This window comes from Pristiophorus japonicus, unplaced genomic scaffold, assembly GCF_044704955.1.
Source record: "Pristiophorus japonicus isolate sPriJap1 unplaced genomic scaffold, sPriJap1.hap1 HAP1_SCAFFOLD_91, whole genome shotgun sequence".
Classification (NCBI taxonomy): Eukaryota; Metazoa; Chordata; class Chondrichthyes; family Pristiophoridae; genus Pristiophorus; species Pristiophorus japonicus.
The window spans coordinates 2,248,408-2,318,298 of record NW_027254835.1 but is presented as its reverse complement, the minus strand read 5'-3'; the positions used below and the strand labels follow the sequence as shown (position 1 = coordinate 2,318,298).

The window sequence follows — 69,891 nt, the reverse complement described above, 5'->3', positions numbered from 1 at the left end:
AGTGCGTGTGGGTAATTCGATGTTCAACGCAACGAAGCGAAAAGAGCAAGACAGCCGTTTACAACATTTTGGTGACCCCGACATGATTTTCAAAAGTTCGTTGGCTTATTCGAAGTCCCCGACATGAAGCAGAAAGTTGGCTGAGTTATTGGAAGAAGTGTTTCCCACACATCAGTTCGAGGGGTGAGCATTCTCTTAGTTGTTGTGATTAAAGGGATCTTCAGTTAGTAATGGGAGGCTCAGGGGATATTTCAGTTGAGCTCCAGTCATTTCTTAATGAATGGATTGAGTCGAAAGGGGGAACTTATGGAATAAGACAGGAAACAATGACAGGAGGATGGAGAGAGACACGGCAGTCCTTAGTGGAGAGCGTCCAGTTAAAAAAGATTAAAGTGTTTGGGTTAAAAATTGATAAAAAGAGAAAAGCCTTCGTGTTGCAGTGTCTCATGCTGGGGTTTCAAACGTTAGGAGAAGAGGCTGAGGCTCGAGATAGGGAAGTCTCAGAACTCAGAAAGCAGCTAACAGCAGTGAGTAAAGAAGTAGAGAATTGGTGATTTCAGGCACTCGGGGCAGCCAGGACTGTTCTGACGCTGAATCAGCATCTTGCTGATGAACAGAAGTGTAATCAAGATCTAGAGAAAGGAATATCTAAGCTGCAGCAGATGGTGGTATTAGGTTGCCCACGGAGATAGCAATTGATAAAGCCGGGTGGTATTCGGAGGATTCCCCGGGTCTGAGAGTTGAAAAGGGGATTAAGGGACAGGGAGAATGCCCACTGTTCCCATCCGCAGCTCCTTTGTCTTCTCCTACTTCGGAGCCTCGAACCCGTGTGGTTCACGTGGCAATGTTAGGATCGGAGGCGGAGCAGTTAGATGCCTCTTCGGTTACTCAGACGCTTAACACCCCAAAACATTACACACGACCTTCCGGTAATGTGGAGCGTGGGGGAAGCACGCTCGAGCGGACAAGGCGAGAGCAGGATCATGATACCTCTACTCCCTATGGAGCTCGTGAAGGGAACACGACCTTAAGTGGTTTTGGGGATACCTGGTATGAGCGAGGAGGGGTCAAGTTACAGGACATGAGAGCTATCCTTAGTGAATTGGGACCCGCACACCTTCAGGATCTTAATAAGTTTGCCCAGTGGTGGTGTAATATTCTGGGATGGTGGCAGTCAGGGAACATATCAGAGAAACCGAGGGTTCACATGGTTCTGTGAGCTTTAGGGAATCACCGGGGAATGGGAGTAGGTTTTGAAACAACTTCCAGGTCTCATGCTTGGTAGAATAATAGCTGCAATCTTTGTTACTCACTCAGGGCCACAGTTAATAAAGCGGCTTGCATTATTACCAGGGGAAGGACCCAGGGAAGCTGGGGAACATATATTCCAGTTGTTTAAAAGTTTGGGATGTAATTTGATTGATATCAGTCATTACGGGGATGGTACACATAGAGAGATGATTTTGACTCTCCTACCCCCGTCAGTAGTTCTGGAAGTAGATGCCTGGGGTGGGGACGAACGTTTTGATAAATGGTTGGCAAGGGTAGAAAGCTTGTATCAGGGAGCTGCAGGAATTTCAGTCATGGATGTGAGAGAGGGGTTACAGCGATGGAAGACAGAAGGGCTTGAGTGGATGAATCCCGCGAGGAGTCACTTAAAAGGAGCAGGACCAGGTGGTGGCCGTCAGTTGACAGAGGACAGAGATAGACTGACTAAAGAATTAGAAAAGTGAAAAGAAAAGTTGAAGAATCAGGAAAGAGAAGCTGGAGACACAGACAGGAATGATACCTCGGTTCAGTTGCTGAGGTTGGGGGTAGATTCCGCAGGTGAGGGAGGATCCCTATAGGGATGCCGTGCCTCAACCACACATGTCGTTCCTTTAGGACCCTTACTTCAGGATAGGGGTGGCCATACCCTTATCGAGGCTTGTGTGGAAGCGCAGCGGGAAATGGACACAGGGTCTGCCGGACAAATGAAGTTTCTCCTGGAGGAAGGGTATTCCCCTCTTCAGAGACAGTTCCCCAACACCCCAGATACACGAGGAGCAGTTACTGAACAGTCAGAGATGAAAGCAGTGGGAGAAGCTTGTTCAGAAACATTTAAAGTTTCTGCAGGAATGGGCTGTCTCAGAACTGATGAGATGTTCAATGAAAAGCTCAAATGTGGGAGTTACAAACATGATCTTAAAGGATGTGAAATAAAAGTTGGATTGTTGCAAATGTCAAGAGAGTACATGACAGCAGTTCCGAAGGGTGAACTGAGAGAACGACTGGGTCTCTCGACTGACTATTCAGCATTTCCGTCATCCTTTACTCTATGTTGTTACACTTCTCCCACAAAGCAGAGGAAATTGTTAAAACCTGTGCAGAGGGTAACAGACTTAGTCGAAGACACCGATTGTGAGTTTATATTTCTGAATGTAAACAGCATGGAATTCATTTCGAAACATCAAAAATTGAAAATTGACTTTTAAGTAAAAATGGATATGGTGATCACAGACCAACGGACTTTAAAATGGCATCCTGAGAATCTGAATCTGCAAGAACCTTACTTTGACTCGAAGCGTGCTGCTATTTGGAAGAAGGAAATACGGAAATGGAATATAAAATTTCAACAGCTACAGAGTTTGAATCAAGCAATCGTTGTGGACATTAACCATCACACTGTGGAAATCGAGAAGGTTCACACAACTTTGGACCAGATTGGACATGTGAGCTGGTGGGAGTCATTATTGGGATGGAGCCCGACGGCAACAGGTGTGATGAACACAATGATACACCCTGTCCTTATGCTGGTGCTGGTTCAGCTGGTCGTGCTGGTCATTTTGATTTACTGTGGATGTCGTGATGGAAAACAAGGACTACAACTGGACAATGCTGTTGAACGAGCTCGAGCCACCATGCAAATGTATGTTACCCAGATAAGACCTGCAGAGAGGCGAGGAGAAGAAGTGGGGGAATGTGGGAGCACAGTCCCGCATTGCTGAACTCTTTGCTTCAGCACGCAGTCTGAAGTTTGAATTAAAAAACAGGAAGATTGAAGTTTGGATGGAAAGAGACTGTTCAACAATGTGGTGCCTTCAGCCATTGAAATGAGTAACTGGTCATTGTCTGTATGTTAAATATTTGATTGTACCTTTGTTACTATTTAATGAAATCTGTAGGTTAAACAAGCAATATTAAGTCTGTATGTTAAACAATTCACAAGGCATTTTGCCGTGATTGTCTAAATGCAAAGAAATAAGAGCATAAAGATAAGACTCACACACGCAGACACCAGAGACACTGGACATTCGGAATGTGTGTGTCTTAAGCAGCCACGGAATTCGAAGCAAGCTGCCTTTGTGAAGTGTTCTCAGTAACTTTTATACTTGGTTTGTTTGGTATGAATGTTTAAATAAAAGACCCGATCCTGTTTTTACTACAACGGAGTGTGTGCCGGTAATTCGAGGTTAAAAGCAACGAAGAAAAAAGAGCAAGACAGCCGTTTACAACATTTTCTAACAGGTAACTGATGGTTGAGCACACGATTTGATAACTAGACTTGTAGATCAAGCATCAATGACAACGGCAACAAAACTGCCCACCAGCACCAGGTGTCTTTCACTTGTTTGTCCCAAATTTTCAGCAGCTGGGACAACAAGGAATCAGGTTCCACCGAGATTTGAACTCAGATCCCAGAGTGCTCACCATTACACTATGGAACCAACCATGGTAAAATATTTGAAACAAACCTCAAAAACAACAAAATCATCTCCAACAGTACACTTTGGCTCGGCCATTTCTCATCCACACCATCAGTTTCCTCTCTTTGCTCTCTGCTAATTATCGATGCAGAACAATTCACACAGATACCATCGAGGCTATGGTTTTACAAGTAGCTGTTTCTGTTTCACACTGTTCATCACAGCTTGTACTTCAGTCTTGCCAGGTAAAAAGTGCGTTGGCATTGCAATGTATTGATGTAAAATGCTTGGCATGGAAAGAAAATGCAAAGTTTTGTCGAGTTAGCGAGTAGGTGACGAGGTTTGGGGTTGATGTGCGTCGCTTTCAATCTTTGAAATTTCACCAAGCAAAGAAACGGTGAATTGAACTGTCCCTGTTAGCATTATGTTCGCGTTTAATCACAGCAATATCCGCAGTCAGGAGCTGAAAAGGAATTAATACCTAATACCGGCTTCGGGACAATCAGAATACTTTGTCACAGACAAGGCACCGGAAGGCTGTAAGGGCGATCACACTGGTTGTGGGAGAGCTGGTTGGCGGTGACATGGAAGTCTCTGCAGTGTGCGGGACCAGACTGCTTCCACACATCCACAATGAATGTCCCACCCTTTACTTGGGAAAAGTACAACTGAGAGTGGACAAGGTCCATCCCGGTCAGAGCCATCTGAAGCTTTAACTGACTGACACCCTGGTTTGGGATGTCTTGCAGTGTGCAATTGCGTCAGTCTCTGTGGCGCAATGGGTTAGCGCGTTCGGATGTTAACTGAAAGGTTGGTTGTTCGAGCCCACCCAGGGACGAAGCATTTAACTGTTTTTCCCCGAGGATTCGGTGCTGCACGATTCCAGGTTGTCATTGTGCGTTTTGGCTGCGCGAATATATTCCACAAACATTGCCAGCTGTGCTGTTATCCAGTGAGTTCCCACTCCAATACTTTTATGAGCATTCAGTTTGAGTGTATACAGAACTGAACAGAGATATCAGAAAATTTAACAAGATTGTGGGACATTGTTTTTTGTTAATATTGAACCACGAATATGAATAAATCCCTTTCTTCAAATATTTAATTGAACATGTTTTCAAAATGTTTCCTCGCAGTTTTGAACCAGGGACATTTCCCGTGTGAGGTGAATCTAATAACCACTACATTACAGAAACACTACAGCAATGTTCGGAACATATCCAGAGCTTTAACCTGCACCGCTGGCCTATACTTCAGGACCTGGTTTTATGAGAATTGAGTGATGGTGCGATATTTAGGAAGTCTGTGAGTGTGGCAGGAATTGATCTAGTGTTTCCCAGACTTTACACATAGGAACAGGAGGTGGCCATTTAGCAGCGAGTGGTTAGGATCTGGAATGCACGGCTTGAAAGGATGGTGGAGGCAGACTCAATCTTATCTTTCAAACGGGAGCTGGGTCAGTGTCTGAAGGAAAAACAATTGCAGGGCTACAGGGAAAGGGCGGGGGAGTGGGACTCGCTGAGAGTCGGCACGGGCTCGACGGGCCGAATGGCCTTCCGTGCTGTAACCATTCCATGATTCTATAATTCAGTGGTATATTTCATAGTGTGGGTGGAAGCAGAACATTGCAAAGGGACATGGATTGAGTCGGCAAAACTAGAGGCATCTGATTCAGGAGATTCGGGGGGCGCGGAAATTCGGGAGTTTAATGACTTTGAAATGAACATTTTGTTTTGTGCAGTTACAGTCAGAGATATGTTTGTGAAATGAATTTTTTGAACAGAGGAATACAGCATTTAATCTTCTGCCTTAACACTTCTTCCTGGGTGTCGGGGTCACATTTCTTTTCGAGGTTATTCTTCTCAAAAATGAGTTAGATATAGTCCTTCAGACGAGGGGGATCAAGGGCAATGGCGAGAAAGCAGGAGTGGGGTATTGAAGTTGCATGTTCAGCCATGAACTCATTGAATGGCGGTGCAGGCTCAAAGGGCCGAATGGCCTACCCCTGCACCTATTTTCTATGTTTTCTATGTTTCTTGAATTTATATTTCCTTTGGTGTTTCACAATAACCAGACCTTTGCTCTAAAGTCTTTCTCACTATTTCCCCAGTCTCCTGTTGATGTTACCAGCAATGAACATTTTGAACCAGACACAGAAATCACACTGTGCAAATTGGGACATTCATTAACAGTTAACGTGGGGCTCGAACCCCCAAATTCGAGATTAAGATTCTCATGCTCGACCGATTGATCTCACGGGGCTTCTACCAAATAGACGTTTTTGTCGTTGATTGCAGCCAGGTGCCTGTTGGCTCCGCCCCAGATGTTTAAACTTGCTGTCAAGGAACTGCCAGGATCTTCTTGAATGGTGGACCAGGCTCGAGGGGCCGAATGGCCTACTCCGGCCCCTAATCCTTACATGTTTATGACCTTATGACCTTTCACAGGAGAACAAACTCGCCCCTGGACATGCATGAGGAGATAGCTCCAGAAAATATTCCCACCCGGTGAGCTTTCACGTGTGAGGCGAACGTGTTAGCCGCTACACTGCGGAAACATCTCCACTTTCAGCACCAGGTCAGACGGAAGTATGAAGCGAGCAGGTGAACTGCTGAATCCCACTTTGAAGGAGTTGATCGTGGTGTCAAACAATGAGTTTCACTTAATGATTAAAAATAAGAAATGTCAGATTTAAACACAGACCTCGAGAGAAGACTGCAATCTGAACACAGCACCTGAGACCGCTCGGCCATCCTGACTATTAAATGCTGTATGTGGCCATCTGCAGGTTGATTTTGAACTGTTGTGTCCTGTCACATGAAATAAATGAGGGCAGCAGGCGTATCTCTGTCTGACACCGGGGAAACAGTGAGACAAACCTTGGAGCAAGGGTCTGGTTATTGCCAAACAGCAAAGAATATATTAATTCTGGAAGAACAATATCTAAAAGTACAGTAACCCTGATGTGATTGAAACACGCTACCTTCGGAACTGAAATCAGTCACGCTACCATTGCGCCACGAGGTCTACATCATAAGACTCAGATGTTCGTCGATATGAAGGTGTCACAATACAAGGAGCTTTAAAATCTCCGCCCATTCCCACCTGGTGTCAGAAGCAGCGCTCACCTCCCAGTCACTGTATGTTTTTTTCTTAAACTTTTGTGTTGCTTTCACGGGAAAGCATCATTAATTAACCCCTCACCTTCTTTTGCACAATGAAAGAAATGCTAACTGAGGGACAGTCGATACTTCAATCATTTGTCCTGTGCTTTGGGGAGCGGGCAGGGAAGTGGACCTGAGTCTATGATCGCATCGACCATGATCGTATTAAATGGCGGAGCAGGCTCGAGGGGCGTATGGCCGAATCCTGCTCCTATTTCTTATGTTCTTATGTTCTTCTGCATATTAACCCATTTTACACACTGTATTTTAGGATCTGGTTCAAAATCTTCATTGCCGATGACATCAGGAATCTGGGGCAACTTTTGTCAAATTTAACAGCACCAGTTATTCCAACCATGCACAGAAAATATAATCATTAGTGAAGATAAAAGCCCATGGTGCTCATTTTCAGATTCAACGCAGTAGGATTTCAAATAAAGTTTAAGAATTTTACAGTGAAAAGATTTGGAAGTGTTATTGTATTTGTGTCTGTAATTAAACGTTGTGGCGTCTGACTCCCGTTCATGCCTCTGCTGAATATGAAAGGAGAGTTTGACGTTGACCAGACTGCACTGCCCCTGATATTTGTGAGCTCATCCTTGAAATTCAGTGGTTCCTCACCTTTTGATGGGCTGCAGTGTAGCGGATATCACGTTGGCGTCACACACGAAATGTACTCGGTGAATCCGTTTTCTCTCCTGAAAGTTATCTATTTATTGAAGTGAAATAAAGAGCACTTAAGGAATAAGGGATCACTTTTGCCAGGAGAATAAATAGCAAATAAAAACAGCAAATGCTGGAAATCTCAGCAGGTCAGGCAGCATTTGCCAGGAGACGAAACTCGCCTCTGATTGTTCCTCGATAGCAAGTTAAAACATAATGCTCCTTCCCGGGATCGAACCTCATACCTTTCATGTGTAATGCAAACGTGATAAGCACACGTGATAACCACTACACGACAGAAACCTCTGGCACAGCTGGCACAACAGAGGGGAGTTGACCAGTGAGCTCCCTCTGTGCTGATCGGGAATGTGTCGGCTCACCTTAAACAACTTCTGTCCCACACTGAAAGTTCTCAATCCTTCTCCTACACTGCCCTTTACAGAAATGTCACGGAACACCCAGCCACCGAGTTCACTTCCACATCCTCACAGTGGGGCCACAGAGGCTCCTACCCTCTCCCCGCGATCAGCGAACTCGCCGAGTTTACAAAATTAAACCCGGAACACGTGCCCGGCAAAGGGCAGGAGAAGCCAGATCGTCTGTAAGATCGGTCTATCACAGAAAGCATTGGTATTCATGGTGATTACAGCAATTATTAATCGTCTCACAGAAGTCAATTATTTTTACGCAATGAATTGATCGACAATTGAAACCAGGTTAGTGTACCGGATCTTAACTCCTCGACCACCAGGGAACAGTTATGATACATGTAGATATATTTATATACATTCTTATTTGAACCTGAATATCAACGGCGAGCCACCGAGACCTCATGGTGCAACGGTAATGCGTCTAACTTTGAGTGAGAGAAATTGTTCCACAGTGACACCCATTTCATCTTTTGTTCCCTTTTAAACGCTAGAAACTGAGACATGGGGAATAAATAGAGAAATAAAAGCACAGGGATATAGGCAAGAGGAAGAGAGAAGGGGAAAGATACTGCCCCCACACAGAACTAATGCAGAAACCCCTCTGCTGCGCTCGGGGTGGCCACCCGCAGCCTGGATACACTAACGGGAGAACACCAGCGGCAGGTTGGGGCCATAAAAGGAACGGCGAGCGGCCCTGGGAGCAGCTTGGAGGTCCCGCGAGACTACTCCAGGGAGCAGCGCGAGCTGGTGCAGGAGGGCAGCGGCAGCGAAGTGTGATGTCATCAAGGTCCAGGTCGGTGAGTGGAGCGTGGGCAGATACAGCAGGAGCGGTGAGATCGGGGCGAAGGAGCGGCGAGAGACTGTGGAGGGATGTGATCAGGGCCCAGGGGAGGCATGAGTTCGGGGCCAGTGGCCCAGGGTTAGCACGGGCCAACCCACACTGTGATATATGTGTGCACAGGGTCCGTGCAGCAGAAATGGTCTCCAGTCGACCTGCTTAACTCTTGCCACTGGACCAAGACCTCGCTCTGTCAAGCCCGTGTGATGGCTGTGATGCAACGGCCACCACACGATAAAAAAATCCACGCACAGATATCTTCCACCCATCGGGATGTTGTTCGAGTCCTTCATTGAAACACCTGTGAACTCATCCTTTTTCGGCGTGGAAGCAAGTCATCCTCGTTTCGAGGGACCGCCTATGATGACGGTGATGATGGATACATTAACGTCCCAACAGCTCATTGAGTGCAGGAGTGGGACCGTGCGGCACTTCAGAAAACATGTCGAAAAGGCAAAGTCACTGATTCCGTCTCATGTGCTCCTCCGATCAAGAATAACAACACACACTAAAAATGCTTCAATAATGGTTACACTTTATCTCTGTGCAGCCTCGACAGTCTAAAGACACCACAACGGTAGTGTGAATACATTCTTCCCATCAAAGTTCTATTTGTGCTCCTTTGTTGTGGCAACTCTTGATTGCAGTCACCAAGATATCCCTTGAGATTTCGGGTAAAACTCATTCTTTTCCTTTGGCAATGCTTTTAATAATCTGAGAAGATTTGACTGGAGGTTTATTAACAGATAGCACTTCGTAAGGCCTTTATCTCCATATTTTCTAAGCAGTTGGCTCGTTGGTCTAGTTGTATGATTCTCACTTTGGGGTTGTTACTTGAAATTTGCGAGAGATCCCAGGCGAGCCCTTTTTTTGCTGTGAATTTTGAATTTGCATCGAACTTTTGCAAAGAAGCACTTGCATTTCTGCAGCGTCTGTCAGGAACTCATAACGCCCCAAAGCGCTTTACAGCTGTTGAGTTACCTTTGAAATGTTGTCACTTGAGTAAAGATGTACCCGAATCATCCCACACGCACCTCAACTCTTTGTGAAGGAGTTCATAGAATCACAGAAGTTTACAGCACGGAAGGAGGCCAATTCGGTCCATCGTGTCCACGCCGGCCAACAAGAGGCTATCCAGCCTAATCCCACTTTCCAGATCGAGGTCCATAACCCTGCAGGTTACAGCACTTCAGGTCACATCCAAGCACTTGTTAAATGTGGTGAGTGTTTCTGCCTCTACCACCGTTTCAGGCAGTGAGTTCCAGACCCCCACAACCCTCTGCGTGCAGAAATAAATAGGTGCAGGCGAAGGCCATTCGGCCCTTCGAGCCGCACCACCAAGGAGAATGAAACAGTTAATTCAGAGACCATGGTCCAGAACTTAAAGAAGGGTAACTTTGAAGGTGTGATGCATGAATTGGCTTGGATAGATTGGCGAATGATACTTAAGGGGTTGACAGTGGATGGGCAATGGCAGACATTTACAGACCGCATGGATGAACTGCAACAATTGTACATCCCTGTGTGGTGTAAAAATAAAAAAGGGAAGGTTGCTCAACCGTGGCTATCAACGGAAATCAGGGATAGTATTAAAGCCAAGGAAGTGGCATACAAATTGGCCAGAAATAGCAGCGAACCCGGGGACTGGGAGACATTTGGAACTTAGCAAAGGAGGACAAAGGGTTTGATTCGGGAAAATAGAGTACGAGAGGAAGCTTGCAGGGAACATTAAAATGGACTGCAAAAGCTTCTATAGATATGTAAAGATAAAAAGGTTAGTAAAGACAAACGTAGGTCCCCTGCAGTCAGAATCAGGGGAAGTCATAACTGGGAACAAAGAAATGGCAGACCAATTGAAAAAGTACTTTGGTTCGGTATTCACTAAGGAGGACACAAACAATCTTCCAGATATAAAAGGGGTCAGAGGTTCTTGTAAGAAGGAGGAACTGAGGGAAATCCTTATTAGTCGGGAAATTGTGTTGGGGAAACTGATGGGATTGAAGGCCGATATATTCCCAGGCCTGATGGTCTGCATCCCAGAGTACTTAAGGAGGTGGCCTTGGAAATAGCGGATGCATTGACAGTCATTTTCCAACACTCCATAGATTCTGGATCAGTTCCTATGGAGTGGAGGATAGCCAATGTAACCCCACTTTTTAAAAAAGGAGGGAGAGAGAAAACAGGGAATTATAGACCGGTCAGCCTGACATCAGTGGTGGTGAAATTGATGGAATCAATTATTAAGGATGTCATAGCAGCGCATTTGGAAAGACGTGACATGATAGGTCCAAGTCAGCATGGATTTGTGAAAGGGAAATCATGCTTGACAAATCTTCTGAAATTTGTTGAGGATGTTTCCAGTAGAGTGGACAAGGGAGAACCAGTTGATGTTGTGTATTTGGACTTTCAGAAGGCTTTCGACAAGGTCCCACACAAGAGATTAGTGTGCAAAGTTAATGCACATGGGATTGGGGGTAGTGTGCTGACGTGGATTGAAAATTAGTTGGCAGACAGGCAGCAAAGAGTAGGAGTAAATGGGTACTTTTCAGAATGGCAGGCAGTGACTAGTGGGGTACCACAAGGGCCCTAGCTGTTTACATTGTACATTAATGATTGAGACGAGGGGACTAAATGTAGTGTCTCCAAATTTGCAGATGACACGAAGTTGGGTGGCAGTGTGAGCTGCGAAGAGTGTGTTATGAGGCTGCAGAGTGACTTGGATAGGTTAGGTGAGTGGGCAAATGCATGGCAGATGAAGTATAATGTGGATAAATGTGAGGTTATCCACTTCGGTTGAAAAAACAGAGAGACAGACTATTATCTGAATGGTGACAGATTAGGAAAAGGGGAGGTTCAACAAGACCTGGGTGCCATGGTACATCAGTCAGTGAAGGTTGGCATTCAGGTACAGCAGGCGGTTAAGAAAGCAAATGGCATGTTGGCCATCATAGCGAGGGGATTTGAGTATAGGGGCAGGGAGGTGTTGCTACTGTTTTACAGGGCCTTGGTGAGGCCCAACCTGGAGTATTGTGTACAGTTTTGGTCTCCTAACTTGAGGAAGGACGTTCTTGCTATTGAGGGAGTGCAGCGAAGGTTCACCAGACTGATTCCCAGGATGGCGGGACTGACATATCCAGAAAGACTGGGTTCACTGGAGTTCAGACAAATGAGAGGGGATCTCATAGAAACGTTTAAAATTCTGGCGGGTTTAGACAGGTTAGATGCAGGAAGAATGTTCCCAATGTTGGGGCAGTCCAGAACCAGGGCTCATAGTATTAGGATAAGGGGTAAGCCATTTAGGACCGTGATGAGGAGAAACTTCTTCACCCAGAGAGTGGTGAACCTGTGGATTTCTCTACCACAGGAAGTTGTTGAGGCCAATTCACTAAATATATTCAAAAAGGAGTTAGACGTAACCCTTACTACTCGGGGGATCAAGGGGTATGGCAAGAAAGCAGGAATGGGGTACTGAAGTTGCATGTTCAACCATAAACTCATTGAATGGTGGTGCAGGCTCGAAGGGTCAAATGGCCTACTCCTGCACATATTTTCTATGTTTCTGCATTCCAATAAGATTATGGCTGATCATTCACCTCAGTACCCCTTTCCTACTTTCTCTTCATACCCCTTAAGCCCTTTTGCCATAAATGTCACAGCTAATTCCCTCTGGAATATATCAAATGAACTGGCATCAACAATTCTCTGCGGCAGAGAATTCCACAGGTTAACAACTCTCTGAGTGAAGAAGTTTCTCCTCATCTCGGTCCTAAATGGCTTACCCCTTATCCCTGAGACTCTGACCCCTGGTTCTGGACTTCCCCAACATCGGGCACATTCTTCATGCCTCTACCCTGTCCAGTCCCGTCAGAATTTTATATGTTTCTTTGAGATCCCCTCTCATTCTTCTAAACTCCGGTGAATACAGGCCCAGTCAATCCAGTCTCTCCTCATATGTCAGTCCTGCCATCCAGGGAATCAGTCTAGTGAACCTTCGCTGCACACTCTCAGTAGCAAGAACATCCTTCCTCAGATTAGGAGACCAAAACTGAACACAATATTCCAGGTGAGGCCTCACCAAGGTCCTGTACAACTGCAGTAAGACCTTCCTGCTCCAATACTCAAATCCCCCAGCTATGAAGGCCAACATGTCATTTGCCTTCTTCACCGCCTGCTGTACCTGCATGCCAAATTTCAATGACTGATGTACCATGACACCCAGGTCTCGTTGCACCTTCCTTTTTCCTAATATGCCGCATTTCAGATAATAATCTGCCTTCACTTTTTTGCCACCAAAGTGGATAACATCACATTTATCCACATTATAGTGCATCTGCCATGTATTTGCCCACTCACCTAACCTTTCCAAGTCACTCTTCAGCCTCTTAGCATCCTCCTCACAGCTCACACCGTCACGCAACTTAGAGTCACCTGCAAACTTGGAGATATAACACTCAATTTCTTCATCGAAATCATTGATGTATATTGCAAATAGCTGAGGTCCCAGCACTGAGCCCTGCAGCACCCCACTAGTCACTTCCTGTCATTCTGAGAAGGACCCATTTATCCCGACTCTCTGCTACCTGTCTGCCAACCAGTTCTCTATCCATGTCAATACATTACCCCCAATACCATGTGCTTTAATTTTGCACACTAATCTCTTGTGTGGGACCTTGTCAAAGGCCTTTTGAAAGTCCAAATACATTACATCCACTGGTTTTCCCTTGTCCACTCTCCTTGTTCCATCCTCAAAAAATTCTCGAAGATTTGTCAAGCATGATTTCCCTTTCCTAAATCCATGCTCACTTGGACCGATTTTGTCACTGCTTTCCAAATGCTATGCTATTTCATCCATAATAATTGATTCCAGCATTTTCCCCACTACTGATGTCAGGCTAACCGGTCGATAATTACCCGTTTTCTCTCTTCCTTCTTTTTAAAAAAGTGGTGTTATATTAGCTACCCTCCAGTCCATAGGAACTGATCCAGAGTCGATCGACTGTTAGAAAATGATCAACAATGCATCCACTATTTCGAGGGTTACTTCCTTAACTACTCTGGGATGCAGACTATCTGGCCCTGGGATTTATCAGCCTTCAATCCCAACAATTTCCTGAACACAATTTCCTGACTAATAAAGATTTCCTTCAGTTCCTCCTTCTCGCTGGACCCTCGGTCCCTGAGTACATTAGCAATGTTATTTGTGTCTTCCTTCGTGAAATCAGAACCAAAGTATCTGTTTAACTGGTCCGCCATTTCTTTGTTCTCCATTATAAATTCACCTGATTCTGACTGCAAGTGACTGACGTTTGTCTTCACTAATCTTTTTCTCTTCACATATCTATAGAATCTTTCGCAGTCAGTATTTATGTTCCCAGCATACTTCCTCTCATACTCTATTTTCCCACTCCTTATTAAACCCTTTGTCCTCCTCTACTGAATTCTAAATTTCTTCCAGTCCTCAGGTTTGCTGCTTTTTCTGGCAAATTTATAGGCCTCTTCCTTGCATTTAACACGATCCCTAATTTCCCTTCTTAGCCACGGTTGAGCCACCTTCCCCGTTTTATTTTTTCTCTAGACAGGGATGTACAATTGTTGAAGTTCATCCATGTGATCTTTAAATGTTTGCCATTGCCTATCCAGCGTCAACCTTTTAAGTCTCATTTGCCAGTCTATTCTAGCCAATTCACATCTCATGCAATCGAAGTTACCTTTCCTTAAATTCAGGTCCCTGGTCTCTGAATTAAATGTTTCAATCTCCATCTTAATAAAGATTTCTACCATATTATGGTCACTCTTCTCCAAGGGGCCTCGCACAACAAGATTGCTAATTAGTCCTTTTTCATTACACATCACCGAGTCTAGGATAGCCAGCCCTCAAGTTGGTTCCTCGACATATTGGTCTAGAAAACCATCCCTAATACACTCCAGGAAATCCTCCTCCACCGTATTTCTACCAGTTTGGTTACCCCAATCTATATGTAGATTAAAGTCGCCCATGATAACTGCTGTATCTTTATTGCACGCACCCATAATTTCTTGTTTGATACTGTCCCCAAACTCACTACTACTGTTTGGTGGTCTGTGCACAACTCCCACTCGTGTTTTCTGCCCTTTGGTATTCCGCAGCTCCATCCACACAGAGTCCACACCATCCAAGCTAATGTCCTTCCTTAATATTGCGTTAATTTCCTCTTTAACCAGCATCGTTCCCCGACCTCCTTTTCCTTTCTGTCTATCCTTCTTGAATGTTGAATACCTCAGGATGTTGAGTTCCCAGCCTTGGTCACCCTGGAGCCATGTCTCTGGAATCCCAATTATAACATATTCGTGAATTGCTGCCTCTGAGTGAATTCATCCACCTTATTACGAATAATCCTCGCATTGAGGCACAGAGACTTCAGGCTTGTCTTTTTAATACACTTTGTCCCTTTAGAATTTGGCTGTAATATGGCCCTTTTTGATTTTTGCCTTGTGTTTCTCTGCCCTCCACTTTTACTTTTCTTCTTTCTATCTTTTGCTTCTGCCCCCATTTTACTTCTTTCTATCTCCCTGCATAGGTTCCCATCCCCCTGCCATATTAGTTTAACCCCTCCCCAACAGCACTAGCAAACATTCCCCTCGACATTGGTTCCGGTCCTGACCAGGTGCAGACCGCCCGATTTGTACTGGTCCTATCTACCCCAGAACCGGTTCCAATGTCCCAGGAATTTGAATCCCACCCTCCTGCACTACTCATCAAACCATATATTCATCTGAGCTACCCTGCATTTCCTATTCTGACTAGCTCTTGGCACTGGTAGCAATGCTGAGATTACTACCTTTTAATTTAATTCCTAGCTCCCTAAACTCAGCTTGTAGGACCTCATCCCGTTTTTCCCTATATCATTGGTGCCTATATACACCACGACAGCTGGCTATTCACCCTCCCCCTCCAGAATGTGCTGCAGCCACTCCGAGACATTCTTGACCTTTGCACCAGGGAGGCAACATACCATTCTGGAGTCTCGATTGCAGCCGCAGAAACATCTATCTATTCCCCTTACAATAGAATCCCCTATCACTATAGCTCTCCCACTCTTTTTACTGCCCTCCTGTGCAGCAGAGCCACCCCTGGTGCCACGGACTTGGCTGCTGCTGCCTTCCCCTGATAAGTCATCTCCTCCAACAGTACCCAAGGTGGTGTATCTGTTTTGCAGGGGGATGACCGCAGGGGACTCCTGCACTGTCTTCCTTCCACTGCTCTTCCTGATGTTTACCCATTCCCTCTCTGCCTGAGTAACCTTTACCTACGGTGTGTTCAATTCACGACATCCTCAGCATTGCGGATGAATCCGTGCGCAGCTCCAGTGCCGCAATGTGGCCTGTCAGGAGCTGCAGATGGATACACTTGCTGCACATGTAGTCATCAGGGACACTGGAAGCGTCCCTGACTTCCCACACAGCACAGGAGGAGCATGACATGTGTCCGAGCTCTCCTGCTATGATTTAACCATTAGATTAACTTAATTTGGCAACAATTCCAAAGTTTCCTTGCTGCTGAGAACAAGAAGAAATCAAAGAAACAGAAAACTACTCACCACTCAACCAGCCAATCACTTACCCTCTTGGCTGTGACGTCACCCTTTGATTACTTGTGACTTCTTTCTTACTTTTGACCTTGCACCAACTGTAGCTCGCTGCTCGCTGCTCCTCCAGCCGCTGCTCCTCCAACTGCCGCCAATCCCCGGACTCTCGCTGGGCCTTTATAGGCCGCTGCTCACACCTTCTCCAGTCACTGCTCCTCCGACTTTTGGAAAAAAATAATTCAGTCAGGCAGAGTCTGCATGGATTTATGAAAGGAAAGTCATGTTTGACAAATTTGCTGGAATTCTTTGAGGGTGTAATGAACAGGGTGGATAAAGGGGAACCAGTGGATATGGTTTATTTGGACTTCCAGAAGGCATTTTGACAAGGTGCCACATAAAAGATTACTGCACAAGATAAAAGTTCCCGGGGTTGGGGGTAATATATTAGCATGGCGAGAGGATTGGCTAACGAACAGAAAACAGAGAGTCGGAATAAATGGCTCATTCTCTGGTTGGTAAACAGTAACTAGTTGGGTGCTGCAGGTATCAGTGCTGGGACCCCAATCTTTACAATCTATATTAACGACTTGGATGAAGGGACCGAGTGTAATGTAGCCAAGTTTGCTGATGATACAAAGATGGGAGGAAAAGCAATGTGTGAGGAGGACACAAAAAATCTGCAAAAAGACACAGCCAGGCTAAGTGAGTGGGAAAAAAATTGGCAGATGGTGTATCATGTTGGAAAGTGCAAGGTTATGCATTTTGGCAGAAAAAATCAAAGAACAAGTTATTATTTAAAAGGAGAAAAATTGCACAGTGCTGCAGTACAGCGGGAGCTGCGCGTACTTGTGCATGAAACACAAAAGGTTAGTATGCAGGTACAGCAAGTGATCAGGATGGCCTTTATTGCAAAGGGGATGGAGTATAAAACAAAGAAGTCTTGCTGCAGTTATACAGGGTATTGGTGAGGCCAGACCTGGAACACTGCGTGCAGTTTTGGATTCCATATTTAAGAAAGGATATAGATGCTTTGGAGGCAGATCAGAGAAGGTTCACTAGGTTGATTCCGGAGATGAGGGGGCTAACTTATGAGAATAAGTTGTGCCTCTACTCATTGGAATTCAGAAGATTGAGAGGTGATCTTATGGAAACATGTAAGATTATGAGGGGGCTTGACAAGGTGGATGCAGAGAGGATGTTTCTGCATACTAACCTTTTGTGTTTCATGTACAATGACCCCCAGGTCCCTCTGCACCGCAGCATTTTGTAATCTCTCCCTATTTAAATAATTATTTGCTTTTTTATTATTGCTACCAAAGTGGATAACCTCATATTTCCCTCATTATACTCCATCTGACAAAGTTCTGCCCACCCACTGAGCCTATCAATATCGCTTTGCAGATTGTTTGCGTCCTCCTCACAACTTGCTTTCCCACCTATCTTTGTATCATCAGCAAACTTGGCGACATTACAAACATGCAGAGCACAGAACAAATTATTGACGTAGTGACTTTCCGTCAGTTATAATTTCTTTCATTGTGCAAAAGAAGATTATCGAATCATTAATTATGTTATCCCATGAAAGCAAAATAAAAGTTTAACAAAAATAATTGCCACATTTGAAAGGAACATTTTTGTTTTGTGCCGTTTCGGTCAGAGAAATGTTTGTGAAAGGAATTTTTTCAGAAAAAGGGATTCAGCATTTCAGCTTGTCGCTGAACACTTCTCTCTGGGCACTGCACTAGGCAGCAGTTTCCGTAGTGTAGCGGTTATCACGTTCGTTTCACACGCGAAAGGTGCCCGGTTCAAGCCCGGGCGGAAACGTTATTTTTTAACAAAAACTGGTTTTAAATGTACATTGCTCATGTGACAATGGCCTCCTTCTGTGCTGTAAACTTCTCTGATTCCATGAAGAACATTTAAAACCAGTCTCCTAAAATACAGAGTGTGTAAAATCAGAGAGGGAATAAAACTTCCTCAATGATTAAAGTTTCACAAATTATTAAAATGAAGTTGTTGAAGTTTCGACTGACCCTCAGTGATCATGTTAGCACTTCTTTCATTCTGCTCAACAATGCTATCGGTTAATACCAGCAGATCTAAGCCGCATTTCAAACCCGGAAACAACTCATTCATTATTCACCCTTCCCAGTTCCAGTGCACAGAGGGTTATTTATACTCCATCACAGAAACTCAAGTCCAACTTCTGACATTCCTTATTTCTAATTACTAACTCATTTGTTTTGACACCACTCTGAAGTGCTTTGGGTCATCTATGTGGTTTAGTTAAATTAGTTCACTTTAATTAAAAACGGTGGGAGCAAAATTACTTCCCTAACTGGGAATCGAACCAGGGAAGCTGAAGGCATCGGAATGGTTTTGTGAAGCATTTGAAGATGCTCTCGAAAACTCTCACACTGCTAATTTAAAAACACGGTTACGATTTGTTTCAGTGTGAAAGAAGGGGATTACAATGACAACAAAAACACCAGGCAGTGACTGCATTAAGACCAATTCAAACTTTTCACAAAGTTGGTATCACGAAGTAACAGCTGAGCGAACGTTGGCACTGACCAATGGGTAAAAACATCTCATTATAACCGATGAGCTCACAAATATCAGGAGCAGTGCAGTCTGGTCAATGTCAAACCCCTCCTTCCTTATTCAACAGAGACATGAATGGCAGACAGACGCCACAAAGTTTAATTAAAGAGCGAAGTACAAGTCACATTTAATTTCCAAATCCTTTCACCATAAAATTCCTTCACTTTATTTCAAATCTTACTGCGTTGATTCTGAAAATGAGCACCATGTGATTTTACCTTCAATACTGATTCGATAATCTGTGCACGGTAGGAATTACCGCTCCAGTTTTGAGCTCAATTTGACAAAAGTTGCCCCAGATTCCTCGTGTCGTCAGCAATGAATATTTTGAACCAGACTCCTAAAATAATGTTTTTTTATATGAGTTCACAGGATCTGGGTGTCACTAGAAAGGCCAGAATTTATTGCCCAACCTTAATTGCCCTTGAGAAGCTGGTGGTTGTTGTATATCTGTAAAGCATGCACTCCCATGTTCCGCCAGCAGGGAGCTCATCCCTTGAAGTCTCAAGGGATCCCAGCATCCCTTTGGAGCACTGTATAAAAGCTGGCTTCCAAGGCCTGTTCCTCACTCTGGAGTGTCTTATTAAAGACTGAGGTCACTGTTACTTTAACCTCCCTGTGTGCAGCCTCATCTGTGTGAGGAACACAATAACTGGCGACGGGAATACGAATCTAACGCAAAGATGCAGCAAACTGTGGGCATCCTGGAGAAGTTCTTGGAGGGTGAGGACTGGGAAGCCTATGTCGAACGGCTAGACCAGTACTTTGTAGCCAATGAGCTGGAAGGAGAAGGAAGCGCTGCAAAAAGGAGAGCGGCCCTCCTCACAGTCTGTGGGGCACCGACCGACAGCCTCATGAAGAATCTTCTGACTCCGGTGAATCCCACAGATAAATCATTTAAGGAGCTGTGTACAGTGGTTCGGGAGCATCTTAACCCGAGGGAGAGCGTGCTGATGGAGAGGTATCGGTTCTACACGTGCGAGCGATCTGACGGTCAGGAAGTGGCAAGCTACGTCGCCGAGCTAATGCAACTTGCAGGACAATGTGAGTTTGATGGCTGCCCGAAGCAAATGCTCAGAGACTTTGTTGGACTGGGCATTGGCCAAGAGACCATCCTACGAAAAATTTTGACTGGAGAGACATCGACCCTCAATAAGGCCATTGCGACAGTACAGGCGTTTATGTCCACTAGTGATAACACCCAACAAATCTCTCAGCGCACAAGTGCTAGCAATGTTCATAAATTAACTGGAACTGTGTTTGCGAGCAGACATGTACAGGGCAGAACCCACGAGTTTGTAACTGCCAGCAGGCCTCAGGTGATCCAGATGACTCGGAGTCCCCAACAAAGAATAAATGCAAGGCAATTCACAGCTTGTTGGCATTGTGGAGGTTTGCATTCAGCCTGTTCATGACGCTTCAAAGGGTATGTTTGCAAGTGCTGTGGAACAATGGTGCACCTCCAATGAGCTTGCAAACGAGCTGCAAGCTCTGCAAAACCTGCTAACCACCACGTGGCGGAGGAAGATCGGTCCATGGTGGATCAAAGCAATTTAGAGCCTTCGAGAGAGGAGGCAGATGCTGAAGTACACGGGGTGCACACATTTTCGACGAAATGTCCACCTATTATGCTGCACGTAAAATTGAATGGCTTAGCCGTAGCCATGGAACTGGACACTGGCGCCAGCCAATCCATCATGAGTAAAAAGATGTTTGAGAGACTGTGATGCAACAAGGCATTCAGTTCAGCCCTGAGCCCCATCCACACGAAACTGAGAACATACACCAAAGAGCTTATCACTGTCCTGGGCAGCGCCATGGTCAAGGTCACCTACGAGGGCATGGTGCATGTACTGCCATTCTGGATTGTCCCGGGCGATGACCCCACAGTGCTTGGAAGGAGCTGGCTGGGCAAAATCCGCTGGAACTGGGATGACATCCGAGCGCTATCACATGTCGATGAGGCCTCATGTATCCAGGTTCTGAAAAAATTTCCTTCCCTTTTTGAGCCAGGATTTGGAAACTTTTCCGGGGCGAAGTTGCGGATCCACTTGGTCCCAGAGGCACGACCCATTCACCACAAGGCGCGAGCAGTACCTCACATGATGAGGAAGAGAGTGGAAATCGAGCTGGACAGGCTGCAACTCGAGGGCATCATCTCCCCAGTGGAATTCAGCGAGTGGGCCAGCCGGATTGTTCCAGTACTCAAAAGTGATGGCACAGTCAGGATTTGCGGCGATTATAAAGTAACTATTAATCGTTTCTCGCTACAGGACCAATACCCGTTACCTAAGGCAAACGACCTAATTGCGACGCTGGCAGGAGGCAAGACGTTCACCAAGCTCGCCCTGACTTCGGTTTAAATGACGCAGGAGCTGGAGGAGTCTTCGAAGTGCCTCACCTGCATCAACACGCACAAGGTACTGTTCATCTACAACAGTTGCCAGTTTGGAATTCGGTCGGCTGCAGCGATCTTCCAGAGTAACATGGAGAGCCGACTCAAGTCCGTACCACGCACAGTGGTCTTTCAGGACAACATATTGGTCATGGATCGGGACACCGCTGAGCACCTACAAAACCTGGAGGAGGTCCTCCAGCGACTGGATCGCGAAGGGCTGTGGCTGAAGAAATTGAAATGTGCCTTCATGGCAACAGAAGTGGAGTATTTGGGGAGAAAGATCGCAACGGATGGCATTCGGCCCACAGATGCCAAGGCAGAGGCTATCAGGAACGCATCCAGGCCACAGAACATCATGGAGCTGCGGCCGTTTCTGGGCCTCCTCAACTATTTTGGTAACTTCCTACCAGGGTTAAGCACCCTTTTAGAGCCCCTACATGTGTTATTGCGCAAAGGTGAGAACTGGGTATGGGGAAAAAGACAAGTAATTGCTTTTGAGAAAGCCAGAAACATTTTATGCTCCAACAAGCTGCTTGTATTGTATAACCCATGTAAAAGACTTGTGCTAGCATGCGACGCGTCGTCGTACGGAGTCGGGTGTGTATTACAACATGCTAACGTTGCGGGGAAGTTGCAACCTGTCGTCTATTATTCCAGGAGCTTGTCTAAGGCCGAGAGGGCCGACAGCATGATTGAGAAAGAGGCATTATTGTGTGTGTTGCTGGAAAAGAAAATGCATCCGTATCTGGTTGGCCTCAAATTTGAGCTGGAAACCGATCACAAGCCCCTCACATCCCTGTTCACTGAAAACAAGGGGATAAATACTAATGCCTCAGCCCGCATACAAAGGTGGGCACTCGTGCTATCAGCCTATAACTATACCATCCGCCACAGGCCAGGCACCAAGAACTGTGCGAATGCTGTCAGTCAGCTACTATTGCCCACCACAGGGGTGGAAATGGTGCAGCCTGCAAACTTGTTGATGGTGATGTAGCCCGCAGACGTGTTGATGGTCATGGAAGCGTTTGGAAATAACAAATCACCTGTCACAACACGCCAGATTAGGACTTGGACCAGCCAAGATTCTCTGCTATCCCTAATAAAAAAACTGTGTACCGCATGGGAGCTGGGCCAGCATCCCCGTTGAAATGCAAGAGCTAATCAAGCCGTTCCAGCGGCGAAAGGTCAAGCTGTCCATTCAGGCAGATTGCCTGTTGTTGGGTAACCGCGTAGTGCTACCAAAAAAAGGGCAGGGAGACATTCATCTCGGATCTCCACAGCACACACCCGGGTATAGTAATGATGAAAACGATAGTCAGATCCCACGTGTGGTGGCCCGGTATCGACTCTGACTTCGAGTCCTGTGTATGGCAATGCAGCATATGTGCTCAGTTGAACAACGCTAACTTTGTGGTCCTGGCCCTCGAGACCATGGTCGAGGATCCATGTCAACTATGCGGGCCCGTTTCTCGACAAAATGTTCCTGGTGGTGGTGGATGCTTTTTCAAAATGGATTAAATGTGACATAATGTCGGGAACCATTGAAAGCCTGAGGGCCATGTTTGCCACCCACGGACTGCCTGACCTACTGGTCATTGACAACGGTCCATGTTTCACCAGTGTCGAATTTAAATAATTCATGACCCGCAAAGGGATCAAACATGTCACCTCGGCCCCGTTTAAACCAGCCTCCAATGCGCAGGCAGAGCGGGCAGTATAAACCATCAAACAGAGCCTTAAACGAGTCACAGAAGGCTCACTCCAAACCCGCCTGTCGCGAGTACTGCTCAGCTACCGCACTAGACCCCACTCGTTCACAGGGGTGCCCCCGGCTGAGCTACTCATGAAAAGGACACTTAAAACCAGACTCTCGCTGGTTCACCCCAACCTGCATGATCAGGTAGAGAGCAGGTGGCAGCTGCAAAATGTAAACCATGGTCGCGCCACTGTGTCACGGGAAATTGATCTGAATGACCCTGTGTATTTTCTAAACAAAGGACATGGTCCCAAGTGGATCGCAGGCACGGTGATAGCGAAAGAAGGGAATAGGGTGTTTGTCGTCAAACTGGACAATGGACAAATTTGCAGAAAGCACCTGGACCAAACGAGGCTGCGGTTCACAGACTACCCTGAACAACCCACAGCAGACACCACCTTTTTCGAGCCCACAACACACACCCAAAGGATCAACGACACCATGCCGGACCAGTAAATAGAACCCATCACGCTCAACAGCCCAGCAAGGCCAGGCTCACCCAGCAGCCCTGCAGGGCTAACAACACGCCAGCCCAGCAAGGGCACAGCCAACACACCAGAACAGATATTTGTACCGAGGCGGTCCACCAGGGAAAGAAAGGCTCCCGACCGCCTCACCTTGGAAATAGTTTTCACTTTGACTTTGCGGGGAGTGATGTTGTGTATCTGTAAAGCATGCACTACCATGTTCCGCCACCAGGGAGCTCATCCCCTGAAGTCCCAAGGGATGCCAACATTCCTTGGGAGCACTATATATAAGCCAGTCCCTGAGGCCTGTTCCTCACTCTGGAATGTCTTATTAAAGACTGAGGTCACTGTTACTTTAATCTCTCTGTGTGCAGCCTCAACTGTGTGAGGAACACAATAGTGGCGAGCCATCATCTTGAACCGCTGCAGTCCGTGTGGTGAAGGTGCTCCCACAGAGCTGTTCGGGAGGGAGTTCTAGGCTTTTAACCCAGTGACGATGAAGGAACGACCGATATATTTCCAAGTCAGGATGGTGTGTGACTAAATCTAACAATGGCTGGTGTCACAGGCACCAAACATTTTAAAGCAATGTCCTAAAATGCGGTGTGTAAAATGACAAGGGATAATAATTCATGACTTGCAAAGCCTGTTTAAAATGGGACTGTATAAAATTAATGTGAATATTTTTCTGCCTGACAGAGTTTTTGAAGCAGATTTAATATTAACTTTCCAAAGGGAAATATAGTTGAAACAGAAACATTTGCAGAGTGCTGGGGAATGGGACTAATTGGAAATTTATTTCACAGAGCCAGCACAGGTAACAACATAAGAAATCGGAGCAGTAGTAGGCCATACGGCCCCTCAAGCCTGCTCCACCATTCAATAAGATCATGACTGATCGTTGATTTCAACTCCACGTTCCCGCTCGATCTCCCGATCCCTTGATTCCCCGAGACTCCAAAAATCTATCTTACGCAGCCTTGAATATATTCAGAGACTCAGCATCCACAGGCCTGTGGGGCAGAGAATTCCACAGATTCATAACCCTCTGAGTGAAGAAATTCCTCCTCATCTCTGTCTTAAATGGCCGACCCCTTAACCTGAGTCTGTGCCCCCTGGTTCGAGCCCGGGGGAAACAACCTCCCAACATCTACCCTGTCAATCCCCTTCAGAATATTGTGTGTTTCAATGAGATCAATTCTCATTCTTCTAAACTCCGTAGAGTATAGTCCCATTCTACACAATCTCTCAACTTAAGACAGTCCTCTCATCCCAGGAATCAATCTGGTGAATCTCTGTTGTTCCACCTCCCAGGCAAGTATATCCTTCCTCAGATAAGGAGACCAAAACTGTGTGCAGTACTCCAGGTGTGGTCTCACCATGGCCCTGTACAATTGTAGCAAGACTTCCTTACTCTTGTACTGTGGGCTATATATTAGGTACTATGGGCCGAGTGCCCTGTTTTTTTGCTGATTCGATGGTTGTATAAAAAGTTATTAAAATTTGACAGTTGCTCGGGAAACATATTTGTATTTCCTTCAGTGTACTCCTTACTCTTCAAGGGCTAGATTTTCCCCAAGCAGTTTTGTCGGCGCACTGACCTCAAGCGCACCGACTTTGTGCGCTGGAAACGGCTCGGGGAGAAACTCGCCCCATCCTGGCCGCTGTGTACAGTCCCCGGAGTCCTGGCGTGGTGTCGATGGTGAAGTGGGGGGCGGAGCCAAATGCCTGCGCCGAAAACACTGCCGGCACCTTCGCGCATGCGCAGTAGGGAGAGAAAACTTGGCACTCTGCCATTTTTAAACAGTGTCAAACCCGATGAAAAGCACAGCAGCTCTTCAGCTTCACCGGTCGCTCGGCGGGCTCTCCCCCCGTCCCTCCCCGATAAAACGTACAGCTCCAGCAGCTGCAACTTCTCTGGTCCACAAGCTCACACTTCTCCGGTGTGTCTTCCCTCGCCTATCCCAGGGATATAGGGACCCAGTGTAATGGAGCCAAGTTTGCTGATGGTACAAAGATGGGTGGGAAAGTAAATTGTGATACAGCAAAGTAAATCTCAATTCCGGAAGAACAATATGGAAAAGTTCAGTGACCCCGACGTGATATAAACACGCAGCCTTCTGATCTGGAGTCAGACACACGACCGTTGCACCACGAGGTCTACAGTGCAGAGTGCCCATGTTTGTATACATGAAGGTTCCTGAAACACAGTCTCATTTACTCTGCATTGGTGCAATGAAAGGGCTTTAAAATCCCCGGCCACTCCCACCGTGGGTCAGACAGCATCAGAAGCAGTGCCCACCTGTCACTCACCCTCTCACGCCCGCTTTCATCACCTGCTGCCCGCGGACTGCAGCAAATCCAGTTCATCATCATCATCGGCAGTCCCTCGAAGTGAGGATGACTTGCTTCCACGCCAAAAAAGGATGAGTTCACAGGTGTTCCAATGATGGACCTAATATTCCAGGTCCCGAACTGCATGTTGAAGGGTGGAAGATGCCTGTGCGTGGATTTTTTAAACGTGTGGTGGCCGTTGCACCCCAGCCATCACACGGGCTTGACAGAGCGAGATCTTGGTCCAGTGGCAAGGGTTATCCAAGACGACTGGAGACCAGCTCTGCTGCACGGACCCAGTGCCCACATATATCGCAGTGTGTGCTGGCCCGTGCTGACCCTGGGCCCCTGGCCCTGAACTCACACCACCCCTGGGCCCCGATCACATCCCTCCACAGTCTCTCACTGCTCCTGCTGTACCTGCCCACGCGCCAATCACCGACCTGGACTTTGATGACGTCACTCTTCGCTGCCGTCGCCCTCCTGCACCAGCTCGCGCTGTACCTTGCCGTGGAACACCACCATGTTGCTCCCAGGCCGCCGCTCACCGCTCCTTTTATGGTCCCGACCTGCCGCTGGTGTTCTAACGCAGGTTGGGGCCTCCACGCTGCTCCCAGCAAATCCAGTTACACCCCGTGTCACCGCACAATTCTCAGCTGTGATTGTAAGCTGACTATATTTAAAGCTATCGCAGAGGCTGCAAGCAGTGTTCCCTGGTAGTCTCGTGGTTAGGATTTGGTGTTCTCACTGCCGTGGTCTGGGTTTGATTCCTGGTCAGGGAAAGCATTTTTACAGAGCAAGTTGACAAAAATAATTCAAGTCTGTGCGATACTGAATAATTGTTTCAATCATCATTAATCCACCCACATGTGTTGCACACTGAAGGAAATACAAATATGTTTGCTGAGCGACGGCCGAATTTTAATAACTTTTTATACAACCGTAGAATCAGCAGAAAAACAGGATATTCGGCCCATAATACTTAATATATAGCCCACAATATAAGAGTAAGGAAGTCTTGCTACAATTGTACAGGGCCCTGGTGAGAACACACCTGGAGTACTGCACACAGTTTTGGTCTCATTATCTGAGGAAGGATATATTTGCCATGGAGGTGGTAGAACGAAGGTTCATCAGATTGATTCCTGGGATGAGAGGACTGTCCTATGGTGAGAGATTGTGTAGAATATGCTGATACTCTCTGGAGTTTAGAAGAATGAGAGGTGATCTCATTGAAACGGACAATATGCTGAAGGGGATTGACAGGGTAAATGTTGAGAAGCCCGGCGAGCTCAGTCGGTAGAGCATGAGATTCATAATCTCAGGGTCGTGGGTTTGAGTTGGGCGAATTATTTTCCTTAAACTTTATGTTGCTTTCACGGGGAAACATCTTCACTGAACCCATGTTCTTCTTTGCACAATAAAAGGAATGCGAACTGAGGGAGAGTTGATAATTTAATCATTTGTTCTGTGATCTGCATAAGAACACAAGAACCAGGAGCAGGAGTCTGCCATTTGGCCCTTCGAGCCTGCCTTCTTTTGCACCGAAACAAATTATAACTGTGTTTTTAAATTAGCAGTGCGAGATATTTCGAGGGCACCTTTCAATGCTTCACAAAACTATTCCTTTCGCTTCAGCCACCTGAGATCGATTCCTGGTTTGGGAAGTAAATTTGATATCACCGTTTGTAATTGAAGTGGAGTAATTTTATTAAGTTAGATGGATGTCCCAAAGCACTTCAGAGTGGTGTCAAAACAAATGAGTTTGTAATTAAAAACAATGAAGGTTCGGAGTCGGATTCAAACCCATGCTTCCAGTGAAGACTGTGATCTAAACGCAGCGCCTTAGACTGCTCGGCCATCCTGACTGTTGGATGTTCTTGTTACAAGTTATTACTCTGGATAGTTTCAGGCCGGGCACTTGTTCAGTGTTGCTGGAAGTCCCGGTGACCGGGATATCCTCCTCCCTGGGGTTTTCCTCAGCCTGTGCTCGGTGTACAGGGAGCTTTGGCCCAGGCCTGAGGTAGTTTGCATCATGCATCAATGTACACTGGAATGCTTTTGTTCAATTTTATTGCAGACATGTTTTTGTTTCAACAACAATGTTTCTGTCCGTGATCGAACTGCGGACTTTTCGCATGTGAGGCGAACGTGATCACCACTACACTTCGCAAGCTGCTGCTTAGCTCAGTGCCCAGCGAGAAGTGTTCAGCAACAAGCTGAAATGCTCAATCCCTCTTTCTGCAAAAAGTTCCTTTCACAAACATTTCTCTGACCGGAACTGCACAAAACAACAATGTTCTCCTTTCAAAGTCATTAAACTCCCGAATTTCCACATATGCAATTTTCTGGACAAGGACAAGGACTGAAAGCGCTTTGTGATCAGAAAATTGCCTTAACCCCTGTGGTTAATGACAGGGCATTTGATGGTTGATTTCCGCACACAACTTGGAATTCAGGAGAACCGATTTCGTGGTTTGAAGTTCGAGGTAAACCCACGGGGCGGAGCCAACAGTCACCTGGCAGCAATCAGCGACAGGAACATGCAGCTTAAGCAGGCCCGGCTATCAACGGCATTCCCATCGCCGAATCCCCCACCATCAACATCCTGGGGGTCCCCAGTGACCAGAAACTTAACTGGACCAGCCACATAAATACTGTGGCAACAAGAGAAGGTCAAAGGCTGGGTATTCTGCGGCGAGTGTCTCATCTCCTGACTCCCCAAAGCCTTTCCACCATCTACAAGGCACAAGTCAGGAGTCTGATTGAATACTCTCCACTTGCCTGGATGAGTGCGGTTCCAACACTCGAGAAGCTCAACACCATCCAGGACAAAGCAGCCCGCTTAATGGGCACGCCATCCACCACCTTCAACATTCACTCCCCCCACAACCGGCGCACCGTGGCTGCAGTATGTACAATCTACAAGATGCACTGCAGCAACTCACCAAGGCTTCTTCGGCAACTACTCCCAAATCCGTGACCTCTACCGCCGAGAAGGACAAGGGCAGCAGGCGCATGGGAACACCATCACCTCCATTCTGCGGGGAGTGGGTGAACAGCCAGAGGTCATGGTCCATATCAGGACCAATGACATGGGTAGCAAGAGAGATGAGGTCCTGCAGGCAGAGTTTAGGGAGCTAGGAGAGAGATTAAAAAGCAGGACCTCAAAGGTAGTAATCTCCGGATTACATCCGGTGCCACGAGCTAGTGAGTACAGAAATAGAAGGATAGAGCAGGTAAATACGTGGCTGGAGAGATGGTGCAGGCAGGAGGGCTTTAGTTTCCTGAGGCATCGGGACCATTTCTGGGCGAGGTGGGACCTTTACAAGCCGGACAGTTTGCACCGAAACAGAGCCGGGACCAATATCCTCGCGGGGGGGGTTGCTACTGCTGTTGGGGAGGGTTTAAACTAGCTTGGCAGCGGGATGGAAACCTGAGAATAGATTCAGTAGGGAGGGAAGTAATGCTGGAATTAGAAAGCAAAAATAAAGAAAGTGAGTTTGAAAGAGAGAGGAAACAAGCAGGTAAAAAGGGTAAATAAACAAATTGAAAGACACTGTTGTAGGAAGGCAAAGGCACCTGCTGAATATATAAATGTATGTATGTTTAAAATGTTAGCCAAATATAAAATGGCTGCCAGGGGGCTTAGTAAAGCATGATGGGGGCTCGGTAAGCCAAGTTAGCTAAAACTGCTGACTGAGCGCTGACCCTGCAGAGCCTGGTACCAGGAATGTCTTGAATCAACAACTTGAGGCAAGATAGTATACAGAACACTGCGGTACCTAGTACGGAATGTCGTCAAGTCAGTGACCCCCAGATGGGGCAGATGCGGTGCCTAGCAACCACGGAGATAAGGAGCTAGGCACCGGCGGAACCCATGATTAACGAAGATAAGGGGGGATCTGGAAAACATCACACGGATATGAATCAGCCCCCAACTGTCATGAACTGATCATGCAGCCCCCTGATGTACCGGGGTTAATTCTATCGGCCCATTTAAACCTATATGTAATCTATAATCATTATGATTGGATTGTGTCCAGCCGAAGTGGGCTGAGTAACCTGTAATGAAATATTGTAAAACATATAAATATCGATGAATTTCTTTGTTCGGCGGAGTCGAGTGCCTGGAGTTGGACCAGAGGCTCTCTCCCCGCTGGCGTAATAAAGGCCGTTTTGGCATTGGAACCGACCCCGAGTGTCGAGTGATTCTTCCACGAAAGCATTTGCGCTGACAGTGGTGTCAAAAACAGGATTTCCCGGAGTCGCTGGACGTCCTTGGAAAAACCCGGGTGAGTATAAAAACATTTTAATTATAAAGGGTGCGGAAGGTGGAGGCCGGTTGATCGACACGACGAGGCGAACTAACATCTCAAACGCTTAGCCTGAGCCTGAATTAAGAGGACGTTTGTCCCACGTGACGGCCAAGAACTAAGTAGGCGCAGGGCACACACTTAGACCGTGGGATCGTGATACCGAGCGACATCTCCCGGACCCAGTCATGTAATTTGAAAATATACCCCAGAGACCAGGCGGTGCACAGCGACCAAAGGAAACCAAACCTGTGAATAGGGTCGGACAGACAGACAAAACGGTGGTAGGTAGTCGTTGAGGAGGCGTGGGGCACTGCGGGAATTGCTTAAACGCATTTTAAGAATTATATAACTTTGTGTAATAACAGAACTTGTGACCTGACAGTAGCCAGGAGACGGTCTGCTACAAGTTACGCTAGGAAGAAAGTGAACCTCAGAGAGTCGATTCCTAACGGTTCTAGTCCTACCCAGGAATGGCCAATAAAGCAAGTAATCTCGAGTGGGGACTAGAAGGGGCCCTTACCTGCCACCTGGCGGAAAAACAAAAGAAACTAATTGAGAAGATGATCAAGTCAGGATGGAACCCCCAGGACCCGCCAGCAAATGGTGGGAGAAGGAAAGGAAAGATAAAGATGAGAAAGACGTGGTCTTGATTCTTCAAACCCACAAAAAATTAACAGAGGAAGTTAATCAACATGTAAGAAATAAAAAAAAACCTGATAGTGATTATCTTAAGTGAAGTATGGATCCAAGAATAGAGCCAGCCAAACAATAAACTTTGTTGAATGAAAAGAGACTTTTGTGAATATCTGTCTAGGAATGAGATAAAGAATGGAGAAGGGAAGCTGTAATGCCTTTTAAAAAAGCCTGTGTCTCTGGAGGCTGCAGGCTGGGGAAGTACGCTCCCATTTTTCCTTTGTGTAAAACCTTGACGCGAAAGCTTTTCGCTCAGGAAAGAGATTTTTAAATTACAGATTGGCAGTACAATATTGAATTGGGATTTTGAGATATTTCAGGTGATTCTCATTGATAAACATTTTGGTTGTATCGGAAAATCTTGGGTTTGGAAGCCTTTTTAATAAAAGTACACATTCTGCGTCAGGAACTGAAGCTTAAAAAAGATGTAATTTATGAGATATAGTACCACAAAATTGAAGTTACAGAGCAAAAGATTAGAGTTTTTGATCAGCTTCTAAAACGGAAGTTAGGCAAAAAAATTCAGTAATACCATATTAGACATTTTGTAATTCAACAATAAATACAAATTCTACAAAAGGGGAGCAGAAGTTAGGATGGGAACAGTGAAGAGTTAATTTTGTTGTGAGGGTTTCAAGTACCACTGGTTAAGAGAAGGCGCAACAAAATGTGATACATTTAAAACAAAAAGTTAAATCTGATCTCTTTTAAAAAATAAAACTAAAAGGTTTGGAAAAAAAGACGTAACGCACTAAATAAGTGCTGAAAAAAAAGTGTTTGCGATGGAAAAAGACATAACTTACTAAATATTAGCTGATATTGGCTGTGAAAAAGATATTGGTTTAATTGGGAAAAGGAAAAATAAATTGGAGGATGTGAAAGACACTCTCCATTGATAATGATTTTAAATAACGAGAAAGTTTCACTGCAGTTTGAAAAGATTTCCAGAATAGACTTTGTTAATCAAGAAAAGTCCCGAACAGTCTCAACAAGCAGTAGGGTTTTGAAAATAATGAGGAGAAAAGATCTAAGCTATGCGAACTCAGCAGAGAGAGAAATAAAACACAAGATTTGCCCAATGAACGGGACCGTTAAAAAAAAACGAAATGTTGGCATGTATACAGCTTGTGTGAAAATTGGATTTCAGTAAACAAAATAGCTATTAAAAATGTGTGCTCTCATTTCAAAAAAAATCTTTGGCAAGTAATTGAATTAGATGTTAAGGAAAAAATTGGAGTTTAATCTAAAATACTGTCTTTCCCGATGAGAAGATTTTTATTTTGACCACTTTACTAATGATTTTTGCTGTTTTAACGGATTCCTAATTTCTAAGCAAGGATTGAAGGCAAAAAGATTTGGATGACTACGCGAAGTCACGTAATGACATCAGGCCTTCTTACCAACCTGTAAAGGAGTTAACCCTTTCCATTGACAGCTGTTTTACACTGGACCTTGCTAATTTGATTTTCTTACTAAAATAAAGAAGACTCACCTGACAGACTGTGGAAATGGTGGGATAGTCAGAATAAAAATAAAACAGAACTAGCTGGTCAAGAGTTAAAAACTAAGATAAATAAGCTGGAAGAGATTTTAAAAAACAGGACCAGACAGATAGTGCAGTGTGCAGCCAAAGCACCATCACCTATGGCAATCGAGCCAATGTATCCCACGGTGGGTAGGTGTAGTCCACAAACCCAACCTAACAGTAAAGCAGACTGCGATGTTTGGAGGAATAGTGGTGGCATTGGTGTTGATTAGAGTTTGGATAATATTTAGATGGGTCATCGTGCAGGCTCAAGCACAACAGGCTCAAATACAAAGCCGACGGCAGCCCAGACAGGGACATGAAGTGATCGAGATGGTACGACTATAAAGAATATGGATAACCTAACCCTTACCTCCGATTCCACAGAGTGACCGCGACACAAGTAGACCAGAACCTAACACCTGGTGACGACCAGGCTATCTGTTTAAAATTTGCAGATAAAACCATCACCGAGATGGGACCGCAATGGTGACTTCGACTCTGGGGACTCATGATACTGGGAACCTTGAGGCTCACACAAGCACTGGATAATACAGACAGACAACGAGAGATACAGCACACGCAAGAAAGACACAACTATATCAACTATGGGGTTTTGTTTACTTTGACTGACGAAATATGCATTCCAGCAGCCAAGGACTGGAGCAAGGACAGAACTTATTTTAACACGTGGCTGCAAATGAATCCGGATAAGAATAGAGTATGTGTGCAATGCTCCACGGGTACAAGAAGCAGTTGCATTAGACGAAGGGAGGCCGGGGGGGCCCGATGAATGTACCTTTGGAATAATTTGCGCGCCTCCTGCCCAGCCACAACCGTTAGTCACTCACAAAGAGTGGGTGGGGCTGTGTGGATACTATGAGGAGGTAGAGGCTGCCGCAATATCATTGTATGTATGCTTCTCACCCCCTCCGACACCACGCCCCATAAGAACCACCACACTCCCCATGGAATTGTCATGTCCAACAATTCCAAGGGGACCGGAAAAAGGGATCGTGCTGTCCAACGAGGGTGAACTATTGTATGATAACGTTAAGCATGAAATTGTGCCTGTCCTGATCAATATCTCAGGTATACAGATGCCGGAATATTGTACAGAACAGGCAAGAAATATGTATAATGTATTAAGTAAAGTTGTAATGCAGCAGGCTGCCGAAACCATGGGCGCCAGTAGATTCCGAGGACAGGAGCCAGTTCATTGGACTAAGAGGGAAATAGTTAATGATGTTGCGACCGATTTTAATGCCGGAACCTCCATAGTAAACTCACTGGACATACAAAGGCTAAATGAAAGGGTGGAGCAGCTTAAAGGGGTGATGAAGGGATTATTAGAACGGGCAGAGCGGACTCAGGAAGGTCAATCCGAACTCGGAAGAGAGGGTGCCGAAATCCAATTGGATGGCCTCTCGGTCCTGGAAGCTCAGGCAAAAACAATCAATCATCTTATCGACAGAGAGAGAGAAGATACCGCAAAACTTAGACAGGGACAACTCTGTCACGCTTATGGCCCATGGATGGTGGGACAGATACGCCACAACCTCGATCATATCCAAAGCGGGGAGTTGCCAGACTGGATAGACAGCCCACATCTGGCTCAGTTGGCCAAACTGAAGGGGACACTGGGTAATTGCACTCTGAAGGGACTAACCAGAGTATGCCCAGTGATCCCAAACTGCCGAATGGGCAAAGCTGCCGGAGTGGGAATAGCCCTGATGATACCTATAGTCATACAAGACTCAGGACCGTTTCCCCTTTATCAACTGTAGAATATCGGGATCATACGGGAAAACACCTCCCTCCATTACTATCTGACAGCAGCCCCTGCTGTCCGCAGAGACAACACACTCTATGGGATCTCCCTGACGGGATGCAAGCAGACGGGTGACATTACGGTGTGCCCTCACCCGGTGGGGCAGGGAGAACTAGTCGAATGTGGATTTAATCCAACCGATGGATGTGTATTGGAAATAGTACCTGCCCCCACACATTTTGCCAGAACAGGTTACGGGGGCAAAGGGAAATACTGTGTCTCTACCACGGCACATTCATATCGGTACAATGGCTTACAATGCCAGATCTCGCAACCAAACTTTTGCTTCACAGCCCTATGACCTCACAATAGGACAAGCCCGCATTATTCAGGTTAGACACCGAGGCCCAAAATCATTAACGCCATCGATCAGCTCCACGATCACCTGCAGGATTATGACGAGCCAGAGCAGGCCCCTATCCCACATTTGGTTGCAGTATTAAGGGAACTAAGACTCAGAGTAAACCAGTGTGTCAGACTCTACCACCAACTACAGACAAAGATTGAAATACTGGAGGAGGATACTGACCAAGAGTTACAAAACCAGAGTTGGTGGAGGAGGTTCTGGGACTGGGGCATGAACGTAAACATCCACCCCTGGATTGGAATAATATCACACATACTGGTAGGGATACAGCTGGTCTTAGCACTAACATGGAGAGTCATGGCCTGTCGATCCTGCAGGCATTATGCACGACAAAGGAGTATCAGAACAAGGGCTCAAGTAAATAAAGTGACTTGTCCTGCAGAGGGACAGGGGAATCTGAACTATATCAATTTGATCTTAGCAACTGGGACATCTGACACCACGTGACTGGCCAGCACGTTGTGACAAGAAGTACCGGGTGGTACATAAAAATATAAGTCGAGTAACAAATTATGTTGTCGGTTAAAGGAGTCTAGGATTAGTCCATTACCGAAAGGGGGGATTGTTGTAGGGCAAAGGCAAAGGCACCTGCTGAATATATGTATGCACATATGTATGTGTAAAATGGTAGCCAGATATAAAATGGCTGCCAGGGATTCTGAAAAGCACTAGGGGAATTCAGCTAACAGTTAGCTTGAATACATTTTTGGATAGTTGATGACACTGCAGTTCCGTATACAGGAACACTGGAAAGAGCGAGCTAAGCAGAACATCCTTAATCATCAAACCACAGACAAGATGTCCGAGCAGAATACTGAACAAAGAAATTCCTGTGACTGTGTAAGGATAAGGAGGTTAGGTGCAGACAGAACCCAAGGACAGTAGAGATAAGGGGATCTAGAGAATATCACGAGGCCATGAATACGCCCCAGCTAAAACATGAGGTGATCACACAGTCATTGGCCCAGTGGAATTGATTTGTAATTTATAGTCATGATGATTGGATTGTGTCCAGCCGACATGGGCTAAGTAATTGCAATGAACTGTTGTAAAACATATGAATATCGATGAATTTCTTTGTTCGGTGGAGTGGAGTGCCTGGAGTTGGACCAGAGGCTCTCTCCCCGCCGGTGTAATAAAGGCCATTTTGGCGTTGGAACCGACCCCGAGTGTCGATGATTCTTCAGGAAAAGATTTGGGCTAACATAACCCATGCTGTACCAGCCCTGGGAGAGATTGATGGGACAGTGTAGAGGGAGCTTCACTCTGCAGCTAATCCTGTGCTGTACCTGCCCTGGGAGAGATTGATTGGACAGTGTAGAGGGAGCTTTACTCGGTATCTAACCCCATGCTGGACCTGTCCTGGGAGAGATTGATGGGACAGTGTAGAGGGAGCTTTACTCTGTATCTAACCCCGGCCTGCACCTGCCCTGGGAGAGATTGATGGGACAGTGTAGAGGGAGCTTTACTCTGTATCTAACACCGTGCTGGATCTGTCCTGGGAGGATTTGATGGAACAGTGTAGAGGGAGATTTATTCTGTACCTAACCCATGCTGCATCTGTCCTGGAAGGATTTGATGGTACTGTGTAGAGGGAGCTTTACTCTGTATCTACCCCATGCTGTACTTGCCCTGGGAGGGTTTGATGGGACAGGTTAGAGGAAGCTTTGCTGTATATCTTAGATGGGCTGTATCTGCTCTGTGAGTCTTTGATGGGACAATATACGGGGAGCTTTAATCTGTATATAACACATACTGTACCTGCCCTGGGAGGGTTTGATGTGACAGTGTCGAGGAAGCTTTAGTCTGTACCTGCCCTCTGTATCTTTGATGAGACAATGTAGAGGGGGCTTTGATCTGTATCTAATCCGTACTTTACCTGCCCTGACGGGTTTGATGGGACAGTATAGTGGGAGCTTTACTCTGTATCTATCCTGTGCTGTGCCTGCCCTGGGAGCGTTTGCTGGGACAGTGTAGAGGGAGATTTAAACACGTGCTGCACTGTAATGTATATATGCCCGGGTTTACCTGCCACCAGGGGGACCGACCGTCGAAGGTCATTGGGCCACAGACACACACATGCAACTCTTGTATATAAAGAAAGCCTCCATGTTTAATCCTTTGTTCAAGAGCTGGAAAAGTACGTCAGGATGCACCTGATTGAGTTCACGGTCGTAAACCTGCTGAGTCATTGCATATGCAACATGCACCTGCCCCTGGAAGAGTTTGATGGGACTGTGTCGCGGGAGATTTATGTTGTAACTAATTTGTGCTGAACATGCCCTGAGAGTTTGATGGGACAATGTAGAGGGAGCTTTCCTCTCTATCTAACCCTGTGGTGCATCTGACCTAGGAGCATTTGATGCGACAGTTTAGAAGAATCTTTACTCTGCATTTAACGCATGCTGTACCTGCCCTTGGAGAGTTTCATGGGACAGTGTTGAGGGAGCTTTACTCTGTATCTAACCCGTTCAGTACCAGCCCTGGGAGTGTTGATGGGTCAGTGCAGAGGGAGCATTACTCTGCATCTAACGCGTACTGTACCTGCCCTGGGTGAGCTTGATGGGACAGTGCAGAGGGAGTTTTACTCTGTATCTAACACGGGCTGTATCTATCCTGATAGGGTTTGATGGGATAGTGTCGAGGGAGCATTACTCTGTATCGAACACGTGCTGTACCTGTCCTGGGAGAGTTTGATGGGACAATGTAGAGGAAGCTTTAGTCTGTGTCTAACGCGTACTGTACCTGCCCTGGGAGGCTTTGATGTGACTGTGTAGTTGTTGCCTGACTCTGTATTTAACATTATTGTCCTTTTCAATCCACTTGTTTCACACCGAAACAAATGGTAACCTTGATGTGAATTTAACGCCACGTGATTCTTTGCAATCATCTTTAAATGATTGGGTAAAACCACTCGTTATGCCACCGAAAAACAGCTTTGATTCCAGGTCTCGGCGATAACTTTTGTAACACCATTTTTAAATTCAAAACCTTTTAAAATTGACGGCATGCAAAAGTAAGAATTCTTTTAATCACCGTTACTTAGCCGATAATCTTCTTCAGAATAAAATAAATAATAATATAATTACTGAGGAACAGTGGTATCATCAATCATTCATTTTCTCTTTACATGTGATGAAGTTTTATCCCTATCTCATTTACACGGTTCATGAGAATGGTTTAAAATAGTAAGTGTTTACGACTCAGTTGCAAAACCATTGATTGTGTGTGTGTCTATTCTTGATAGGTGAAGCACTTGAGATCGAAGTTCCAGTTCTATATATGTATCAATAGAATCAATTTCCACCAGTTTCTTTAAACCCAATAACATAATTTATTTCTAACGGGTTGGATGAAGGAACATGATCCATGTAAAAAATTGTTATCGTTTCACTTGAACTGAATGCTCATAAAATATTGGAGTGGGAACTAACTGAATAATAGCACAGCTGGCAACATTTGCAGAATAGATTCATGCAGCCAAAACGCACAATGACAACCTGGGACTGTGCGTTACAGAATCCTCGGGGAAAAAGAGTTAAAGGCTTCGTCCCTGGGTGGGCTCAAACCACCAAGCTTTGGGTTAACAGCCTAACGCGCTAACCCATTGCGCCACAGAGACCGACGGAAAAATAATGTGCAAGACATCCAAAACCAGGGTGTCAGTCAGTTAAAGCTTCAGATTGCTCCGACCGGGATGGAACTTGTCCACTCTCAGTTGTACTTTTCCCAAATAAATGGAGGGACATTCATTGTGGATGCGTGGAAGCAGTCTGGTCCCGCACACTGCAGACACTTCCATGTCACCGCCAACCAGCTCTCCCGCAACCGGTGTGATCTACCTTCCAGCCTTCCGGTGCCTTGTCTGTGACGAAGTATTCTGATTGTCCCGAAGCCGGAATTAGGTTTGAATTCCTTTTCAGCTCCTGACTGCGGATATTCCTGTGATTAAACGGGAACGAAATGCTTACAGGGACAGTTGGATTCACCGTTTCTTTGCTTGGTGAAATTTCAAAGATTGAAAGCGACGCACATCAACCCCAAACCTCCCGTGAGATGGAAGTCCAGTTGCTGTTTCAAGCTTGAATGCGGGAACAAGCAGAAATTATTCAAAGAAAGTCCAAGTCCCTGAGACGCCTGATTATTTGCACCGAACTCCTTTGCAAAGAGTTGAGGTTCATGTTTGGTGATCTGGGCACATCTTTCCCCAAACTACAACACTTCAAACATAACTCAATGGCTGTAAAGCGCTTTGGGGCGTCATGAGTTCCTGAAAGGCGCTGCAGATATGCAAGTCCTTCTTTGCAAAAGTTCGATGCAGTTTCAAAATTTGCGAGCAATATCAGGGCTCCTCTGGGACCCCTCGTAAATTTCAATGAACAACTCCGAAGGGAGAATCACAGCCCGAGACCAACGAGCCAACTGTTTGACAAACGTGAAGATAAGGTGTAACCATGATCAAAGCATTTTTTTGTGTGTCGCTATTCAGAACATAAGAACTTAAGAACTAGGAGCAGGAGTAGGCCATATGGCCCCCTGAGCCTGCTCCGCCATTTAATATGATCATGGCTGATCCGATCATGGACTCAAGTCCACATCCCTGCCCGTTCCCCATAAGCCTTATTCCCTTATCAATTAAGAAGCTATCTCTGTCTTAAATTTATTTAATGTCGTGGCTTTCTCAGCTCTCTGAGGCAGTGAGTTCGACAGATTTACAACCCTCTGAGAGAAGAAATTCCTCCTCATCACAGATTTAAATGGGCGGCTCCTTATTCTGAGATTATGCCCCCTAGTTCTAGTCTCCCCTATCAGTGGAACCATCCTCTCTGCATCCACCTTATCAAGCTCCCTCATTACCTTATACGTTTCGATAAGATCACCTCTCATTCTTCTGAATTCCAATGAGTAGAGGCCCCACCTACTCAACCTTTTCTCATAAGTCAACCCCCTCATCTCCGGAGTCAACCCTTTGAACCTTCTCTGAACTGCCTCCAAAGCAAGTATATCCTTTCGTAAATATTGTAAGTGTTTGTGATCCTCGCTCAATTGCCAGACGGACGGTTTGAATCGCCCCCACCTTACGAAAGTTCTAGATCTGGGAATTATTATACAGAGTGTAAATTAAATGAGTCACGGAAAGGGATGCTTCGGTGATAAATCGTAGTATATTTATTTGGTCAAATATACATTGGCTAAAACATGCACTGCGAAACGAAATCACAGAATAAAATCCCGGTTACAAACAACATACATACAGTACAGAAATGAACCTAGTAACACGCAGTAATTCCCTGGTGGATTCTACCCCACCCCTACCAATGAATTACACTCCCCAGAATAGCCCTGAAAAGCTTCACTTCTGAGAAAACCCTGAGCCCTTACCCAGTTGGCCTGGGATATCTGGTTACTGGCTTGGGACATTCGCGACCATGTTCACCACCACAAGCAGCCAGTTTCCTTGCTCAGCTCAGCTGTGGGAAGTCACTGCCTGGTCTTCAGTCTCGGTGGCTTCTTTTGCAGTACTGCGGCCCCTTCCTCTGGTACATCGATCGGTGGAGCGAGAGCGAGAGGGAGAGGGGGCTCTCTCTAGACGCAAGCTGCAAGCTGCAAGCTCCAAGCTTCACACCAAGCTCCAAGCTAAAAATAAAGTGGAAAGGACCCTGTCTATCTGGGAGTCTTGCTACCCCTATCTTTCCCGCCAATCTTTAAAACCCCTTTGTTTCTAAGCAAGGGTACTTAGTCAGTGATGGGCCATCCCACCCATCCATTGGGCTGATGGCTCTTAGTCTGGGCATCTCTCTGAGCCTTTGTGTTGGGAAAGACCCGGCTCCTCCTTGGCTGGCCAGGCTGCTGGGTTCATTGTTCTGTGTCTCCTTCTGAGATGGAGGTGAGAAGTGCTTTTACAAATTAGAGTGGCTTTGTCAGTGGCACCCCTTCCTGGCCGACAGCTCTTTTGTCAATGGATGACTGACAGCTCTTTTGTCCCAGCTAACATCCATGCGGTCTCTGGAGTTTTAACAAAACCAGCTTTTTCACATATCTGCGCAGGTTGATCCCAGCACAGGGAAAATAGCCTCAGAAAAATAAAATCCACAAAATATTCTCGACTGAGTCCATTCTTTAAACATAAACTTTGCGATCTCTTCATTCTGCTCTGCTAATTATCGATCTTGCCACGTAAAAAGTGCGTTGGCATTGCAATGCATTAATGTAAAATTAATGAAAAGAAAATGCAACATTTTGTCAATTGCAAAACATGCAGTACCTGCATTTCAAAAAGCGTTGCTTTTATTCATCCTGCTGAATGCATATTGCACAGATAATCTCAGCACACATTGTGCAGGCAAAGGCAACATTAGACAACGAAGTGATTTGTCCTCCGCTGATTTGTAACAGGTAACTGACGGTTGAGCACACGATTTGACAACTAGACTTGTAGATCAAGCATCAGTGACAAAGGCAACAAAACTGCCCACTAGCACCAGGTGTCTGTCACTTGTTTGTCCAAAATTATTAAATTATTGACTCTCCTTCCGTTAGCATTTCTTTAATTATGCAAATGAAGATCATCGGTTAATTAATGATGTTTTCCGGTGAATGCAGGATAACATTTAACAAACAGCTCCAACGCGGGGCTCGAACCCGCGACCCTAAGATTAATAGTTTCATGCTCTCCCAATTGATCGAGTGGGGCTTCTGCCAAATGCGGGTTTTGTCGCTGATTACAGCCAGGCGCCTGTTGGCTCCGCCCCAGATGTTTAAACTTGCTGTCGAGGAACTGCCAGGATCTTCTTGAATGGTGGACCAGGATCGAGGGGCCGAATGGCCTACTCCGGCCCCCAATCCTGACATGTTTGTCATCTCATGACTTATCACAGGAGAACAAACTCGCCCCTGAGCATGCATGAGGAGAAAGCTCCAGAAAATATTCCCGCCCGGTGAGCTTTCGCGTGTGAGGCGAACGTGTTAACCGCTGCACTGCAGAAACATCTCCACTTTCAGCACCAGGTCAGACGGAAATGTTAAGCGAGCAGGTGAACTGCAGAATGCCACTTTTGAAGAGTTGGTCGAGGGGTCAAACAATGAGTTTCGCTTAATGATTAAAAGCAGAAAGTGTCAGACATTGGATTTGAACCCACTCCTCCACATGCAATTGCAATCCAAACACAACACCTTTGACTGCTCAGCCATCCTGACTCGGTGTTGCTGGGTCTGGTCCCCTGCAGGTTGATTTTGAACTTTTGTGTCCTGTCACATGAAATAAATGAGGGCAGCAGGCATATCTCTGCCCGACACCGGGGAAACAGTGAGACAGACCTTGGAGCAAGGGTCTGGTTATTAAGACACAGTAAAGAAAATATTGATTCCGGAATTATCCCAATGGTCAGGAACCCTGACATGATTTCGATAGCAGTGTCCTCATCTCGAGTGAGATGTGTTACCGTTGCACCACGAGCTCTACACAACGAATATGAGATGTTTATCTATATGAACGTTCCTCAAGATAAGGGCTTTAAAACCTCGCCCATTCCCACTCGGAGTCAGAAGCAGCGCTCACTTGCCAGTCACCGTCCGTTTTTTTGTTGAACTTTTGTTTTTATTTCACGGGAAAGCATCATTACTTAACCCAATGTCATCTTTTGCACAATGAAAGAAATGCTGACTGAGAGACAGTCGATACTTCACTCATTTCGTCTGTGTTTTGCATGTTAACTGTTAAACCAGATCCCATTTTACACAATTTTTGTCGGGGATTGTTTCAAAATCTTCATTGCTGATGACACCGGGAATCTGGGGCAACTTTTGTCAAATTTAACAGCATCGATTATTCATTCCGTGCACAGAAAATAGAATCAGTCGTGAAGATAAAATCCCACGGTGCTCATTTTCAGATTCAACATCGTAGGATTTCAAATAAAGTGAAAGAATTTTACAGTGAAAAGATTTGGAAGTGTTATTTGAATTTTTGTCTTTAATGCCGACTTTGTGGCGTCTGACTCCCGTTCATGCCACTGCTGAATAAGAAAGGAGGGTTTGACGTTGACCAGACTGCACTGCCCCTGATATTTGTGAGCTCATCCTTTATATTCAGTGGTTTCTCGCCCTTTGATGGGCTGCAGTGTGGCGGATATCACGTTGGCCTCACACGCGAAAGGTCCCCGGTGGATCCGTTTTCTCTCACTCAAAGTTATCTATTTATTGAAGTGGAATAAAGAGCAATTAAGGAATAAGGGAGCCCTTTTGCCGGGAGAATAAATAGCAAATAAAAACAGCAATTGCTGGAAATCTCAGCAGGTCAGACAGCATTTGCCAGGAGACTAAACTCGCTTCGGATTGTTCCACGAAAGCAACTTTAAACATGATGTTGCCGCCCGGGATTGAACCAGGAACCTTTCGCGTGTAAAGCAAACGTGATAACCGCTACACTACAGAAACCTCTGGCACAGTAGCCCCAACAGAGGGGAGCTGACCAGTGAGCTCCCTCTGTGCTGATCAGGAATGTGTTGGCTCACCGAAAACAACTTCTGTCCCACACTGAAAGTTCTCAATCCTTCTCCTCCGCTGCCCTTTACAGAAATGTCACGGATCACCCAGCCACCGTGTTCACTTCCACATCCTCACAGTGGGGCCACAGAGGCTCCTACCTTCTCCCCGCGATCAGTGAACTCAAAATTAAACCCGGAACACGTGTCCAGCAACGGGCAGGAGAAACAAGAGAATCTGTAAGCTCTGTCCGTAACAGAAAGTAATGGGGTTATTCATGGTGATTACAGCAATTACTAATCGTCTCACAGAACTCAATTATTTTTATTTGACGAATTGATCGAGTATCGTTACCAGGTTAGTGCGCCGGATCTTAACCCCTCGACCACCAGGGAACAGTTACGATACATGTAGATATATTTATATATATTTATATATGAACGTGAATATCAACGGCTAGCTGCCTAGGCCTCATGGTGCAACGGTGGTGCATCTAACTTTGAGCGAGAGAAATTCTTTACTACAATGAAACCCATTTCATCTTTTGTTCCCTTTTAAACACTAGAAACTGAGACGAGGAATAAACAGAGAAATAACAGCACAGGGATATAGACAAGAGGATGAGAGAAGGGGAAAGATACTGTCCCCACCCAGAACTAATGCAGAAACCCCTCTGCTGCGCTCGGGGTGGCCACCCACAGCCTGGATACACTAACGTCCCAACAGCTCATTGACTGTCGGAGTGGGACCGTGCGGCGCTTCAGAAGACAGGTCAAAAATGAAAAGTCACTGATTCGGTCTCGTGTGCTCCTGCTACAAAGAAGAGATACACACAATAACATGCTTTTATAATGGTTAAACTTTATCGTCATTCTTGTCAAGCAGTTGTTTCGTTGGTCCAGGGATATGATTCTCACTTCAGGGTTGTTAATAGCAATTTGCGAGAGATTCCACGTTTAAATACCGAATGAGCCCTTTCAATTTGCATAGAACTTATGCAAACAAATGTTATGTATGTAAACCTGTAAATACAATGTTTAACCACCAGAGGGCTCATCCCCTGGAGTCCCAAGGGATCCCACAATCCCTTGGGAGCACTTGTACTTAAGGAGGCCTCACAGGCTGGAGAAGCACTCTGGAGATCTGCAATGAAAGACTAAGGTCACAAATTACTTTGAGCTCACAGTATCTGGTCAGACTCTTTATTCATGCACTACAACTGGCAATGAGATACAGATGACGAACCCCACCGCAACGATGTAGAGACCAATGGGCATACTGGAGAAATTTTCGGAGGGAGATGATTGGGAAACCTTAGTGGAGCGACTCGACCAATACTTCGTGGCCAGCGAGCTGGAAGGAGAAGCGAATGCTGCCAAAGGAAGGGCGATTCACCTCACTGTTTGCGGGGCACCATCTTATGGCCTCATACAAAAGCTGCTTGCTCCAGCGAAACGCACAGAGAAATCGTATGTTGATTTGTGCACACTGGTCCGGGAGCATCTTAACCTGAAGGAAAGCGTTCTGATGGTGAGGTTCCGGTTCTACATGTGCAAAAGGTCTGAAGGCCAGGAAGTGGTGAGCTATGTCGTCGAGCAAAGACACCTTGCAGGCATTTGGAATTTGAAGGACATTTGGAGCACATGCTCAGGGACTTCTCTGTACTTGGCATTGGCCATGAAGTAATACTTCGTAAACTAATTTTGACAGTCGAGACCCCAACCTTGAGTAAAGCCATAGCGATAGCCCAAGCGTTTATCGCCACCAGTGACAATACCAAACAAATCTCTCAGCACACGAGTGCTGTACAAGTACTGTGAACAAATTAATGTTGTTTTCAAATCGTTACGTACAGGACAGGCCTCACATGCCTGCAGCTGTACGTCTGCAGATGTCTCAGAGCCCACCATCAAGGGTGATGAATGCAAGGCCATTAACACCTTGTTGGCGCTGCGGGGGTGATCATCGTTTCCATTCATGCCGCTTCAAAGGATACGTTTGCAAGGGCTGTGGAACAATGGGACACCTGCAACGAATGTGCAGGCAAGCTGAAAACCCTGCTAATCCTGCAAACCACTATGTTGCAGAGGAGGGCAGATCCACAACGAACCAGAGCATCAGACCGAGGAGGTAGAGGTATATGGGGTGCATACATTTACCACAAAGTGCCCCCGATAATGCTGAAGGTTGAATTAAATGGACTCCCAGTGTCAATGGAGCAAGACATGGGCGCGAGCAAGTCCATTATGAGCAGAAAGACTTTCGATAAATTGTGGTGCAGCAAGGCCTCAAGGCCAGTCCTGACTCCCATTCGCACCAAACTGAGAACTTACACAAATGAACTGATTCCCGTAATCGGCAGTGCTACTGTAAAGGTCTCCTATGATGGAGCGATACACAAGTTACCACTCTGGGTGGTACCGGGCGATGGCCCCACGCTGCTCGACAGGAGCTGGCTGGGGAATATACGCTGGAACTGGAACGATATCCGGGTGCTCTCGCCCGTCGACAACATTTCGTCTGCCCAGGTCTTAAACAAATTCCCCTCGTTGTTCGAACCAGGCATCGTGAAGTTCCAAGCAGCAAAAGTGCAGATCCACCGAATTCCCGGGGCGCGACCTATCCACAACAAAGCGAGAGCAGTACCGTACATGATGAGAGAGAGTGTGGAGATCGAGCTGGACAGGCTGCAACGAGAGGGCATCATTTTGCCGATCGAATTCAACGAGCGGACCAGTCCGATTGTTCCAGTCCTCAAGGGAGAGGGCACCGTCAGATTCTGTGGTGATTACAAAGTAACTATCAAATGTTTCTCCCTTCAGGATCAATACCCACTACCAAAGGCACACAACCTTTTTGCGACGCTGGCGGAGGAAAGACGTTCACGAAGCTGGAATTGGCCTCAGCCTACAAGACGCAGGAGCTGGAGGAATCATCTAAGGGCCTCACCTGCATGAACACGCACAAAGATCTCTTCATTCACAACAGATGCCCATTTGGGATTCGATCAGCTGCGGCAATATTCCAGAGAAACATGGAAAGCTTACTGAATTTGGTCCCACGCACCGTGGTCTTCCAGGACAACATCTTGGTTACAGGTCGGGACACAGATGAGCATCTGCAGAACCTGGAGGAGGTTCTTAGTCGGCTTAATCGCGTGGGGCAAAGGTTAAAATGCTCGAAGTGCATTGTCCTGGCGCCTGAAGTGGAGTTCGTGGGGAGAAGAGTTGCGGCGGACAGCATCAAGCCCACCGATTCGTAGATGGAGGCAATCGACAACGCACCGAGGCCACAGAACGTGACGGAGCTGCGGTCGTTTCCAGGACACCTGAAGTACTTTCGTATCTTCTTACCGGGTCTCAGAACACTGTTCGAACCACTGCACGCTTTACTGCATATAGAAAATGAATGGGTATGGGGTAAAAGCCAAGAAAATGCCGTTGTAAAAGCTAGAAAACTGTTATACTCAACCAAATTGCTTGTGCTGTATGATGCATGTAAGCGTTTGGTGCTAGCATGTGATGCGTCGTCATACGATGTTGAGTGTGTATTGCATCAAGCTCATGAATCTGGGAAATTGCAATTGGTTACTTATACATCCAGGAGTCTGTCTAAGGCTGAGAGGACCTACAGCATGATCAAAAAAGAAGTGTGAACATGTGTTTATGGAGTAAAAAAAATGCACCAATATCTGTTTGGGCTCAAATTTGAATTGGAAACTGACCATAAGCCACTTTTATCCCTCTTTTCTGAAAGTAAGGGGATAAATACAGATGCATCGGCCCGCATCCAGAGATGGGCGCCCACATTGTCCGCATACAACTACGCCATCCGCCACAGACCAGGCACAGAAAACTGTGCCGATGCTCTCAGTAGGCTGCCATTGCCCACCACAGGGGTGGAGATGGCACAGCCCCCAGATTTAGTTATGGTAATAGAAGCATTCGAGAGTGAGCAATCACCTGTTACCGCCCGACAGATTAGAACCTAGATGAGCCCAGATCCCTCATTGTCCTTAGTAAAAAACTGTGTGCTCCACGGGAGTTGGTCTAGTGTTCCGTTAGAGATGCAGGAAGAAATAAAGCCGTACAAGCGGCGCAGAGATAAAATGTCCATACAGGCAGACTGTATCAAGTAGTGGTGCCAAAAAAGGGCAGGGACACTTTCATTAGTGATCTCCACAGTACCCACCCAGGCATTGTAATGACGAAAGCGATAGCCAGATCCCACGTGTGGTGGCCCGGTATCGATGCGGACTTTGAGTCCTGCGTTCACAGATGTAATACATGCTCGCACTTAAGCAATGTACCCAGGGAGGCGCTGCTAAGTTTTTGGTCTTGGCCCTCCAAACCGTGGTCTAGGGCACACGTCGACTATGCAGGCCCGTTCTTGGGTAAAATGTTCCTTGTGGTTGTAGATGCGTACTCCAAGTGGATTGAATGTGAGATGATGTCCGCTGCCACCATTGAAAGCTTGTGGATCATGTTTGCCATGCACGGCCTGCCTAACGTTCTTGTCAGTGACAATGGGCTGTGCTTCACCAGTGCTGAGTTCAAAGAGTTCATGACATGCAATGGGATCAAACATGTCACATCTGCCCCGTTTAAACCAACATCCAATGGTCAGACAGAGAGAACAGTGCAGCAATCAAGCAGAGCTTGAAGAGGGTAACTGAGGGCTCACTGCAGTGTCACCTATCCCGAGTCCTGCTTAGTTACCGCACAAGACCCCACTCGCTCACCGGGGTTCCCTCCGCGGAACTGCTCATGAAAAGGGCACTTAAGACAAGGCTCTCGTTAGACCACCCTGATCTACACAAACAGGTAGAGAGCAGGCGGCTTCAAGAGAATACATATCATGATCAAGCAAATGTGTCACGTGAAATCGAGATTAATTATCCTGTATTTATGTTGAACTATGGACAAGGTCCCAAGTTGCTTCCCAGCACTGTCGTGGCCAAAGAGGCGAGTAGGGTGTTCCTGGTCAAACTTTCATATGGACTCACCTGCAGGAAACACTGGGACCAAACCAAACTCAGATTCACGGACTATCCAGAACAACCCACAATAGACTCTACCTTTTTCGCTCCTCCAACACACACACAAGTGGCACTCAACCCAGTGGTTGACCACGAAGCAGAACCCATCACCCGCAGCAGCCCAACAGGACTCACCACGCCCAGCAGGCCAGTGAGGGCCCAAAAAATGACTCACCAAAACCAGCATTTGCACCGAGAAGTTCAACCAGGGAAAGGAAGGCCACAGATTGACTCAAATTGTAAATAGTTACAATACTGACTTTGGGGAGGCTGGGGGGAGCGGTGCGGGGGGAGTGTTGTTACATATGTAAACCTGTAAATACCTTGTTTAACCATCAGAGGGCTCATCCACTGGAGTCCCAAGGGATCCCACTATCCCTTGGGATCACCTGTACATCAGGAGGCCTCACAGGTTGGAGAGGCACACTGGAGACTTGTAATAAAGGACGACGGTCACACCTTACTTTCAGTTTGCAGTATCTGGTCAGATTCTTTATTCAAGACATAACACTCTGTATTTAGGAGACTGGTTTAAAATGTTTATTGCTCATGTGACAAGGAATCTGGGGCGACTTTTGTTCAATTTATTTCACGGCAAAAATAGTCTCAAAAATCACGTTCCGCCCGGGATCCTTTCGCGTGTGAAGCGAACGTGATAACAATGACGCTACGGAAATACTGCGGTTAAAATGATGTTAGGAACATAACCAGATGTTTAAACTTGCTGTTGAGGAACTGCGAGGATCTTCTTGAATAGTGGACCAGGCGTGAGGGGCCGAATGGCCTACTCCGGCCCCTAATCCTTCCATGCTTATGATCTTATGACTTTTCACAGGAGAACAAACTCTCCCCTGAGCATGCATGAGGAGAAAGCTACAGAAAACATTCCCGCCCAGGGAGCTTTCACTTGTGAGGCAAACATGTGAACCGCGACACTGCGGAAACATCTCCACTTTCAGCACCAGGTCAGACGGAAATGTGAAGCGAGCAGGTGAACTGCTGAATCCCAGTTTTTAGGAGTGAGTTGTGGTGTCAAACAATGAGTTTCACTTAATGATAAAAAGTAAGAAATGTCACATTCAAATCCACACCTCCAGAGGAGACTGCGAACAGAACACAGCACCTCAGACTGCTCGGACATCCTGACGATTCAGTGCTGGGTGTGGCCACCTGCAGGTTGATTTTTAACTGTTGTGTCCTGTCACATGAAATAAGTGAGGGCAGCAGGCGTATCTCTGCCTGACACCGGGGAAACAGTGAGACAGACTTTGGAGCAAGGGTCTGGTTATTGCCAAACAGCAAAGAAAATATTAATTCTGGAAGAACAATTTCCAAAAATACAGTGACCCCGACATGATTTGAACACGCAACCTGCTGATCTGGAGCCAGACGCGCTACCATTGCGCCACGAGGTCTACACAGAAAGTGTGGGATGTTCGTCTATATGAAGGTTTCACAATACAAGTGGCTTTAAAATCCCTGCCCATTCCCACCAGGTGTCAGAAGCAATACTCACCTGCCAGTCACTGTATGTTTTTTTCTGAAACATTTGTGTTGCTTTCACGGGAAAGCATCATTAATTAACCCCTCACCTTCTTTTGCACAATGAAAGAAATGCTAACTGAGGGACAGTCGATACTTCAATCATTTGTCCTGTGCTTTGGGGAGCGGGCAGGGAAGTGGACCTGAGTCCATGATCGGTTCGGCCATGATCGTATTAAATGTCGGAGCAGACTCGAGGGGCGTATGGCCGACTCCTGCTCCTATTTCTTATGTTCTTATGCATATTAACCCATTTTACACACTGTATTTTAGGATTCTGGTTCAAAACCTTCATTGCCGATAACACCAGGAATCTGGGGCAACTTTTGTCAAATTTAACAGCACCGGTTAATCCTACCGTGCACAGAAAATAGAATCAGCAGTGAGGTTAAAATCCCACGGTGCTCATTTTCAGATTCAATTCAGTAGGATTTCAAATAAAGTGAAAGAATTTTACAGTGAAAATATTTGGAAGTGTTACTTGTATTTATGTCTTTAATTAAACTTTATGGCATCTGACTCCCGTTCATGCCACTGCTGAATAAGAAAGGAGGGTCTGACGTTGACCAGACTGCACTGCCCCTGATATTTGTGAGTTCATCCTTTAGATTCAGTCGTTTCTCGCCCTTTGATGGGCTGCAGTGTAGCGGATATCACGTTGGCCTCACACACGAAAGGTCCCCGGTGGATCCGTTTTCTCTCACTGAAAGTTATCTATTTATTGAAGTGAAATAAAGAGCAATGAAGGAATAAGGGAGCCCTTTTGCCAGGAGAATAAATAACAAATAAAAACAGCAAATGCTGGAAATCTCAGCAGATCAGGCAGCATTTGCCAGGAGAATAAACTCGCCTCTGATTGTTCCTCTATAGCAAGTTTAAACATAAAGTTCGTGGCCAGGATTGAACCAGGGCCCTGTCTCATGTAAAGAAAACGTGATAACCGCTGTACTGCAGAAACCTCTGGCACAGCAACCCCAAAAAAGGGGAGCTGACCAGTGAGCTCCCTCTGTGCTGATCAGGAATGTGTTGGCTCACCTGAAACAACTTCTGTCCCACACTGAAAGTTCTCAATCCTTCTCCTCCGCTGCCCTTTACAGAAATGTCATGGATCACCCAGCCACCGTGTTCACTTCCACATCCTCACAGTGGGGCCACAGAGGCTCCTATCGTCTCCCTGCGATCAGCGAACTCACACAGTTTGTAAAATTAAACCCGGAACACGTGCCCGGCCAAGGGCAGGAGAAGCCAGATAGTCTGTAAGCTCGGTCTATCACAGAAAGTATAGTTTTTCATGGTGATTACAGCAATTATTAATTCTTTGAGGATGTAATGAACAGGGTGGATAAAGGGGAACCCGTGGATGTGATGTATTTTGACTTCGAGAAGGCATTTTGACAAGGTGCCACATAAAAGGTTACTGCACAAGATAAAAGTTCACGGGGTTGGCGGTAATATATTAGCATGGATGGAGGATTGGCTAACCAACAGAATACAGAGAGTCGGGATAAATGGTCTATTCTCGGTTTGACAATCAGTAATTAGTTGGATGCCGCAGGGATCGATGCTGGGGCCCCAACTATTTACAATCTATATTAATGTCTTGGGAAAAGGGATCGAGTGTAACATTGCCAAGTATGCTGATGATACAAAGATGGGAGGAAAAGCAATGTGTGAAGAGGATACAAAAAATCTTCAAAAGGACATAAACAGGCTAAGTGAGTGAGCAAAAATTTGGCAGATGGAGTACAATGTTGGAAAGTGTGAGGTTATGAACATTGGCAGAAAAAATCGAAGAGCAAGTTATTATTTAAGTGGAGAAAGATTGCAAAGTGCTGCAGTACAGCGGGACCTGGGGTAATTTTGCATGAAACACAAAAGGTTACTATGCAGGTGATAAGAACATAACATAAGTAATAGGAGCAGGAGTAGGCTATACGGCCCCTCGAGCCTGCTCCTCCATTTAATACGATCATGGCTGATCCGAACATGGACTCAGGTCCACTTCTCTGCCCGCTCCCCATAACCGCTTATTCCCTTATCAGTTAAGAAACTGTCTATCTCTGTCTTAAATTAAATTTATGATCAGGAAAGCCAATGGAATCTTGGCCTTTATTGCAAAGGGGATGGAGTATAAAAGCTGGGAAGTCTTGCTGCAGTTATACAGGGTATTGGTGAGGCCACACCTGGAATACTGCGTGCAGTTTTGGTTTCCATATTTACGAAAGGATATAATTGCTTTGGAGGCAGTTCAGAGAAGGTTCACTAGGTTGATTCCGGAGATGAGGGGGTTGACTTATGAGGAAAGGTTGAGTAGGTTGGGCCTCTACTCATTGGAATTCAGAAGAATGAGAGGTGACCTTATCGAAACGTGTAAGATTATGAGGGTGCTTGACAAGATGGATGCAGAGAGGATGTTTCCACTGATCGGGGAGATTAGAACTAGGAGGCATAATCTTAGAATAAGGGGCCGCCCATTGAAAACTGAGATGAGGAGAAATTTCTTCTCTCAGAGGGTTGTAAATCTGTGGAATTCGCTGCCCCAGAGAGCTGTGGAAGCTGGGCCGTTGAATAAATTTAAGACAGATATAGACAATTTCTTAAACGATAAGGGAATAAGGGGTTATGTGGAGCGGGCAGGTAAGTGGACCCAGTCCATGATCGGAGCAGCCATGATCGTATTAAATGGCGGAGCAGGCTCGAGGGGCCGTATGGCCAACTCCTGCTCATATTTCTTATGTTCTTATGTTCTTATGTCCCTTTGTTCCTCTACACTTCTCAGTGTCCTACCATTTAATGTGTATTCCCTTTCCTTGTTAGCCCTCCCAAAATGCATGACCTCACACTTCTCCAGATTAAACTCCATTTGCCACTGTTCTGCCCACCTGACCAGTTGATTGATTTCCTCCTGCATTCCGCAGCTTTCTTCTTCATTATCAACCACACCGCAGATTTTAGTATCATCTGCAAACTTCTCAATCATAACCCCGACATTCAATTGTAGATCATTGATGTAAATCACAAAAAGCAAGCGCCCTAGTACTGAATCCTGTGGAACCCCACTGGAAACATCTTTCCAGTCTCAAAAACACCCACCAACCATTACCCTTTGCTTCCTGCCTCTGAGCCAGTTTTGGATCCAACTTGTCACTTTGCCCTGGATTCCATGGGCTTTTACTTTTGTGACCAGTCTGCCATGTGGGACCTTATCAAAAGCTTTAGTACAATCCATACACACTACATCATATGCTTTGCCTTCATCGACCCTCCTGGTTACCTCCCCAAAAAATTCAATCAAGTTAGTCAGACACGACCTTCCCTTAACAAATCCGTACTGACTGTCGTTGATTAATCCGTGTCTTTCGAAGTGAAGATTTATCCTGTCCTTTAGGTTTTTTCCAATAATTTACCCACCACCGAGGTTAGGCTGACTGGCCTGTAATTACTCAGTCTCTCCCTTTCTTCCTTCTTAAAGAAAGGTACAATTTTAGCAGCCCTCCAATCCTCTGGCATCACACCTGAAGCCAGAGAGGATTGGAAAATGATGGTCAAAGCCTCTGCTATTTCCTCTTTTGCTTCACTTAACAGCCTGGGATGCATTTCATCCGGGCCTGGGGATATCCACTTTCACAGCTGCTAAACCTCTTAATACCTCATCTCTCACTATGTTTATTTCATCTAATATTTCACACTTCTTCTCCTTGATAGTAGTGTCTGCATCGCCCCTCTCTTTTGTGAAAACAGACGCAAAGTATTCATTCAGAACCATCTCCACATCTTCCGCCTCCACACACCGATTACCCTCATGGTATCTAATAGACCCACCCTTTCTTTAGTTATCCTCTTGCTCTTAATATATTTCTAAAACATCGTGCATATGCTGGAGAAATAAAGAGCTGATGTTGAATTGAGACCTACTCGACTCGATTCTTTAGAAGAACCAGAGGTGCTCTCGGCCGAAAAGCAACTGAGACAGTGCGGGCACATTTCACCTGGACAAGGTCCGGTCTTTGAAGTGCTACATCAACAGCCCCTCTCTTTTGTGAAAAAGAGGCAAAGTATCGATTAAGAATCATAGCCACGTCTTCTGCCTTCACACACAGATTTCCTTTGTGGACTCTAATAGGCTCCACTCTTTCTCCAGTTATCCTCTTACACTTAATGTCTTTGTGTTTGTGTTTTTCCTGATTTTACTTGTCAACATTTTTTCATGCTCTCTCTTTGCCTTCCTGATATATTTTTTAATTACACCCCTGCACTTCTTATATTCCTTTAGAGTTTCTGCACTTGGTGGTCTCACAATTGTACAGTTGTAGCAGGATTTCCCTGCTTTTATACTCCATCCCCCTTGTAATAAAGGCTAACATTCCATTTGCCTTCCTAATTACTTGCTGTACCTGCATACTAACCTTTTGTGTTTCATGTACAAGGGCCCCCAGGTCCCTCTGCACCGCAGCATTTCGTAACCTCTCCACATTTAAATAATTATTTGCTTTTTTATTATTGCTACCAAAGTGGATAACCTCATATTTACCACATTATACTCCATCTGACAAATTTCTGCCCACCCACTGACCCTATCGATATCGCTTTGCAGATTGTTTGCGTCCTCCTCACAACTTGCTTTCCCACCTATCTTTGTATCATCAGCAAACTTGGCGACATTACAAACATGCAGAGCGCAGAACAAGTTATTGACGGATTGACTTTCCGTCAGTTAGCATTTCTTTCATTGTGTAAAAGAAGCTTATCGAACCATTAATTATTTTATCCCATGAAAGCAACATAAAAGCAAAACGAAAATAATTGGCACATTTGAAAGGAACATTTTTGTTTTGTGCCGTTTCGGTCAGAGAAATGTTTGCGAAAGGAATTTTTTGCAGAAACGGATTCAGCATTTCAGCTTGTCGCTGAACACTTCTCTCTGGGTACTGCACTAAGCAGCAGTTTCTTTAGTGAAGCAGTTATCATGTTCGCCTCACCCGCGAAAAATCGCTGGTTCCAGCCCAAATGAAAATGTTATTTTTGTAACAAAAACTGATTTTAATTGTTCATTCCCTCCTTCCGTCCTGTAAACTTCTCTGATCCCATGATGAGCAATGAACATTTAAAAGTCTCCTAAAATACAGACTGTGTAAAATCAGAAAGGGAATAAAACTTCCTCAATGATTAAAGTTTCACAAATTATTAAAATGAAGTTTTTGAAGTTTCGACTGACCCTCAGTGATCATGTTAGCATTACTTTCATTCTGCTCAACAATGCTATCGGTTAATACCAGCAGATCTCAGCCGCATTTCAAACCCGGAAACAATTCATTCATTATTCACCCTTCCCAGTTCCAGTGCACAGAGGGTTATTTATACTCCATCCCAGAAACTCAAGTCCAACTTCTGACATTCCTTATTTCTAATTATCAACGCATTTGTTTTGACACCAGCCTGAAGTGCTTTGGGTCATCTGTGTAATTTAATTAAATTATTTCACTTAGTGGTAGCAAAATTACTTCCCTAACTGGGAATCGAACCCTGATAACTGAAGTGATTGGAAAGGTTTTGTGAAGCATTTAAATATGCCCTGCAAAAATCTCGCACTGCTCATTTAAAAACACGGTTACACTTTGTTTCAGTGCGAAAGAAGGGGATTGAAAATGACAACAAAAACACCAGGCAGCAAGTGCATTAAGACAAATTCAAACGTTTCACAAAGTTGGTACGACGAAGCAACGGCTGAGCTAAAGTGGGCACTGACCAATAGTTAAGAAACATCTCATTATAAACGATGAGCCCACAAATATCAGGAACAGTGCAGTCTGGTCAATGTCAAACCCCTCCTTCCTTATTCAACAGAGACATGAATGGCAGACGGACGCCACAAAGTTTAATTAAAGAGGGAAATACAAGTCACATTTAATTTCCAAATCCTTTCCCTGTGAAATTCTTTCACTTTATTTCAAATCTTACTGCGTTGATTCTGAAAATGAGCACCATGTGATTTTATCTTTAATATTGATTCTATTTTCTGTGTACGGTAGGAATTACCGCTCCAGTTTTGAGCTCAATTTGACAAAAGTTGCCCCAGATTCCTGGTGTCGTCAGCAAAGAATATTTAGAGCCAGATTCCTAAAATAGTGTTTAATTATATTAGTTCACAGGATCTGGGTGTCACTGGCAGGCCAGAATTTATTGCCCAACCCTAATTGCCCTTGAGAAGGTGGTGGTGAGCCACCATCTTGAACCGCTGCAGTCCGTGTGGAGAAGGTGCTCCCACAGAGCTGTTAGGGAGGGAGTTCGAGACTTTTAACCCATTGACGATGAAGGAACGACCGATATATTTCCAAGTCAGGATGGTGTGTGACTAAATCTAACAATGGCTGGTGTCACAGGCACCAAACATTTTAAAGCAATGTCCTAAAATGCAGTGTGTAAAATGAGACAAGATAATAATTCACAGAAAAATAGAAACATAGAAAATAGGTGCAGGAGTAAGCCATTCGGCCCTTTGAGCCTGCACCGCCATTCAATGAGTTCATGACTGAACATGCAACTTCAGTGCCCCATTTCTGCTTTCTCGCTATACCCCTTGATCCCCCTAGTAGTATGGACTACATCTAACTCGTTTTTGAATATATTTAGTGAATTGGCCTCAACAACTTTCTGTGGTAGAGAATTTCACAGGTTCACCACTGTCTGGGTGAAGATGTTTCTCCTCATCTCGGTCCGAAATGGCTTACCCCTTATCCTTAGACTGTGACCCCTGGTTCTGGACTTCCTCAACATTGGAAACATTCTTCCTGCATCTAACCTGTCGAACCTCGTCAGAATTTTAAATGTTTCTGAGATCCCGTCTCATTCTTCTGAACTCCAGTGAATACAACCCAGTTGATCCAGTCTTTCTTGATATAGAAACATAGAAACATAGAAAATAGGTGCAGGAGTAGGCCATTCGGCCCTTCTAGCCTGCACCGCCATTCAATGAGTTCATGGCTGAACATGCAACTTCAGTACCCCATTCCAGCTTTCTCACCATACCCCTTGATTCCCCTAGTCGTAAGGACTTCATCTAACTCCTTTTTGAATATATTTAGTGAATTGGCCTCAACAACTTTCTGTGGTAGAGAATTCCACAGGTTCACCACTCTCTGGGTGAAGAAATTCCTCCTCATCTCAGTCCTAAATGGCTTCCCCCTTATCCTTAGACTGTGTCCCCTGGTTCTGGACTTCCCCAACATTGGGAACATTCTTCCTGCATCTAACCTGTCTAACCCCGTCAGAATTTTAAACGTTTCTATGAGGTCCCCTCTCATTCTTCTGAACTCCAGTGAATACAAGCCCAGTTGATCCAGTCTTTCTTGATAGGTCAGTCCCGCCATCCCGGGAATCAGTCTGGTGAACCTTCGCTGCACTCCCTCAATAGCAAGAATGTCCTTCCTCAGTTTAGGAGACCAAAACTGGACACAATACTCCAGGTGTGGCCTCACCAAGGCCCTGTACAATTGTAGCAACACCTCCCTGCCCTTGTACTCAAATCCCCTCGCTATGAAGGCCAACATGCCATTTGCTTTCTTAACCGCCTGCTGTACCTGCATGCCAACCTTCAATGACTGATGTACCATGACACCCAGGTCTCGTTGCACCTCTCCTTTTCCTAATCTGTCACCATTCAGATAATAGTCTGTCTCTCTGTTTTTACCACCAAAGTGGATAACCTCACATTTATCCACATTATACTTCATCTGCCATGCATTTGCCCACTCACCTAACCTATCCAAGTCGCTCTGCAGCCTCATAGAATCCTCCTTGCAGCTCACACTGCCACCCAACTTAGTGTCATCCGCAAATTTGGAGATACTACATTTAATCCCCTCGTCTAAATCATTAATGTACAGTGTAAACAGCTGGGGCCCCAGCACAGAACCTTGCTGTACCCCACTAGTCACTGCCTGCCATTCTGAAAAGTCCCCATTTACTCCTACTCATTGCTTCCTGTCTGACAACCAGTTCTCAATCCATGTCAGCACACTACCCCCAATCCCATGTGCTTTAACTTTGCACATTAATCTCTTGTGTGGGACCTTGTCGAAAGCCTTCTGAAAGTCCAAATATACCACATCGACTGGTTCTCCCTTGTCCACTCTGCTGGAAACATCCTCAAAAAATTCCAGAAGATTTGTCAAGCATGATTTCCCTTTCACAAATCCATGCTGACTTGGACCTATCATATTACCTCTTTCCAAATGCACTGCGATGACATCCTTAATAATTGATTCCATCATTTTACCCACGACCGATGTCAGGCTGACCGGTCTGTAATTCCCTGTTTACTCTCTCCCTCCTTTTTTAAAAAGTGGGGTTACATTGGCTACCCTCCACTTCATAGGAACTGATCCAGAGTCAATGGAATGTTGGAACATGACTGTCAATGCATCCACTATTTCCAAGGCCACCTCCTGAAGTACACTGGGATGCAGTCCATCAGGCCCTGGGGATTTATCGGCCTTCAATCCCATCAATTTCCCCAACACAATTTCCCGACTAATAAGGATTTCCCTCAGTTCCTCCTCCTTACTAGACCCTCCGACCCCTTTTATATCCGGAAGGTTGTTTGTGTCCTCCTCGGTGAATACCGAACCAAAGTACTTGTTCAATTGGTCCGCCATTTCTTTGTTCCCCGTTATGACTGCCCCTGATTCTGACTGTAGGGGACCTACGTTTGTCTTTACTAACCTTTTTCTCTTTACATATCTCCGGAGCTTTTGCAATCCGTCTTAATGTTCCCTGCAAGCTTCCTCTCGTACTCCATTTTCCCTGCCCAAATCAAATCCTTTGTCCTCCTCTGCTGAGTTCTAAATTTCTCCCAGTCCCCGGGTTCTCTGCTATTTCTGGCCAATTTGTATGCCACTTCATTGGCTTTAATGCTATCCCTGATTTCCCTTGATAGCCACGGTTGAGCCACCTTCCCTTTTTTATTTTTACGACAGACAGGAATGTACAATTGTTGTAGTTCATCCATGCGGTCTCTAAATGTCTGCCATTGCCCATCCACAGTCAACCCCTTCAGTATCATTCGCCAATCTATCCTAGCCTATTCACGCCTCATACCTTCAAAGTTACCCTTCTTTAAGTTCTGGTCCATGGTCTCTGAATTAACTGTTTCATTCTCCATCCTAATGCAGAATTCCACCATATTATGGTCACTCTTCCTCAAGGGGCCTCGCACAACGAGATTGCTAATTAATCCTCTCTCCTTACACAACACCCAGTCTAAGATGGCCTCCCCCCTAGTTGGTTCCTCGACATATTGGTCTAAAAAACCATCCCTTATGCACTCCAGGAAATCCTCCTCTACCGTATTGCTTCCAGTTTGGTTAACCCAATCTATGTGCATATTAAAGTCACCCATTATAACTGCTGCACCTTTATTGCACGCACCCCTAATTTCATGTTTGATGCCCTCCCCAACATCACTACTACTGTTTGGAGGTCTGTACACAACTCCCACTAATGTTTTTTGTCCTTTGGTATTCTGCAGCTCTACCCATATAGATTCCACATCATCCAAGCTAATGTCCTTCAAAACTATTGCCTTAATTTGCTCCTTAACCAGCAATGCTACCCCACCTCCTTTTCCTTTTATTCTATCTTTCCTGAATGTTGAATACCCCTGGATGTTGACTTCCCAGCCCTGATCATCCTGTAGCCACGTCTCCGTAATCCCATTCACATCATATTTGTTAACATCTATTTGCACAGTTAATTCATCCACTTTATTGCGGATACTCATTGCATTAAGACACAAAGCCTTCAGGCTTGTTCTTTTAACACCCTTTGTTCTTTTAGAATTTTGCTTTACAGTGGCCCTTTTTGTTCTTTGCCTTGGGTTTCTCTGCCCTCCACTTTTCCTCATCTCCTTTCTGTCTTTTGCTTTTGCCTCCTTTTTGTTTCCCTCTGTCTCCCTGCATTGGTTCCCATCCCCCTGCCATGTCAGTTTAAATCCTCCCCAACAGCACTAGCAAACATTCGCCCGAGGACATTGGTTCCGGTCCTGCCCAGGTGCAGACCGTCCGGTTTGTACTGGTCCCACCTCCCCCAGAACCGGTTCCAATGCCCCAGGAATTTGAATCCCTCCCTGTTGCACCACTGCTCAAGCCAGGTATTCATCTGCGCTATCCTGCGATTCCTACTCTGACTAACACGTGGCACTGGTAGCAATCCCGAGATTACTACTTTTGAGGTCCTACTTTTTAATTTAGCTCCTAGCTCCTTAAATTCGTTTCGTAGGACCTCATCCCTCTTTTTACCTATGTCGCTGGTACCAATGTGCACCACGACAACTGGCTGTTCTCCCTCCCTTTTTAGAATGTCCTGCACCCGCTCCGAGACATCCTTGACCCTTGCACCAGGGAGGCAACATACCAATCTGGAGTCTCGGTTGCGGCCGCAGAAACGCCTATCTATTCCCCTCACCATTGAATCCCCAATCACTATTGCTCTCCCACTCTTTTTCCTGCCCTCCTGTGCAGCAGAGCCAGCCATGGTGCCTTGAACTTGGCTGCTGCTGCCCTCCCCTGATGAGTCATCCCCCTCAACAGTACCCAAAGCAGTGTATCTGTTTTGCAGGGGGATGACCGCCATCCCGGGAATCAGTCTGGTGAACTTTCACTGTACTCCCTCAATAGCAAGAATGTCCTTCCTGAATTTATGAGACTAAAACTGTACACAATACTGCAGGTTCGGCCTCACCAAGGCCCTGTACATCTGTAGTAACACCTCCCTGCCCCTATACATAAATCCCCTCGGTATGAAGGCCAACATGCCATTTGCTTTCTTAACCACCTGCTGTACCTGCATGCCAACCTTCAATGACTGATGTACCATGACACCCAGGTCTCATTGCACCTCCCCTTTTCCTAATCTGTCACCATTCAGATAATAGTCTGTCTCTCTGTTTTTACCACCAAAGTGGATAACCTCACATTTATCCACATCATACTTCATCTGCCATGCACTTGCCCACGCATGACATGCAAAGCAGGGAAAGTAATGTCGAAAATGGGGCTGTATAAAATTAATGTGAATATTTTTCTGCCTGACACGGTTTTGGAAGCAGATTTAAAATTAACTTTCCAAAGGGAAATATAGTTGAATAAGAAACATTTGCAGGGTGCTGGGGAATGGGACTAATTGGAAATTTATTTCACAGAGCCAGCACAGGTAACAACATAAGAAATCGGAGCAGTAGTAGGCCATACGGCTCCTCAAGCCTGCTCCACCATTCAATAAGATCATGACTCATCGTCGATCTCAACTCCACTTTCCCGCTCGATCTCCCGATCCCTTGATTCCCCGAGACTCCAAAAATCTATCTAACGCAGCCTTGAATATATTCAGAGACTCAGCATCCGCAGGCCTGTGGAGCAGAGAATTCCACAGATTCATAACCCTCTGAGTGAAGAAATTCCTCCTCATCTCTGTCTTAAATGGCCGACCCCTTAACCTGAGACTGTGCCCCCTGGTTCTAGATACTCCAACCCGGGGGAAACAACCTCTCAGCATCTACCCTGTCAATCCCCTTCAGAATATTGTGTGTTTCAATGAGATCACCTCTCATTCTTCTAAACTACCGGAGAGTATAGTCCCATTCTACACAATCTCTCAACTTAAGACAGTCCTCTCATCCATGGAATCAATCTGGTGAATCTCTGTTGTACCGCCTCTCCGGCAAGTACATCCTTCCTCAGATAAGGAGATCAAAACTGTGTGCAGTACTCCAGGTGTGGTCTCACCAGGGCCCTGTACAATTGTAGCAAGACTTCCTTACTCTTGTTCTGTGGGCTATATATTCGGTACTATGGGGCAACTGCAAACAGTGCTCCCTGGCAGCCTAGTGGTTAGGTTTTGGTGCTCTCATTGCTGTGGTCAGTGTTTGATTTTCGGTCAGGGAAAGCGTTGTTACAGAGCAAGTTGATTAAAAATAATTCAAGTCGGTGAAATATTGAATAATAATTTCAATCAGCATTAATGCACCCACATGTATTGCACACTGAAGGAAATACAAATATGTTTGCCCAGCGACTGTTGAATTTTAATAACTTTTTATACAACCTTAGAATCAGCAGAAAAACAGGATATTCGGCCACAGTACTTATCTAAGGAAGGATATACTTACCTTGGAGATGGTGCAACAGAGGTTCAACAGATTGATTCCTGGGATGAGAGGGCTGTCCTATGATAAGAGATTGTGTAGAATATGCCGATACTCTCTGGAGTTTCGAAGAATGGGAGGTGATCACTTTGAAACGGACAATATTCTGAAGGGGATTGACAGGATAGATGTTGACAAGCCCGGCTAGCTCAGTCGGTAGAGCATGAGATTCTTAATCCCAGGGCCGTGGGTTTGAGCCCCATGTTAGTCAATTACTGTTCCTTAATAATTATGTTGCTTTCACGGAAAAACATCATTAATGAACCCATAATCTTCTATTATTTAGAGATATTTAGAGGGCACCTTTCAATGCTTCACAAAACCATTCCTTTCGCTGCAGCCACCCGGGATCGTTTCCCGGTTTGGGAAGTAAATTTGATATCACCGTTTGGAATTGAAGTGGAGTAATATTATGAAGTTCGATGGATGTCCCAAAGCACTTCAGAGTGGTGTCAAAACAAATGAGTTTGTAATTAAAAACACTGAATGTCAGCAGTGGGATTCAAATCTACACCGCCAGAGGAGACTTCTGCCTGAATGTAGCACTTTAGACCGCTGAGCCATCCTGACTGTTGCATGGTTCAGTTACAAGTTATTACTCAGGAAAGTTTCAGAACGGGCGCTTGTTCAGTGTTTCTGGAAGGCCCAGTGATCGGGATATCCTCTCCCCCGGGGTTTTCTTGAGCCTGTGCTCGGTGCACGAGGAGCTTTGGCCCGGGTCCGAGGTAGTTTGCATCCCAGGGATGGACAATAACCCTCTGAGCTCTGGAACTGGGGAAGAGCGAATAATTAATGAGTTGTTTGTGGGTTTCAAATGCAACTTAGATCTGATGGTATAAACCGATAGTGTTGTTTCGCAGAATGAAAGAAATGCGAACAGAGACAATCGAAATTTCAAAAACTGAACTTTAATAATTAGTGAAACTTTAACCCTTGATGAAGTTTTATCCCCGATCTGATTTTACACACTCTCTATTTTAGTAGATTAGTTTTAAAATGTTCATTGCTCATGCGACAATGTATCCCGGACAGCTTTTGTTCAATTTTATTGCAGACAAGTTTTTGCTTCACAAATAATGTTTCCTCACAGGCTCGAAACAGAGACCTTTCGCGTGTGAGGCAAACATGATAACCGCTACACTACGGAAACTGCTGCTTAGCACAGTGCCCAGAGAGAAGTTTTCAGCAACAAGCTGAAATGCTCAATCCCTCTCTCTGCAAAATGTTCCTTTCACAAACATTTCTCTGAACGGAACTGCACCAAACAACAATGTTCTCCTTTCAAAGTCATTAAACTCCCCAATTTCCACATCTGCAATTTTAAGGACAAGGACTGAAAGCGCTTTGCGATCAGAAAATTGCAGGAAACCCCTGTGGTTAATGAAACGGCTTTTGATGGTTGATTTCCGTACACACCTTGTGTTATGTATTTAACCCTTGGCGATCTGTATCACACCACCACCAGAGGGCCTACCTGTTGGAGTCCCAAGGGATTCCAGCATCCATTGGGAGCACGGTATAGAAGCACTGTGGAGTTTTATTAAAGGAGCTAATGTCATACTTACTCATTGTTCACAGTACTCAGTTTGATTCTTTATTATGAGCGTATCAATTGGCGACGAGACAACGAACAACCACGCGAAAATGCAAGTAACAGTTGGTATAACTTGATAAGAGCACAGCTGGCAATGGTTGCGGAATATATTCGTGCAGCCAAAACGCACAATGACAACCTGGAACTGCACGGCACCGAATCCTCAGGGAAAAACAATTAAAGGCTTTGTCCCTGAATGGGCTACGATCCACCAACCTTGCAGTTAATAGCTGAACACACTAATCCATTGCACCACAGAGACTGATAGATGCACACGTTGCAAGACATCCCTGTGACATCGTCACAGAACACAGCACACACAGCTTCCTAACATGCAGGCTGCTCTCTCGGAACTCTCCGGAAAGAGCCTGTTCTGTTTCCTGATTAACTATACAGTTGCAGAACACAATACGTCCACATCCACAGTGTGGAGCTACAAGCATTACATGCTTCCAAACATTACAATCCAAAACTAGTGTGTCAGTCAGTTAAAGCTTCAGATTGCTCTGACCGGGATGGAACTTGTCCACTCTCAGTTGTACTTTTCCCAAATAAAGGGTGGGACATTCATTGTGGATGTGTGGAAGCAGTCTGGTCCCGCACACTGCAGACACTTCCATGTCACCACCAACCAGCTCTCCCACAACCGGTGTGATCTACCTTCCAGCCTTCCGGTGCCTTGTCTGTGACGAAGTATTCTGATTGTCCCGAAGCCGGTATCCTTTGTCATCAATAGGGTTTTAATTTGTTTCGGTAATTTTTACCTGCTGGACAGTCGAGGCACAAATTGTAGAGTGGAAAACTTGCGTGGACCCCGGTTTTCTAGTGGTTGATTTTCCTGATTGGTTTTTTGAAGTTCTTTTCTCCGATGTCGTGATGTCTCTTCCTGTGTTATCTCGCCGTTTGCTCTCGATCTTGATCTTGTTGTTCCAAAGTAATGGTCAGAAAAATAGGTTACTCTTGGTACGATAGGCTCCCAGTTATTCTCTGAGAGGCTGCTTAATCTTCGTGCCAAATCTAACGTTTCTTTTGTTTAAGTTTTGCTGCCCATTGATTTAAGTGGTCTTCTTTGTATAAGTTTTGGCGGACTAGCTAACTGAGACTTGATTAAATGTTTTAATCTGGTGTTGATAGACTTTGGGATGGTGATACTCCTTATTTATGAACTGATGAACTCTTGTCCATTGTAATAGCACTGCTTTGGCTTCGGGAAGTCAGAGCTGAGCCAGATATTTCTATACATGTTTAAAATGTGTTGGAATATGGATGTGATATTTGGATCCTGTGGGTGGGGTGGATAATGTTTCTTCCGTGGTCGATTGTTTAAATGCTAATGTTTTCTGAGGGCCTGACTATGGTTAAAGAGCTCCCCCAGACAAACTGATGAGCTACAATATCCAAACTCTAAATCCCACCCCTCTGTCACTGCAGCTTTTCCCCACAGGCCCAAAAAGACTTTTAAAATCCCAAACTTGGTTAAGAATTGTAGATTCCTTCCATATGCTTTTCAGAATCCCAAACTTTATGTTTAATAGGCCTAAATCGAATTTCCTTTTCAGTGAGTCCAAACACTGGTGGATCCATGAATTTTGGAATCTACATTGGCAGTCCCTCGGATTCGAGGAAGACATGCTTCCACTCGTAAAGTGAGTTCTTTGGTGGCTGAACAGTTCAATACTAGAGCCACAGACCCTATCACAGGTGGGACAGATAGTCGTTGAGGGAAGGGATGGGTGGGACAGGTTCTGCTGTCTACACTTGATTTCTGCATGCACTCGGCGTTGAGACTCGAGGTGCTCAGCGCCCTCTCGGATGCACTTCCTCCACTTAGGGTGGTCTTGGGTCAGGGACTCATGGGTGTCAGTGGGGATGTTGCACTTTATCAGGGAGGCTTTGAGTGTGTCCTTGTAGATTTCTGCTGCCCACTTTGGCTCGTTTGCCATGAAGGAGTTCCGAGTAGAGCACTTGCTTTGGGAGTCTCGTGTCTGGCATGCGGACTATGTGGCCTGCCCAGCGGAGCTGATCGAGTGTGGTCAGTGCTTCAAAGCTGGGGATGTTAGCCTGAATAAGGCCGTTGATGTTGGTGCGTCTGTCCTCCCAGGGGATTTGTAGGATCTTTCGGAGACATCGTTGGTGATATTTCTACAGCAACTTGAGGTGTCGACTGTACATGGTCCATGTCTCTGAGCCTTACAGGAGGGCAGGTATTACTACAGCCCTGTAGACCATGAGCCTGGTAGCAGTTTTGAGGGCCTGGTCTTCAAACACTCTTTTCCTCAAGCGGCCGAAGGCTGCACTTGCGCATGGAGGCCGTGTTGAATCTCGTCGTCGATGCCTGCTCTTGTTGATAGGAGGCTCCCGAGATATGGGAAGTGGTCCATGGTGTCCAGGGCCGCGCCGTCCATCTTGATGACTGGGGGACAGTGCTGTGCGGTGAGGACAGGGTGGTGGAGGACCTTTGTCTTATGGATGTTTAGCGTAAGGCCCATGCTTTCATACGCCTCAGTAAATACGTCGACTATGTCCTGGAATTCAGCCTCTGTATGTGCGCGGACGCAGGCCTTGGTGAGGCCTCACCTGGAATATTGTGTACAGTTTTGGTTTCCTAATCTGAGGAAGGACATTCTTGCTATTGAGGGAGTGCAGCGAAGGTTCACCAGACTGATTCCCGGGAGGGCAGGACTGACATGTAAAGAAAGACTGGATCAACTAGACTTTTCTTCACTGGAATTTAGAAGAATGAGAAGGGATCGCATAGAACATACACAGGTCTGATGGGATTGGACAGGTTAGAGGCAGGAAGTATGTTCCCGATGTTGGGGAAGTCCAGAACCAGGGGTCACAGTCTAAGGACAAGGGGTAAGCCATTTAGGACCGAGATGAGGGAAAACTTCTTCACTCAGAGAATTCTGAACCTGTGGAATTCTCTACCACAGAAAGTTGTTGAGGCCAGTTCGTTAGATATATTCAAAAGGGAGTTAAATGTGGCCATTACGGCTAAAGGTATCAAAGGTATGGAGAGAAAGCAGGAAAGGGGTACTGAGGTGAATGATCAGCCATGATCATATTGAATGGTGGTGCAGGCTCGAAGGGCCGAATGGCCTAATCCTGCACCTGTTTTCTATGTTTTTATGTTTCTATGTTTCTATGCAAAGCACAGAAAAAAATGGTTGAAGTATCGAGCCTGCCTCAGGTAGCATTTCTTTCATTGTGCAAACGAAGTTGACGGGTTAATTAATGATGCAATCCCGTGAAAGCAACACAAAAGTTGAACAAAAAAACACACGGTGACTGGCAGGTGAGCGCTGCTTCTGACACCCGGTGGGAATGGGCGGGGATTTTAAAGCCCCTTGTGTTGTGAAACCTTCATATAGTCAAACATTTCCGATGTGCTGTATCGACTTCGTGGCGCAACGGTAGCGCGTCTGACCCCAGATCACGTTGAGGTCACTGTTCTTCAGGGTAATTCGGGAATTTATATTTTCTTTGCTGTTTGGCAATAACCAGACCCTTGCTCCAAGGTCTGTCTCACTGTTTCCCCGGTGTCAGACAGAGATACGCCTGCTGCCCTCATTTATTTCATGTGACAGGACACAAAAGTTCAAAATAAACCTGCAGTTGGCCTCACACAGCATTAAATAGTCAGGATGGCCGACCGGTCTCAGGTTCTGTGTTTAGGTCGCAGTATCGTCTGGAAGTGTGGGTTCACATCACACTTCTGACACTTCCTGTTTTTAATCATGAAGTGAAACTCATTGTTTGACACCACGACCAACGCCTTAAAAGTGGGATTTTGCAGTCCACCTGCTCGCTTAACATTTCCGTCTGACCTGGTGCTGAAAGTGGAGATGTTTCCGCAGTGTAGCGGTTAACACGTTCGCCTCACACGCGAAAGCTCACCAGGCGGGATTATTTTCTGGAGCTTTCTCCTCATGCATGCTCAGGGGCGAGTTTGTTCTCCTGTGAAATGTCGTAAGATCATAAGCATGTAAGAATTAGGGGCCGGAGCAGGCCATTCGGCCCCTCGAGCCTGGTCCACCATTCAAGAAGATCATGGCAGTTCCTCGACAGCAAGTTTAAACATCTGGGGCGGAGCTGTAATCAACGACAAAAAGGTACATTTTTCAGAAGCCCAGCTAACTCAATCAGTCGATCATGAGACACTAAATCTCAGGGTCAGAGGTGCAAGCCCACGTTTGGTGATTATTTTTCATCGAATTATATAATCAGAAGTTTACAGCACGGAAGGAGGCCATTTCGGCCCATCGTGACCGTGCCGGCCAATAACAGGCTCTCCAGACGAATCCCACTTTCCAGCTCTCGGTCCATAACCCTGCAGGTTACTTAACTTCAGGTGCACATCCAAGCACTTTTTAAATGTGGTGAGAGTTTCTGCCTCTCCCACCCTTTCAGGCAGTGAGTTCCAGACCCACACAAACCTCTGCGTGAAGAAATTTCCCCTCAAATCCCCTCTACACCTTCTACCAATGACTTAAAATTTATGACCTATTGTTGTTGACCCCTCTGCTAAGGGAAATGGGCCCATTCTATCCACTATATCAAGGCCCCTCATAATTGTATACACTTCAATGATGCCTCCCCTCAGCCCACTTTGTTCCAAGAAAAAAAAAAACAGCCTATCCAATCTGTCCTCATAGCTAAGATTCTCCACTCCCGATAACATCCTCGAAATCTCCTCTGTAAGTCTCCAGTGCAATCACAGTCTTCTTCCTGTAAAGTGGTGACGAGAACTGCACGCAGTACTCCAGCTGTGGCCTAACCAGTGTTTTATATTCAAGCATAATCCACCTGCTCTCTTATTCTATGCCTCGGCTAAAAAAGGCCAGCATTCTGTATGTCTTCTTAACCAGCTTATCCACCTTGCCTGCTACCTTAAGGGATCTGTGGACATGCACTCCCAGGTCACTTTGTTCCTCTACAATTCTCAATGTCCTACCATTTAATGTTTAAGCTCTTTCTATTGTGTCTGTAAGCACTCAAGTAATGACTCCATGAGGCAAGGTAGTCTACTTGAACTGTGGTGACCTTAGTCCATTTATTGCAGCTCCTGAGTGAGGGTACAGTATGGTGAGCTCCGTTTTATACCTGGTTACCTGTCGTGTACAGGTGACCCCGAGATCTCCACCAGTTGCACCCTCTGTTGGTACAGGCATAGTGTATACAGTGTGAAGGTACATCCAGTAGTCTTCTGTAACTGTACATTGAGTGTACAGGGAGTATACTTATATTAAACAGACACAACATCACTCTCCCCTAAGTCTTGTGCCACATGCCTTTGCATTGTGTGCTCTGGCCCGAGACTTGAGTGCCCAAAGCCCTTGCACCTTGTCTATGCTTTGGCTTGGTTCTCTCCCTGTGGACCCCCAAGTCCCTATTACCACGACATTGGGAAATGTTCAGCAGTGGATGGTTGGAGGTTGCAGTGGGTGTTGAGTGGGTTCTGGGTGTGATCCATGTGTGTCCATGGCTGCATACATCCATTCCCCCCCACCCCACCCCCCCATACATAGACCCTGTGTGTGGCTCAACACCTGCATGTGCAGGCCTGTACAGACAGAAAGAACAAAAAACATCGGATTAGTTACATCACTGTTTGGGTTCTGCAGTAGTGGAACAAGTACATTTTACAGGTAAGGTACATACGTGGTATCACAGTCTTGCCCCTGGGTTGTGTAGGTGCAGGTGGGTGAGGACACTAGTTCCAGAGTAACCAGACTGTGTCCAGGTTGTCTGATGGCGGCGCTGTGTCCCCTGCCAGCTGGGTAGGCTCAGATCTCTCACCTGGCTGAGTCTCAGAGCCTTTGCCGTTGCCTAGTGGTAGGCAGAGCCACAGGAGTGTGTGGCCTCCCGGTCCTCCTTTGAAGGCTGCGGTGTTTCCCTGCTGCTCTTCAGCGATAGTGGGAGCCTGCTCATCCCAGGTCCCGTTGGGAGGGCAGGAGGGTGATATCCGCTCGCTCCCAGTACTGGCCCTGCTGGCCAGAGAGTTGGAGCCGAACGGGGGCAGGGTACCGGTAGTGGTGCCTTTGCCATCCGCTGATCACTGGCCCTGCAGCTGGTATGCTCCCTCTGTGTGTGGCCACACTCCCTGGGGTATCACATTGGTCCCGGAGGGGCAGGCTACATGGTCGCTGGACCTGGGTGCTGACGGGAGGTTGCCCTTGGTTTTGTCGGCATGCTTGTAAATCCTAGCATCGCACGTCATCACTTCGTTTACTCTCACAATAGATTGGTTCTGATCGCAATCGCCCGGCTTATCATGATTAGTTACATTTACAAACTTGAAATTGTCAGTTATCTTTTACATATGTATCACCATCATCGCTGTATAAAAAGTGGAACTGTCCCTTTAATTGTGATGGGTTGCCGGTCTCC

At 45.8% G+C, this 69,891-nt stretch overlaps 4 non-coding genes across 4 annotated transcripts; 2 read left to right on the top strand and 2 right to left on the bottom strand.

Moving 5' to 3' along the window:
• The first annotated feature begins 18,098 nt into the window (after positions 1 to 18,098).
• Positions 18,099 to 18,171, top strand: trnav-cac (transfer RNA valine (anticodon CAC)). Its single transcript has one exon. It is a non-coding gene; the product is annotated as a tRNA-Val (tRNA).
• Positions 18,172 to 38,189: 20,018 nt separating this feature from the next.
• trnan-guu (transfer RNA asparagine (anticodon GUU)) lies at positions 38,190 to 38,263 on the bottom strand. Its single transcript has one exon. It is a non-coding gene; the product is annotated as a tRNA-Asn (tRNA).
• A 4,741-nt stretch (positions 38,264 to 43,004) lies between these two features.
• Positions 43,005 to 43,077, bottom strand: trnav-uac (transfer RNA valine (anticodon UAC)). The gene has a single exon. It is a non-coding gene; the product is annotated as a tRNA-Val (tRNA).
• Positions 43,078 to 62,042: 18,965 nt separating this feature from the next.
• trnak-cuu (transfer RNA lysine (anticodon CUU)) lies at positions 62,043 to 62,115 on the top strand. Its single transcript has one exon. It is a non-coding gene; the product is annotated as a tRNA-Lys (tRNA).
• Positions 62,116 to 69,891: the final 7,776 nt, after the last annotated feature.